Source organism: Camelus ferus, chromosome 18 (assembly GCF_009834535.1).
Source record: "Camelus ferus isolate YT-003-E chromosome 18, BCGSAC_Cfer_1.0, whole genome shotgun sequence".
Lineage (NCBI taxonomy): Eukaryota > Metazoa > Chordata > Mammalia > Artiodactyla > Camelidae > Camelus > Camelus ferus.
In genome coordinates this window covers 98,920-171,008 of record NC_045713.1, presented here as the reverse complement: position 1 = coordinate 171,008, position 72,089 = coordinate 98,920, and the positions used below count along the sequence as shown (strand labels likewise).

Genomic DNA, 72,089 nt, shown 5'->3' with positions numbered 1-72,089 from the left:
TGCATATAATGAAGGTACATATGGGAAAGTGACATTAAGGATTGTATTTCATCTCAGTCAACAGCAGCTCTTTGGAAATCTATTAGGATTGATGAATTATTGTTGTGAGGAAACCCTCTTCAGTGTTAATTTAGGGGAATTTCACCCTCAGAAAAGTCCCTACTTGGAGGAATATGATGTGGGACAATATTCACTGCACTTCCTCATTGGGGACATATTGGTTTCAGGGACAGGAAGTGAGCCCATCTGCACATTCTCATAGGCCTCTCTTCTTCATCAAACTCAGATAACTTACTTCAGCTCTCATGAGCTGTTTTGTAGGAATAATATCTAAAAAATTCTGTAATATCTTATATCACAGCTTTGTGAGAACTCTCTCCTGAATGGGTCGTGCTTTGGTTCAATATGTCCTGTAACAGTTCTCAATTTTGGAAAAGGCAAGTTTGAAGAAAATTAGCCCCATCTAATTCATTGCAAGACAGACTTTTTAGGCATTTGAGAAACGGGTCTATTTCAGTGGTCCACAAAACTTTGTCTTCTCCTGCACATGGAATCACGATTTTCTCAGATGTTGAACTGCCTTTACAAAAGTGAGAAAATCTGAGGCAAGCCGTTTGCAGGAAAGTCTCTGTGACCTTCTGCTACATGCACGGAATTTTCCAACATGTTACTTTATGGAAATGAAAGTGGTAAGGATGATTTTTCCTTGTGCCATCATGGGGAAAACACTTTCAGTGATATGCAAATAAGTCAATATCCCAGTTCTGAAACAATTTCTTTCAATTTTGTCTCAAGATATCAAATTGAACCAAGCTTGTAAATCTTCCTTGACAGCATGCCAAGATATGTGATATAAGTGGGAGAAGATGTCTCCCTACCCAGATGATTGTGCAGATTCCAAGACAATCATTCCTCTTTGGAAACCAAATAGAAAAGATGGAGCAACTTTCCAGGCCTCAGGGGAGCCCTGAGTTTCCATGGGTTCCCTAAGTATCCCGTGTTCCTGTCCTGAACAGCCTTGGTTCCAACTCATCATAGAAACACAAACAGCCCCTCAGAAAACCCTGGTGTTATGAAGTATTCTATACAAGTTGGAAAGTTGATTATTGGAACGGGTGTCCTAATTTCCAACAGATCAACCCTAAAGTTCACAGATGATGCATTTTGGGAATACAATGAGTGTGAAAATGTTTCTTCCTTTTGCACTGTCAGGTTAAGAGAATTGTTGTGCTGGGTAAGCAAGCCAGAATCCAAGTACTGATAGGCCTTCTCACACAATCGCATTACATCCACTCCATTCATCTCCTCTTTTAGTGTCTTTAGGACTGTCACCTTCAAAGTTGGAGAGTTGGTTGACAGAATGACTCTTGAACATGAGGGGCTGTGCAATGCATCTTGTAGGTATTTGTCACTAGAGAAAGAGTGTGTGTGCAAAACATACTTCTGCCCTGTAGGGATCAGGTAAGTGGAGGGATTGAGGACCCATCCTATGTCTAACTTGTGAGTGAAGCCATGAATTAAAACCCCTGTGAATTCTCAAAGTTTCCCCCTATGAATATCTCCATCAAGCAGATTTCCAAATGCTGGTAGAACAACTTGGACAGAATGAAGCACTTTGTTTTTCCTGCACCCAGTCTTGGAAACCTGTACCCATGTTGGAATAGGACACATGGAAGTTTTCATTCTTATTGAAATTTTCAAATGTGAGATCTTTTTCTTTGGCATACAAGCCTGTCTTCATGTTCTGTAAGATTTCACTGCAACCTGACTTTCCTTTCTCAACTTCAGCCTTCTTCAATTTCATTCTACCTGGCATGAAGTGATGGTGAGACAGAGATCCTTGAGAGACTATTTCTTAGATAGGACACACTATTTTCCACAGGTTTTAGAACCTTTCACTCTAGGGAAATAATTTGTGGTCGTGTGAGCTGACATGATCCAAGATTTTAGTAGAGCACAGCATGCTGTCAACTACTGCCTATGAGTAATTGAAAGGCATTTACATGAGTTCGGCCTCAGTACCCCAGCTTCTCCAGATCTTGCAATGTCCACAGAAGGCATCCAGGGGAAGAAGCAAAGGATGCTGCTAGCAATCTTCTTGCAATTCTTATCAGCTTGAAACAAATGCTTGCCCTGTGTTTCATTTGGGGAAGAGAAGGGCAGTGGTATACTCATTTCTTGGGAAATGGTGGCAAAATCTGGGATTTGCATGTTTGGTCTGAAGTCCCCTAAATGTTACGAGGGTACCTCTGGGAAAGTGTCATTAAGCACCGCATTTCAGCTCAGCCAACAGCAGCTCTTTGGAAATCTATTAGGAAAGATAATTATTGGTGCAAACAAACCCTCTTCAGTGTTACTGTACGGGAAATTCACCTTCAGTAAAGTCCCTACTTGGAGGAATAAAATGTGGGATAATTTTTAATGTACTTCCTCATCGGGGACATATTGGTTTTCAGGGATGGAAGTGAGCCCATCTGCACCTTCTCATAGGCTTCTGTTCTTCATTTAACTCAGATAATTTACTTCAGCTCTCTTGAATTTTTCTGTATGTATAATAGCACAAAAGAATACAGCTTTGAATGTACTCCCTCCTAAACATGTCATGCTTTGGTTCAATATATCCTTTAACAGTTCTCAATTTTGTAGAAGGCACGTTTGAAGAAAATTAGCCCCATCTACTCCATTACATGACATAGAATTTAGGCATTTGGGAAATGGGTCTATTCAAGTGGTCACAATAACTAAACCTCTACTGCACATGGAATCTCAGTTTTCTCAGATGTTGATCTGCTTTTAGAAAAGTGAGTAAATCTGTGGCAGCCATTTCCAGGATAGTCCCCATGAACTACACCTACATGCATGGATTCTTCCAACATGATACCTTATGGAAATGGAGCATGTAAGGATGATTTCTGCCTTCTGCCATCATGGGAAAACACTTACTGTGACTTGGAAAGAATCCTATATCCCAGTTGTGAAGCAATTTCTCTCAACTTTGTCTTGAGTTATCAAATATAACCCAGCTTGAAAATATCCCTGGGCAGCATGCCATGAGAAGTGTTAGAAATGGAAGATCTCTCCATACCCACCTTCTTGTGCCAAATCTTAGACAATCATTCCACTCTGGGAACCAAACGGAAAAGATGGAGAAACTTCACAGGCCTCAGTGGAGCCCTGAGTTTCCACATTTTCCCTAAGTAGCCTGTGTTCCTACTCTGAATGGACTTGACTCCAACTCCTCATAGAAACACATATAGCCCCTCAGCAGACCCAGCTGTTGCATATGAAGCATTTATAGCAAGGTTGGAAGAGGATTGTTTGAACGGGTCTTCTAATTTGCAGCAGATCAACCTTAACGTCACAGATGATGCACCTTGGGAATACAATGAGTGCAAAAAAAATTTCCTTCACCTACGGTGTTGGGATAAGAGAATTTTTGTGTTGGGGAAATGAGCCAAAATTCAAGTTCTGATAGGCCATCTCACACACTCGCATTGAGTCTGCTCTCTTCAACTCGTTTTGTATTGTCTTTAGGAAATTCACCTGCGAACATGGAAACTTGTCGATGAAATGTCTCTTGAAAATGAGGGGCTGTGCAATGCAACTTTTAGGTATTTGTCAATAGAGGAAAGAGTGTGTGTGGAAACCTCCTTCTTCCTTGTTTGGATCACATAAGTGGTGGGATAGAGGACCCATCCTACATCTAACTTGTGATTCAGGCCACACATTAAAACACACTGTGAATTCGCAAGAACTCCCCACTTAACATCTCGTTCAAGCAAATTTCCACTTGCTGAAAGGACTACTTGGACAGAATGAAACACTTTGTGTTAGCTGTACCCAATCTAGGAAACCTGTTCCCATCTTGGAATTGAGCATATATGGAAGTTTTCAGTCTTCTGCCATTTTTCAAATGTGAGTCATCTGTCTTTGGATTATGAGCCTGTCTTCACATTCCATAAGATTTCACTGCAACCTGACTTTACTTCCTCAACTTCAGCCATCTTGAAACGGATTCTAGGTGGCAAGAAATTATGGTGAGACAAAGATTCTTGTGAGAGTATATCCTAGATAGGATGCCCTGTGTTCCACATATTTTAGAATCTTTCACTCTTGGGAAAGAATTTGGGGTCAGGCGAGTTGACATGATCCAAGCTTTTGGTACAGCAAGCACAATGGCAAGTACTGTTCATGCGTACTTGGAAAGGCCTTTTCACAAGTTCATCCTCTGTACCCCAGCTTCTCCATGTTTTGCAATGTCCATAGAAGGCATTCAAGGGAAGAAGCAAAGATTGCTGCTAGCAGTCCTCTAGCAATTTGGGTCCACTTCAAATAAATGCTTTCCTTGAATTTCATTTCAGGAAAAGAATGGCCATGGGATAATCCCTTCTTGGGAATTGATGGCAAAAGCAGGGATTTTCATATATGGCCTGAGCTGCCCCTCCATTTTGTGAAGGTTCATCTGGCAAGATGACATTGAGGCACCTCATCTCAGCTGAGTCAACACCAGCTCTTTCAAAATCTATGAGGAATGCTGAATGTTAGGTGCAGAGATTACTTCTTCAGTGTTATTTCAGGTGAAATTCACCTTCTGTAATTTCCCTATTTGGAGGCATACGACATGGACCAGTTTTCATTGCACTGCCTTGTTGGGAACACATTGAGCTCCAAGGATGGAAGTGAGCACATCTGTATATTCAGAAATGCCTCTGATCATCATCCAAAGTATATAGTTCTTTTCAGCCTTTATGAAGAATTTTGTAGGAAGATTAGCAAGAAAGAAGACAGATTGGAGGGTAACCCCTCCTTAATGAGTGCTTGAGTTCAATATATCCTATAACAATTATCAATTTTGGATAAGGCATGCTTAAAGGAAATTCACTCCTTCAATTTTTTTGCAAGTCAGAGATTTCTGGCAGTTGTAAATGGCTGTTTTTAGTGTTCCACAATGTCCTGGCTCCTATTCCACATGGAATCACAGTTTTTCTCTTATGTTGAATTAACTTTATGAAACAGAGAGGGAATTTGGAAAGCCATTTGAAGGAGAATCTACAACCTTCGGCTACATGCATGAGACATTCCAACATGTTCATTGCTCGAAATGAAATGGGTAAGGGTGATATCTGTCTAGTGCATTATTTGGAAAAATGGGTTTCTGTGAATGTGAAAGAAGCCTATGTCTCATTTCTGAAGCAGTTTCTCTAAACATGATCTTGATTTGTCCAATTGAACCCAGGCTGAAAACGTTTTTGGAGAGCATGCCAACAACAGTGGCTGAAGTGGGAGAAGATCTCTTCATAACCAGCTTATTGATCCAAATCTCAGCAATCGTCCCACTCTGGGAATCAAGTGGAAAATATGCAACAACCTTGCAGGCCTCATCATGAGCAATGAGTTCCAACGTTTCCCAAAAAAATATATGTCCCTGCCATGAAGGAGCTGGGCACCAGGTCCTCTTTGGCAGAGCCACAACCCCTCACTAGACACTACTTACTGTAAGCACCCAAATGAAGGTGTAAAGAAGATTGTTTGAATGGGTCTTGTAATTATGCCCACATCAAACCAAACGTTGGCACTTGACTCATACTGGGAATAAAATGAGTGCAGACAATGGCCCTCATCTGCACTGTCATGAACATGGACTGTTTGTGAGTTTGGGAATCAGGCATAACTACAAGCTCAGATATGCTTTCTAACATCTCACAGTGAGGTAGATCACTTCATCTCTTCCTCGGTTGTATATAGACAATTGCTCACTATGTTGGAAATATTTCTGTCAGGTTGTCTCTAAAGGAAGAGGTACTGTGCAAATGCATCTTGTTGGTTTTTGTCACTAGAGGGAAGACTGTGTGTGGGAAACACCCTTCTGCCTTGTTGGGATATCAAGTTTGGGGGATTCAGAGACAATCCTTTCTCTTACTAGTGATTGAGGCTGTGCATTGAAACCCTCAGGGAAATCTCCATGTTCAACTCACTGAACATGTCGATCAAGCAAATTTTCACTTGCTGAAAGGACTACATGGACAGGAGAAACCACTTTCTTTTAGATGCACCCAGTCTTCCTTTTGCCACTAATTCACAAGAAGGGAATCTCCCACAGCCGTTCTTTTCCCTCTTTAGTCTCAAACACATGAGGAATTTTTCAATCTTCTGCCATTTTTTAAATATGTGTCTTCTCTCTTTGGCATTCAAGGCTATCAACATATTCTGTAATATTTCAATGCACCCTGCATTTATTCCTCATCTTCAGTGAAATTCAAATGCATTCTGATTCGCATCAGTTGACGGTGAGAACAAGAATCATGTCAAACCATCTACTAGATAGGAGGCTCTTTGCCTTTCAGTTTTTAAAATCCTGCAAATATGGGATGCGCTTGGAGAGAGGTTAAGTTAACTTTATCCCAGGCTTTTGAAGCTCAGAATTTTGCCTAAGGGGAAGAACGTTCTGTCCGACTCTGAGAGGCTTCTGCTCAAGTTCATCCTTAGTACATCAGCTTCCCCTTGATCTTCACAGTTCACAGAAAGAATCCAAAGAAAGGTGCAAAGAATGTTCTCTAGAAAGTCATCTTCAGTTCATATCAGCTGCATACAGATGCTTCATATATGGTTATTTTGGGGAACTGAAGGGTCTTGGGAAATTCCATTCTGGGACTTGATGATAAAAACAGGGATTTCCATGTTTGGCCTGAGGTCCCCTAAATGTTCTGAAGTTACCTCTGGGAATGTGACATTAAGAATCACATTTCAGCTCAGCCAAATTTGGAAAGCTATTAGGAATGCTAAGTTTTTGGTGCAAACAAACCCTTTTCAGGTTTACTTTAGGGAAAATTCACCTTCAGAAAGATCCCTAATTGAAGGAATATGATGTGGGGCAATTTTCACTGCACTGCCTCATCGGGGACACATTGATTTTCAGGGATGGAAGTGAGACCATCTACACTTGTTTGTAAGACACTGTTTTTCATTGAACTCAGAAAATTTACTTCAGATCTCATGATAACTTCAATATGAAAAATAGCACAAAAGAAGGCAGCTTTGTGTGTACTCTTTCCTGAATGTGTCGTGCTTCAGTTCAATATATCCTGTAACAATTCTCAATTTTGGAGAAAGCACGATTGAAGAAAATTCACCCCATATACTTCATTGCAAGACAGATTATTTAGGTATTTGGGAAATGGGTCTATTTCAATTGTCCACAAAAGCTTGGCCTCTACTGCACAATGAATCATGGTATTCTCAAATGTTGGACTGTCTTTACAAAAGTAAGAAAATATGTGGCAACACATTTGCAGGAAAGCCTCTGTGACTTTCAGCTACATACATGGGATCTTCCAACTTGTTCCCTTATGGAAATGGAATGGGTTGAATGATTTCTGCATTGTGCTGTCATGGGAAAAACACATTTTGTGACTTTGAAAGAAGCCTATATCCCGGTTCTGAAACAATTTCTCTCAAATTTGTCTCAAGATGTCAAATGGAACCGAGCTTTAAAATGTTCATGGACAGCATGCTAAGAGAGGTGTTAGAAGTGGAAGATCTCTCCCGACCCAGCTACTTGTGCTGTATATTAGAAAATCATTCCTCTCTGGGAATCAAGTGAAAAACTTGGAACATATTCTCAGGCCTCAGGGAAGCCATGAGTTTCCACAGTTTCCCTAAGTAGCATTTATGGCTGTCCTGGACGTCCTTGCATCCAACTCATCATAGAAACACAAACAGCCCCTCAGCAGACCTAGCTGTTACAAAGCATTATAAGCAAGGTGGAAAGATTGTTGCAAAGGTTCTTCTAATTTCTGACAGATCAATCCAAATGATCACAGATGATTCATTTTTGGAATACAATGAGTGCGAAAAAATTTCCTTCACCTGCATTGTCGGGATAAGAGAATTTTTGTGTTTGGGAAGGAAGCCAAAATCCAAGTTCAGATAGGCCTTTCACACACTCACTTTGAGTCTGCTCTGTTCATCTCCTCTTAAAATATCTTTAGGAAGGTCACCTGCAATGTTGGAAATTTTGTCGACAGAATGTCTCTTGAAAATTAGGGGATGTGCAAAGCATCTTGTATATATTTGCCACTAGTGGAAAGAGTGTGTGTGTGAAATCACCTTCTGCCTTGCTGGAATCACATAAGTGGTGGGATTTAGGACCCATCCTACATCTAACTTGTAACTGAGGCCATGCATTAATACCCTCTGTGTATTCTTGAAACTCCTCCACTGAAGGTCTCAATTGAACAAATTTCTACATGCTGAAAGGCCTACTTGGACAGAATCAAGCACTTTTTATTAGCTGCATCCAATCTTGGGAAACTGTTCCTAACTTGGAATTGAGCAAATGTGGAAGTTTTCATTCTTCTGCCAATAATTAAACGTGAGAAATTTGTCTTTGGCATATGAGCCTGTCTTCAAGTTCTGTAGGATTTCACTGCAACCTGGCTTTCCTTCCTCCACTTCAGCCATCTTGAAATGCATTCTAGCTGGCATGAAGTTATGGTGAGAAAAATATTTTTGTGAGAGTATATCCTATATAGGACATCCTCTGTTCCACAGGTTTTAGAATATTTCACTCTTGGGAAAGAATTTGGTGTCAGGTGAGTTGACATGATCCAAGATTTTGTTAGAGCACAGCACGCTGGCAAGTACTCTCTGTGTGTACTTGGAAAGACCTTTTCAGATCTTCGGCCTCAGTACCCCAGGTTTTCCAGATTTTGCAATGTCCACAGAATGCATGCAAGGGAAGAAGCAAAGAATGCTGTCTGCAATCCTCTTGCAATTTGGGTCCATTTCAATTGAATGCTTTCCCTGGGTTTCATTTCAGGAAAAGAAGGGCCATAGGATAATCCCTTCTTGGTAATTGATGGCAAAAGCAGGGATTTTCATGTTTGGCCTGAGCTACCACTCCATGTTGTGAAGGTACATCAGGGAAAGTGACATTAAGACACCTCATCTAAGATGAGTCAACATCAACTCTTTCAAAACCTATGAGGAATGCTGAATATTTGGTGCAGAGAACCCCTCTTCAGCATTAGTTCCGGTGAAATTCCCATTCTATAACTTCCCTATTTGGAGGAACACGACGTGGGCAACTTTTCATTTCACTGCCTTGTTGGGGACACATTTATCTTCAAGGACAGAAATGAGCCCATTTGTACATTCAGAAAGGCCTCTATTCATCATGCAATGTATACATTTCTCTTCCTGCTATTATGAAGATTTCTGAAGGAAGAATAGCAAGAAAGAAAACTTCTTGAATTGTCACCTCACCCTAACATGAGTGATTGAGTTCAATATATCCTATAACAATTCTCAATTTGGATAAGGCATATTTGAAGGAAATTCAATACATCAACTTTTTTGCAAGTCAGAGATTTCTGGCAGTTGGGAAATGGCTGTGTGTCAGTGTTCCTCAAAGTCTTGGCTCCTATTTCACATGCAGTCACAGTTTCTCCCTTATGTTGAACTAACTTTATGAAAGAGAGAGTTAATGCGAGGAGCAATTTGTAGGAGATTCTATACGACCTTCGTCTACATGCATGGGACAGTCCAACATGATAACTGCTTGAAATGGAATGGGTAAGGATGATTTCATTCTAGTGCCTTTTTGGGAAAATGGTTTCTTTAATGGGAAAGAAGCCTATGTCTCTGTTCTAAAGCAGTTTCTCTAAACATGATCTTGAGATGTCAAATTGAACCCCTCTTGAAACCATTTCTGGAGAGCATACCAACAAGTGGCAGTAGTGGGAGATTTCTTCCTTCTCAGCTTATTGATTCGAATCTCAGACAATCGTACTAACCCTGGGAATCAAGTGGAAAATATGCACAACATCATGGGCCTCGTCATGAGCAATTAGTTCCATGGTTACCCAAATTAATCAATGTTCCTGCATTGAATGACCTGGGCACAAGCTCCTCTTTGGAACAGAGAGAGCCCCTCACTTGACACTGCTGACTGGAATTAGCTGAATGAAGGTGCAAAGAAGATTGTTTGAATGGGTCTTGTAATTTCACTCACATCAACCCAAACGTTGGCACTTGACTCGTACTTGGAATACAATGTGTGCAGAAAATGTCCCTCATCTGCGCTGTTGTGATAATGGAGTGTTTGTGTTATTGGGAAGGAAGCATAACTATGAGCTCTGATAGGCTTTCTCACACTCTCGCAGTGAGATAGGTCACTTTATCTCAGCCTCCGTTTTCTTTAGGCAATGGCCCATGAAGTTGGAAATATTGCTGACAAAGTGTCTCTTGAGGAAGTTGTTCTGTGCAATGCATTTTGTTGGTTTTTGTCTCTAGAAGAGAGGTTGTGTGTTGGAAATTTCCATCTGCCCTGTGGGGTTCACCAAGTTTGTAGGATTGAGACACTATCCTATGTCTTAATAGTGATTGATGCTGTGAACTCATAACCCCAGTAAAATCACCATGTTCACCTCACTGAATGTGTCAAATGAGCATCTTCCACTTACTGAAAGGATTATATGGACAGCAGAAAGCTCTTCATGTTAGATGCACCCAGTCTTAACTTTGGGCACTAATTCACAAGAATGGAATCTCCCACAGCCCTTCTTTTCCCAACTTAGGCACAAACATGTGAGGATGTTTTCTGCCTTCTACCATTTTTTGAATATGTTGCTTCTTCTTTGGCACACGAGCCTATCAACATGTTCTGTAAGATTTCATGCATCCTGCCTTTTGTACCTCAAGTTCAGCCATCTTTGAATGCATTCAGATTAACATCAGTTGATGGTGAGGTCAAGAATCTTGTGAAAATATCTCATAGGACGCTCTGTGTGCCTCAGATTTTAAAATCTTGCAAATCTGTGATACACTTGGGGAAATGTTAAATTGACTTTACCCCAGACTTTGGACATGCAGAGTTTTACCTTAGGGGGAGAATGGTCCGTATGTACTCTGAGAGGCTTCTGCTCAAGTTCATCCTTAGTACATCAGCTTTTCTTTTACCTTCACTGTCCACAGTAAGAATCCAAGGAAAGGTGAAAAGAATTCTTCTCTACAAATTCATCTTCAGTTCATATCACCTGCACACAAATGCTTCAGATATGGGTATTTTTGGGAAGAGTATGGTTTTGGGAAATTCGCTTCTTGGGAATTGATGATAAAAGAAGGGATTTCCATGTTTGGCCTGAGGTTCCCTGCATGTAATGAAGGTACATCTGGGAAGGTGACGTTAAGGATCACATTTCAGCTCAGCCAAAGCAGCTCTTTGGAAAGCTAAGGAATGATATGTTATTTGTACAAAGGAACCCTCTTCAGTGTTAATTTTGTCAAAATTCACCTTCAGAAATGTCACTAATTTGAGAAATATGTTCTGGGACCATTTTCAGTGCACTGCTACTTCAGGGACACATTGATTTTCAGGGATGGAATTGAGCCCATCTGTACCTTCTCCTAGGCCTCTGTTCTTCATCAAACTCAGATAATTTACTTCAGTGCTCATGAGTTTCCTGTAGGAAGAATAGCACAAAAGAAGACAGCTCTGAGTGTACTCTGTCATGAACGAGTGGTGCTTTTGTTTGATATATACTGTAACAATTCTCAATTTTGGGGAAGGAACATTTGAAGAAAATTTTCCCCATCTCCTTCATTGCAAGAGACAGTATTTAGCCATTTGGGAAATGGGTCTATTTAAGTGGTCCACAAAATCTTGGCCTCTGTTGCATGTGGAATCACAGTTTTCACAGATGTTGAACAGTGTTTACAATATGAGAAAATCTGTGTGATACTTTTTGAAGGAAAGACTCTGTGACCTTTGTCTACATGCAAGTAACCTTCCATCATGTTCCCTATGGAAATGTAGAGGGTAAGGATGATTTCTGCCTTGTGCTATCATGGGATAAACAATTTCTGTGACTTGGAAAGAAGCCTATAATCCAGTTCTGAAACAATTTCTCTCAACTTTGTCTCGAGTTGACAAATGGAACCCAGCTTGAAAATGTTCCTGGACAGCAAGCCAATAAAGGTGATTGAAGTGGGAGAATATCTCTCCCTACCCAGCTACTTATGCCAAATCTTAGACAATCATTCCACCTTGGCACCAAATGGAAAATGTGTAGCAATTTCACAGGACTAAGGGCTGTCCTGAGTTTCTACAATTTCCATAAGTAGCCTGTGTTCCTGTCCTGAACAGCTCTGGTTCCAACTCATCATAGAAACACAAACAGCCACTCAGCAGTCCCAGCTGTTATGAAGCATTCTAAGCAAGATGGAAAGAGGATTGTTTCATCAGGTCTTCTAATTTCCATCAGATGTACCCCAAGATTCAAAGATAATGCATTGTTTGAATACAATGTGTATGAAAAAATTTCCTTCACGTGCTTTGTCAGCATAAGAGAATTTTTGTGATGGGGAAGCAAGCCAAAATCCAAGTTACAAAATGCCTCCTAACTCACTCGCTATAATACTGCTCCCTTCATCTTCCTCTTGTAGTGTATTTAGGAAAGTCACCTGCGAATTTGGAAACTTTGTTGACAGAATGTCTCTTGAAAATGAGGGGCTGTGCAATGCATCTTGTTGGTATTTGCCACTAGAGGACAGAATGTGTGTGGGAAAACACATTCTGCCTCATAGGGATCATGTAAGTGGTGGGATCAAGGGCCCATCCTTTGTCAAATATATGATTGAGCTCATGCATTGAAACCTCCTGAAAAATCTCTAAGCTCCCCCCACTGAACGTCTCATTCAGGCAAATTCCACATGCTGAAAGGCCTAGTTAGACATAATGAAGCACTTTGTGTAAGCTGCACCCAGTCTTGGAAACCTGTCCCAATGTTGAATTGAGCACATATTGAATTTTTTGGTTTTCTGCCTGTTCTCAAATGTTAGGCTTATGTTCTTGGTGTAGGAGCCTGTCTTCATGTTCTGTAAGATTTCACTGCAACCTGACTTTCCTTCCTTAACTTCAGCCATCTTGAAATGCATTCTAGCTGGCATGAAGTTAGGACGAGACAGATACTTGTGAGACTATCTCCTACATAGGACACCATGTGTTCCACAGGTTCTAGAATCTTTCACTCTTTGGAAACAATTTGGGGTCAGTCAAGTTGACATGATCCAAGGATTTGCTAGAGCACAGCATGCTTGCCTATACTGTCTGTGCATAATTGGAAAGACCTTTTAACATTTTGGCCTCAGTACCCCTGTTTCTCCAGATTTTGTCATGGCCACAAAAGGCATCCAAGGAAGAAACACAGAATGCTGCTAGCAATCATCTTGCAATTCGTGTCCACTTCAAAATAATGCCTGCCCTGTGTTTCATTTCAGGAACTAAAGGGACGTGGAATAATCCCTTCTTGGAAATCGATGACAAAAGCAGGGATTTTCATGTTTGGAATGACCTATCCCTCCATGTTGTGAAGGTGCATCTGGCAAAGTGACATTAAGACACCTCATCTCAGCTTAGTCAACAGCAACTCTTTCAAAATCTATGAGGAATGCTGAATGTTTGGTGCAGAGAACCCCTCTTCAGTGTTAGTTCAGGTGAAATTCACCTTCTGTAACTTCCCTATTTGGAGGAATATGATGTGTGATCATTTTCATTGGACTGCCTTTTTGGGGGCACATTGATCTTCTAGGATAGAAGTGAGCCCATTTGCATATTCAGAAACGCCTATGTTCATCATCCTATGTAGATAATTTTCTTCAGCCATTATGAAGATTTCTGTAGGAAGAATATCAGGAAAGAAGACAGCATGGAGGGTAACCACTCCTAAATGTGTGCTTGGGTTCAATATATCCTATAACAATTATAAATTTTGGATAATTCATGTTTGAAAGAAATTCACTCCATCAACTTGGTTGCAATCAGAGAATTCTGGCAGTTGGGAAACGGCTCTGTAACACTCTACCATAAGTTCTTGGCTCCTATTTCACATGAAGCCACAGTTTCTCCCTTATATTGAACTAATTTATGAAAGATAGAGGTAATGCAGAAAGCCATTTGTCAGAGAGTCTCTGCGAACTTAGGCTTCATGCACGGGACTTTCCAACATGTTCGCTACTCAAAATGGAACGTGAAAGGATGGTATCTGTCTTGCGCATTTTTGGGAAAAATCAGTTTCCGTGAATGGGAAAGAAGCCTATGTCTCTGTTCTGAAGTAGTTTCTCTAAACATGATCTTGAGATGTCAAATTGAACCCAGCTTGAAACTGTTCCTTGAAAGCATGCTGACAATGGTGGCAGAAGTGGGAGAAGATCTTTTCTTACCCAGCTTATTGATTTGAATCTAAGACAATAATCCCACCCTCTGAATCAAGTGGAAAATAAGAAACAACTTCACGGGCCTCATCATGAGCACTGATTTCCATGGTTTCCCAAATTAATCTATGTTCCTACACTGAAAGACCTGGGGGCAAGCTCCTCCTTGGAAAAGACACAGCCCCTCACTTGACACTGCTTACTGGAATCATCCGAATGAAGATGCAAAGAAGATTGTTTGAATGCATCTTGTAATTTCGTTCACATCATCCCAAACTTTGGCACTTGACTCACACTGGGAATACAATGAATGTGATCAATGTCCCTCATCTGTGTTATCTTGATAATGGAGTGTTTGCCTTGTTGTGAAGCAAGCATAACTACGAGCTCTGATAGGACTTCTCACAGTCTCGCAGTGAGATAGGTATCTTCATGTCTGCCTCGGTTGTCTTTAGACAGTTGTCTGTGATGTTGGAAATATTGCCAACAGATTGTCTCTTGAGGAAAAATTGCTGTGCAATGCATCTTTTATTTTTTGGCTCTAGAGGAACTATTGTGTGTGGGAAACATCATTCTGCCCTGTGGGGATCACCAACTTTGAGGGATTGAGACACTCTCCTATGTCTTACTAGTGATTGAGGCCGTGCATTCAAACCCCCAGTGAAATCACCTTGTTCACCTCACTGAACGTGTTGATCGAGCAAACTTCCACTTGCTGAAAGGACTACAGGGACAGCAGAAAGCACTTCATGTTAGATGCACCCAGTCTTACTTTTGTCAGTAATTCACAAGAAGGGAATCTCCCACTGCCCTTCTTTTCCCACTGTAGGCACAAACACGTGAGAATGTTTTCAGCCTTCTGCCATTGTTTGAATATACATCTCCTCTCTTTGGCACATGATCCTATCACCATGTTCTTTAAGATTTCATGCAACCTGCCTTTCATTCCTCAAACTCAGCCACCTTCAAATGCCTTCTGGTTAGCATTAGTTAATGGTGAGATCAAGAAAATTGTGAAAACGTTTCATACGACTCTCTGTGCACCTCAGATTTTAAAATCTTGCAAATCTGTGATACACTTGGGGAGAGGTTAAGTAGACTTTATCCCAGACTTTGGACGTTCAGAGTTTTACCTTAGGGGGAGAATGGTCTGTACGTCCTGAGAGGCTTCTTCTCAAGTTCTTCCTTAGTACATCAGCTTTTCTTTCATCTTCACTGTCCACAGTGAGAATCCAAGGGAATGTGCAAAGAATGTCCTTTACAAAGAAATCTTCAGTTCATATCAGCTGCACACAAATGCTTCACATATGGTTATTTTGGGGAACATAAGGGAATGGGGAAATTCGCTACTTGGGAATTAATGATAAAAGCAGGCATTCCCATGTTTGGCCTGAGGTTCCCTGCATGGAATGAAGGTACATCTGGGAAGGTGACTTTTAGGATCACATTTCACCTCAGCCAAGAGCAGTTCTTTGGATAGCTATTAGGAATGATGAGTTATTGGTGCAAAGGAACCCTCTTCAGTGTTTCTTTAGGTGAAATTCACCTTCAGAAATGTCCCTACTTGGAGGAAATCGATGTGGGACAGTTTTCAGTGCACTGCCTCTTCAAGGACACATTGATTTTCACGGAGAGAAATGAGCCCATCTGCAGAATCACAAAGGCCTCTGTTCTTCATCAAACTCAGATAATTTACTTCAGCTCTCATGAAATATTCTGTAGGAAGAATAGCACAAAATAAGACAGCTTTGAGGGTTGTCTCCCCTGAACATATCATATTTCAGTTCAATATATCCTGTAACAAGACTCAATTTGGGGGAAGGCACGTTTGAACAATATTCGACCCATCTCCTTCATTGCAAGACAGAGTATGTAGGCATTTAGGAAACCAGTCTATTTCAGTGGTCCCCAAAACCTTGGCCTCTCCAGCACGTGGAATCACGGTTTTCTCAGATGTTGAGCTGCATTTACAAAAGCGAGAAAATCTGTCTATATCTGTCTGCGGGAAAGTCTCTGTGACCTTCCTCTAAATGCAAGGAATATTCCAACTTGTTCACTTTTGGAAATGAAATGAGTAAGGATGATTTCTGCCTTGTGCAGTCATAGGAAAAACACTTTCATTGACTTGGAAAGAAAAATATAACCCTGTTCTGAATCAATTACTCTCAAATTTGTCTTGAGATGTCAAAGGAACACATCTTGAAAATATTCCTGGACAGAATGCCAAAAGAGGAGATAGAAGTGGGAGAAGATCTCTCCCTACCCAGGTTCTCGTGACAATTCTTAGACAGTCATTTCTCTGTGGGAACCAAACAGAAAATTTGGAGCAATTTTGCAGGCCTCAGGGGAGCCTTGAGTTTCCACAATTTTTGTGAGTGGTCTGAGTTTCTGTGCCAAATGACCTTGGATCCAACTCATCATAGAGACACAAACAGACCTTCAGCAGGCCCAGCATTTATGAAGCATTTTAAGAAAGGTGGAAAGACGATTAAACACAAAGAGCCGCTCAGCAGTCCCAGCAGTTTTGAAGGATCTAAGCAGGTTGGAAAGAGGATTATTTGAATGGGTCTTCTAATTTCCTGCTGCTGAACCTGAACATTCACAGATGATTCATCATTGGAATAAAGTGAGTGGGAAAAAATTTCTTCACAAGCTCTGTTGGGGTAAGACAGTTTTGGTGTTGGGGAAGCAAGCCAAAATACAAGTTTTGATAGGCTTTCTCACACACTTGTATTGAGTCTGCTCCCTTCATCTCCTATTGTAGTGTCTTTAGGAAAGTCACCTGTGAATTAGGAAATTTTGTCGACAGAATGTCTCTTGAAAATGAGGGGCTGTGCAATGCATCTTTAGGTATTTTTCACTAGATGAAATAGTGTGTGTTAGTAACCTCCTTCTGCCTTGTTGGGATCAGATATGTGGTGGGATTGAGGACCCATCCTACGTCTAACTTGTGAGTGAGTCCTTCCATTAAAACCCCCTGTGAATTCTCAAACCTCCCCCAACTGAACGTCTCGATCAAAAAAATTTCCACAGGCTGAAAGGACTCCTAGGACCTGAATGAAGCACTTTGTGTTACCTGCAGTCAGTCTTGGAAACCTGTTCCCATCTTGGAATTGAGCACATGTGGAAGTTTTTGGTCTTCTGCCAGTTTTCAAACGTAAGGTATTGTCTTTGGCATACGAGCCTGTCTTCATGTTCCATAAGATTTCACTGCAACCTGACTTTACTTCCTCAACTTCAGCAATCTTGAAATGCATTCTAGCTGGCATGAATTTATGGCGAGACAAAGATTCTTGTGAGACTACCTCCTAGACAGGATGCAATGTGTTCCACAGGTTTTAGAATCTTTCACTCTTGGGAAACACTTTGTGGTCAGTTGAGTTGACTGTGATCCAAGATTTTGGTAGGGCACAGCATGATGGCCAGAACTGTCCATGTGTACTTGGAAAGGCATTTTCACAAGTTCAGCCTCAGTGCCCCAGCTTCTCCAGATTTTGCAATGTCCACACAAGGCATCCAAGGGGAGAAGCAAAGAATGCTACTAGCAATCCTCTTGAAATTAGGGTCCACTTCAAACAAATTCCTGCCCTTTGTGTCATTTCGGGTAAAGAAGGGCGGTGGGATACTCCCTCCTTGGGAATTGATGGCAAAAACTGGGATTTTCATCTGTGGCCTGAACTATCCCTACATTTTGTGAACCTACATCTGGCAAAGTGACATTAAGACACTTCATCTCAGCTGATTCAATAGCAGCACATTCTTAATCTATGAGTAATGTTGAATGTTTGGTGCAGAGAACCCCTCTTCAGCATTAGTTCAGGTGAAATTCACCTTCTGTAACTTCCCTATTTTGAGGAAAATGACTTGGGCCCATTTTCATTGCATTGCCTTTTTGGGGACACATTTATCTTCAAGGAGGGAAGTGAGCCCATTTGCACATTTGGAAAGGCCTCTGTTCATCATCCAATGTAGATATTTTAATTCAGCCATAATGAAGACTTCTGTAGGAAGATTAGCAAGAAAGAAGTCATCTTGGAGGATATCCTCTCCTAAATGAGGACTTGGGAACAATATACGCAACAACAATTCTCAATTTTGGAAAAGGCATGTTTGAAGGTAATTCACTCCATCATATTTGTTGCAAGTCAGAAAATTCTGGCAGTTCGGAAACAGTTCTGTGTCAGTGTTCCACAATTCTTGGCTCCCACTCCACATGGAATCACAGTATTTCTCTTATGTAGAACTAACTATATGAAAGAGAGAGGGAATGCAGAAAGCCATTTCTAGGAGAGTCTCTATGACTTCTGCTACATGCACGGGACATACCAAAATGTTCACTGCTCGAAAATGACTGGGTAAGGATGATTTCCCTTTTGTGCCTTTTTGGGAAAAATGGGATACTTTGAATGAGAAAGAAGACTATATCTCAGTTCTGAAGCAGTCTCTCTAAACATGAATTTGAGATGTGAAATTGAAACCAGGTTGAAACAGTTTCTGGAAGCATGCCAACAATGGTGGCAGAAGTTGGAGAACATCTCTTCCTACCCAGCTTAGTGTTCCAAATCTCAGACAGTCGTCCCAATCTGGTAATGAAGTGGAAAACATGCAAAAACCTCATGGGCCTTGTTGTAAGCACTGAGTTCCCCGGTTTCCAAAATTAATCTACATTCATGCCGTTATCAACCTGGGCACCAGCTCCTCTTTGGAACAGGTACAGCCTCACACTTGACACTGCTTAATGGAAGCATCCAAATGAAAGTGCAAAGAAGATTGTTTGAATGTGTCTTGTAAAATTGCTCACATCAACCCAAAGTTTGACACTTGACTCATAATGTGAATACAATGACTTAGGGTAATGTCCCTCATCTACACTGTCGTGTCAATGGATTTATTGTGTTGTTGGGAAACAAGCATAACAGCGAGTTATGATAGGCTTTCTCACACTCTTGCAGTGAGTTAGGTCACTTCATCTCTGCTTCACTTGTCTTTAGGTAATTGCATGTGAAGTTGGAAACATTGCCGACAGACTGCCTCTTGTGGAAGGGGTGCTGTGCAATGCATCTAGTTGGTTTTTGTCACTAGAGGAAAGATTGCATGTGGGAAACATCATTCTGCCTTGTTGGGATCACCAAGTTTGAGGGATTGAGAAAAATTTTATGTCTCCCTAGTGATAGAGTCCGTGCATTCAAACCCCAAGCCATATCTCCATGTTTAGCTCACTGAACGTGTTGATCGAGCATACTTCCACTTGCTGAAAGGACTACTTGGACAGGAGAAAGCACTTCTTGTTAGATGCACCCAGTGTTACTTTTGCCACTAATTCACAAGGAGGGAATCTCCCACAGCCCTTCTTTCCCACTTTAGGCTCAAACACGAGGAAGTTTCAGTCTTCTGCCATTTTTTGAATATGTGGCTTCTCTCTTTGGCACACGAGCCTACAAACATGTTGTGTAAGATTTCACTGCAACCTGCCATTCGTTCATCCAATTAAGCCATTTTCTAACGCATTCTCAATAGCATCAGTTGACGGCGAGATCAAGAATCGTGTGACAATGTCTCCTAGATAGGATGCTCTGTAAGCTTCAGAATTCAAAATCTTGGAAATCTTGGATACACTTGAAGAGAGGTTAAGTTGACATGATCCCAGACTTTGGAAGCACAGAATTTTGCCTTAGGGGAAGGAAGTTCTCTCAGTTCTCTGAGAGGCTTCTGCTCAAGTTCATCTTGGTACATCAGCTTCTCATTGATCTTCAATGACAACAGAGAGACTCCAATGAAAAGTGAAAAATTCTCTATAGAAAGACAACTTCAGTTCTTAAGAGCTACACACATATGTTTTACATATTGTTCTTTCAATGAGCAGAAAGTGCTTGGGAAATTCTCTTTTTGGGAATTGATGATTAAAGCAGGGATTTCCATGTTTGTCCTGAGGTTCCCAGCATGTTACGATGGTACATCTATGAAGGTGACCTTAAGTACCGAATTTCAGCTCAGCCAACAGCACCTATTTGGAAAGCTATGATGAATGAAGGGTTATTGGTGCAAAAAACCCTTTTCTGTGCTACTTTAACCGAAATTCATCTTCAGAAACTTCCCTACATGGAGGAATACAATGGGGGACAATATTCACTGCAATGCCTCTTCGGGGACACATTGATTTTCAGGGACGGAATTGAGCCCATCTGCACATTCTCATAGTCCTCTGTACTTCATCAAAATCAGATAATTTACTTCAGCTCTCATGAACTTTTCTGTCAGAAAAATAGCACAATAGGAGGCAGCTTTGAATGTACTCTCTCCTGAAGGGTTCGTTCTTCGGTTCAATATATCCTGCAGCATTCCTCAATTTTGGAGAATGCACGTTTGAAGGAAATTCACCACATCTCCTTCGTTGAAAGACAGAGTGTTTAGGCATTTGTGGAATGGGTCTATTTCAGTGGTCTACAAAAACTTGTCCTCTACTATATATGGAATCACGGTTTTCTCAGATGTTGAACTGCCTTTACAAAAGTGAGAAAATCTGAGGCAATCCGTTGGCAAGAAAGTCTCTGTGACCTTCAGCTGCATGCACGGAATATTCCAACATGTTCCCTTGTAGAAATTGAACGGGTAATGTTGATTTCTGCCTTGTGCCGTCATGGGAAAAACACTTCCAGTGACTTGGAAAGAAGCCAATATCCTGATTCTGAAACAAATTCTCTCAAATTGGTCTGGATATTTCAAATGGAAATCAGATTGAAATTTTTCCTGGACAGCATGCCAAGAGAGGTGATAGAAGTGGGAGAAGACCTCTCCCCCTACCCTGCTTCTCGTGATGTTTCTTAGACAACCATTCCACTCTGGGAAACAAAAGGTAAAGGTGGAGCAACTTCGCAGACCTCAGGGGAGCCCTGAGTTTCCACAGTTTCCCTGAGTGGCCTGTGATCATGTCCTGAATGTCCTTGGCTCCAACTCATCATAGAAACATAAACAGACCCCAGCAGATCCAGCTGTTATGAAGCATTCTAAGCAAGGTTCAAAGAGGATTGTTTGAACGGGTCTTCTATTTTCATGCTGATCAACATTAACGTTCACTGTTGATGCATCTTAAGAATACAATGAGTGTGAAATGTCTTTTTCAACTGCATTGTCGGGATAAGAGAATTTTTGTGTTGGGAAAGCAAACCAAAATCCAATTTTGATATGCTTTCTCACACACTCGCATTGAATCTGCTCCCTCATCTCCCCTTGTATTGTCTTTAGGAATGTCACCTGCGTAGTTGGAAAAATTGTTGACAGAATGTGTCTTGAAAAGGTGTGGCTGTGCCATGCGTCTTGTAGGTATTTGCCACTGGAAGAAAGAGTGTGTGTTAGTAATCTCCATCTGCCTTGTTGAGATCACATAAGTGGTGTCATTGAGGAATCATCCTAAGTCTAACTTGTTAGTGAGTCCATCATTTAAAACCCCCTCTGAATCCTCGAACCTCCCCCAACTGAACGTCTTGTTCAAGCAAACTTCCACATGCTGAAAGGATTACTTGGACAGAATTAAGCAGTTTGTGTTACCTGCATCCAGTCTTGGAAACCTGTTCCCATCTAGGAATTGAGCACATGTGGAAGTTTTCGGGCTTCTGACAGTATTCAAACGTGAAGTTTTGTCTTTGGTTTACGAGCCTGTCTTCAGTTTCCTTAAGATTTCACTGCAACCTGAATTTGCTTCCTCAACCTTCAGCCATCTTGAAATGCATTCAACCTGGCATGAAGTTATGGCGAGAAAAGGATTCTTGTGAGAATACCTTGTAGTCAGGAGGCAATGGGTTCCACAATTTTAGAATATTTCACTCTTGGGAAACACTTTCTGGTCAGTTGAGTTGACGTGATCCAAGGTTTCGGTAGACCACAGCACACTGGACTGTACAGTCCTTGTTTACTTGGAAAGGCCTATTTACAAGATGGGCCTCAGTACCCAGCTTCTCCAGATTTTGCAATGTCCACATAAGGCATCCAAGGGGAGAAGCAAAGAATGATGCTTGCAATCCTCTTCCAATTTGGGTCCACTTAAAGAATTTCCTGCCCTGAGATTCATTTCCGGAATAGAAGGTCCGTGGGATACTCCCTTCTTGGGAATTGATGGCAAAAGCTGGGATTTTCATCTGTGGCTGAGCTATCCCTACATTTTGTGAAGGAAATTCTGGCAAAGTGACATTAAGACACCTTATCTCAGCTGATTCAATAGCAGCTCTTTCAAATCTTTGAGTAATGCTAAATGTTTGGTGCAGAGAACCCCTCTTCAGTGTTAGTTCAGGTGAAATTCACTTTCTGTAACTTCCGTATTTGGAGAAATATGATGTTGGCCCGTGTTCATTGCACTGCCTTTTTGGGGACACATTTATCTTCAAGGAGGGAAGTGAGCCCATTTGTGCTTTCGGAAAGGCCTCTGTTCATCATCCAATGCAGATATTTTTATTCAGCCATAATAAAGGCTTCTGTGGGAAGTTTAGCAAGAAAGAAGTTATCTTGGATGATAGCCCCACCTAAATGAGTATTGGGATCACTCTACCCTACAACAATTCTCAATTTTGTATAAGGCATGTTTGAAGGAATTTCACTCCATCAACTTGGTTGCATGTGATATAATTCTGGAAGTTGGGTAAGGGCTGTGTTTCAATGTTACACAATTCTTGGCTCCTAATCCACATGGAATCACAGTTTTCTCTTATGTTGTACAAACTTAATGAAAGAGTTAGGGTATGTGGAAAGCCATTTGTTAGAGGGTCTCTATGAAGTTTGGCTACATGCACGGGACCTTCCAACTTGTTCACTGCTCGAAATGGAATGGGTAAGGATGATTTCTGTCTTTTGCCTCTTTGGCAAAAATGAGTTTCTATGAATGGGCATGAAGCCTAAGTATTTGTTCTTAAGTGGTCTCTCTATAAATGACCTTGAGATGTCAAATTGAACCCAGATTGAATCCATTACTGGAGTGTATGCCAACAACGGTAGCTGAAGTGGGAGAAGATCTCTTCCTTCCCAGCTTATTGTTCTGAATCTCAGACAGTCGTCCCACCCTGGGAATCAATTATTTTTCTTTTAATTCTCACTGTGACACAACTTATTTTGGCTTTGAACACCCCTTGACTAATTTATACAGACTGAACCACTGACTTATTCCCGTTCACCTAGAAATTGCAATAACCTTTCTTTCCTTGGACTACCTGGAGTACAGTGAGCATAGTTATCATTTTGAAAGCAGTCCTCAGTCCTAATAATGCAGAACCTTTACACTTCTTTGCCCAGCACTTGAGCAAGAATGTTTGTTGTGGATCTCAGGGATTATCCTCACATCCCCTAATGCAAGCGTGAGAAAACACCACATTGTTATCCAAAATCAAGTCTTTGTCAGTATTGCATTGCCATTGCCAAACAGTTAAGAAGTGTAGGAGTTCTGAGATTTTACCATGCTGAGAATCTTAGCAACCGAGCACGTTCCTTTCTTGTAGATGCTGTCGGGGAGATGAGACCCTCGGTCAGAGACAGTGAACTTTATCACTCATAGGAAAAGCAGCCAGGGTTAACTTTTGTATCCATTCCCTAATCTCAGATGAATACACAGAGTGAAATTTTGATGCCTACAGAAGCAGTGAGGCTGTTATCATGAAGAAAGTTTAAGGCATGGGAAAACATTAATTTTATTAGTACCTTTATGTATTATTTATTAGAATCACTTACTTATTAGTATCATTACCTAGGATAAATACATCATGACTCAAGGTTACTTGCTGCAAAAACAATCATGAGAAATGACATGGAAAAAATGATCATTGCCTTTCCATTTTTCCTTCCAATTTTATTGAGATATAATTGGCATAAAACATTGTGTAAGTTTAGGTGCACAGGAAAGTGATTTGATTTACATGTATCATGAAATAAATATCATAGCAACTTTAGGGAGAATTCATTATCTCTTTTAGATACAATATTAAAGATATACAATATGGTTTTTGGTTGTGATGAGAAATCTTAAGGTCTGCTCCCTTAAAAACATTCATATATAACATAAAGCAGTATTAATTATATTTTTGATGTTACTATTTGGCCTCCGTAGAACACGTTTATTTTATGGCTGGAGGCTTGTACCTTTGAGTGCATTAATCTAAATCTCCTTTCCCAACTCCTGCCTCTGTTAGCTACAAATATGATTTTTTTCTATAATTATGTTTGTTTGTTTTTAAAGTGTACTTTTATCTATAACACTATGTTAGTTTCTCTTACACAACATACTCTTTGCTGTCTTTAATACATTTCAAATTGATCAGCAAAATAAATCTAGTTATGATATGTTGCTATTTAAAGATATTTCATAGTTATTGACTATTCCCCATACAGTACATTTCTTGTCCCTGACTCATTTAATTTGCAACTGGAAAATTTTCTCTCTTAAGTTTCATCAACTATTTCTTTTCCTCATCCTATTTCCCTCCTTCTTGTGAACAACCTGTTTCTTTCTATATGTATAACTCCTTTTGTATTTTGTTATGTTCATTTGTTTTAAATTCCAAATATGAGTAAAATTCGTTAACATTTGTCTTTCTCTCTCTGACTTATTTCACTTAGCATATTACCCTCTTGTTCTACCCACTTGTTGCAAATGACAAGAATTTTTCTTTTTATAGCTGAGTAATAACCCATTGTATTTTTATGTGTGTATGTGCTTATATCTATCTATCTATCAGTATATATATCTATAAATATAGATAAATCTGTAGTTAATAGATGGGTAGTTATATATATAATAATTGCACATCTTCTTTATTCATCATGTACTGATGAGCAATTAATTTGCTTCTATTTCCTGGCTATTGTAAATAATGCTGCAGTGAATATAGGTTTGAATTTATCTTTTCTGATTAGTGTTTTCATCTCTTGGAAGAAGTATCCAGATATCAAATTGGTGGATCACATTTCATTTTTAATTTTTAGATAAGACTCCATACTGTTTTCCACAGTGGCAGCAGAAATTTACATTCACTCTAGCAGTGCATCATGGTTCTTTTTCTTACATTCTCACCTTCACTTATATTTGTTATCTTTTTGATAATAGTCATTTTGACAGCACTGACATAAAATCTCATTGAGTTTTGGACTTGCATTTTTCTGATGGTTAGTGATGTTGCACGTTTTCATGTGCCTGTTGGTTATCTTTCCCCCACTGTATATTCATTTTTTTGTAATGGGCTACATAACCATATTGTCTGATTTCATTTTTAGGCACTCTGTTGTGTTCCATTATTCTGTTTGTTCTGTACCAGTACCATATTTTTTTATTACCGTACTTTGTATTATAGTTTAAAATCAGGGACTTTCAAACATCCTCTTTGTACTTTCTCAAAATTGTTTGTGTTTTTTTGTTTGTTTTCATTTTTTTCTTTTTTTCTACTTTAGTGATTTCAACTCTTTTGTGATTACATATAAATTGTAGAATTATTTATTGCAATTTTATGAAAATAACCTTGGTATTTTGATAGGCACTGAAATTAGTTTGTGTATTTTCTTGGTTAGTACTGTCATTTAAACAATAATTTTTCTTAATCTATGAACACAGTATATCCTTTCATCTGTTTGCATCATCTTCAATTTCTTTTATACATATTTTATAGTTTTCTGAGTACAGGTCTTTTACCTCCTTGGTTGGACACATTTCTAGATATTTTATTTTTTTGTAATGCAACTGTAAATGAGCCAGTTCCCTCACTTACTCTATCTGTTAGCTTGTTAGTGTGTAGAAATGCAAGATTTCTGTATATTAATTTTCCATTCTGAAATTTTACCAAATGCATTGATAAGCCCTAGTAATTTTGTCATGAAAACTTTAGGATTTCTGTTTAAAGTATGTCCTCTGCAAACAGATACTTTTACTCATTATCTTAATTAGCTATATTTTATTTACTTTTATTTTGGATAGCTATGGCTGGAATTTCCAATACTATATTGAATAAAAGTAGTAAGAGTGAGCATTCTTGTCTTCTTGCTGCTCTTACAGGAGATGCTTTCAGCTTTTAATGAGTGAGTGTCATGTTAGCTGAGTTCTTGTCACATATGACCTTAACTGTGTTCAGTTATGTTTCCTCATGCCCACTTTGAGGGGAAATATAATCATAAATAGATACTGATATTTTTGAAATATTTTATGACTCTATTGAGGTGACCATATAATATTTATTCTTCAGTTTGTTAGTGTGGTGTATCATATTGATTAATTTGTAGGTACTGAATCATTTTGGCATCCCTGGAATAAAATGGACTTAATCATATTGTATAATCCTTTTAATGTATTGTTTGGCTTGCTAACATTTTAGTGATGATTTTTGCATCTATGCTTATCAGTAATATTTAACCTGTAATTTTTTGAGGTATTTGTTCCAGTTTTAGTAGTAGTGTGATATGGAAATTTGGGGTACCAAGACTTCCTTCGTCTGTAAATTTTTGGAATACTCTGAGAAGTACAGGTGATTGCTCTTCTCTAAATTTTTGGCAGAAGTCAACTGTGAAGCTGTCTAGGTCTGGAATTTTGTTTCTTGGGAGATTTTGTTTAATTACTTATTCAATTTCATTATTGATAATCGGTTCATATTTTCTATTTCTCATTCCATCCTGGAGATTATGTCTTTCTAAGAATTTGTCCATTTCTTCTAGGGTTTCCATTTTATTGGCATATAATTTGTTGTGTCCTCTTATGATGTGTTGTATTTCTGTGATATAAGCTGTAACTTCTCATTTATTTCTGAGCTTATTAATCTGTATTCTCTTTTTTGCTCATGAGTCTGTTTACAGTTTATGAATTTTATTTATCTTTCAGAAGCCATTTTTTAGATTGATTAAATGTTTCTATTTTTAATCTTTATTTATGTTCTGAACTTTCAGGTGTCTTTTCTTCTACTAACTAGTTTTTTATTATTTTGTTACATCTTTTTGTTGTAAGATTATGTTATAAGAGAGAGATGTTTCTTATTTGTATAATTGGGATTATTTTGCTATAAACATCCATATTAATACTGCTTTTGCTATACCCCATGAACTTTGTTTTTGTAGTCATTTTTCTTTATATAATTTTTCTTTGATTTATACAGCAATCCATTGGTTGTTTAATATTGTATGATTTATCCTCCACATTTTAATATTTTTCTCAGTTTATTTTAGTAAATTTGTAGTCTCATAGAATGCATAAGTTTCTTCAAAAAACAAGGAGACAAATAATAAAATTTATACAAAAATATGTAAGACCCAAATTTTCTGAAATATTCTTTGAAAAAAGAACAAAGCTGTGGGCATTATCCTCCCTGACTTTAGAACATACTAAAAAGCTACAGGAATTGAAACATCAAAATATGGCAATAAAAGAGACACATAGATCAATGGAACAAAATAGAGAGTCTTAAAATAAACCCACACACATATGGTCAATTAGTCTACAATGAAGTAGGCAAGAGTATACAATGGAAAAAAGGCAGTCTCTTCAACAAGTTGTTCTTGGAAAACTGGACAGTACATGTAAAAGGAAGATGTAAGAGCACTTCCTTCCATAGTATACAAACTAATATACAAATGGATTAATTTCTTAAATGTAAACTGAAACTACAGAATTTCTGACCAAGAACATGAGCAGAACTGACTTTGAGGTAAATCTTAGCAATATTTATTTTTGATATGTCTCCTAATTAAGAAAAAAATAATAAACTAAGAGTAACAGTTTATAGTTTAGTGAGGAAAAAATAGATGTACTATGTGATACAGGGATTCTACTTCATGTATAAATGTGAAGTGCAAAACCTTTTGCAGAGGAAAGGAAACCTTCAACAAGACATATGAGAACACACAGAATAGAAGGAAAAATTTCAGACAATGAGACCAAAAGGTGTTAATATCCATATATATATATAGCATATTAGAATCAATATTTAAAAATCAAAGACCCCAACTTAAAAATAGTTGAAGGATCTTCATGGAAAGTTTTCAAAAACAGACATGTGGATGACTTTCATGCACATAAAAACACACATAATGTTGCTATTCATTAGGAAAACATAAATCAAAACCAGAATGAAATATAATCTCACAGCAACCAAAATGGCTATTAACACAAAGTCTACAAATGACAAACATTAATAAGAATGTCGAGAAAAGAGAACCCAGGTACATTGTTGGTGGAAATATAAATTGATTTATCCACTATTATAAAAGTGTGGACAGTGCTCAGAAAACTAGAAATAGAAGCATTATATGTTGCATCAATTCCAGTTTTTGTTGTAAATCTGAAAAAAATAAAAACAATAACTGTAAAGGATATATTACCCCCAATGTTCTTAACATCATCATTTATAATAGCCAAGGATAGAAGCGAAACTCAACTGCCCATCAACAGATGATTGGCTGAAGATGATGTGTGATATGTATAATACAATATATACTTAGTTATAACAAAAAATAAAATTCTGCCATTTGGAACAATGTGATTGGACCCAGAAGATTTTGCACATAGGAAAATAAGTAATACAGAGAAAAACACTCTACGTTATCACGTACATGAGGAAACTAAAGATACAAGAGAAATAATCATAAAAAGAAAAACAGAAAGAAACTCATGTATATATGTGTAGTGTACCAAGAAGTGGTTTCCTGAGGGGACAGGGAAGAAGGATGGAGAAGACAGAAATATGCAAGTTACTAGTTATAAATTAGAGAAGCAACAGGGCTATATTTACAGCACAGAGAAATATTTTAATAATTCAAATGATTTTAAAGAGATTATTGGCATATATTATAGGAAAATGTGCATGTATGTGGGAAAAACATTGAAGAAAAGAATCCAGGAAAAACTGAAAATATTTTGTAGTACTACGATATTAAGGGAGGTGATTTGTTCACTTTCTTTACTGTTCTTATAATGTCCTTAGTAGAATTTAATTTTTAAATTAAAAAGTATACACTTTTAAAAAAGTGACATAAGTTTAAACTATTTTTGTCTCTCCCCTTAAATCTACAGACAGTAAAACGTTCACATCTCAATGAAAATAACTACAACACAAAACAATACTCCAGAACGCATGTGTACAGCTGAAGTGTGGTGGACTAAAACACATAAAGGAGGCTGAATTGAGGGAAGAGCAGAGTTGGTGCCTGCAACCAAGGCCCACTGACTAGGGTATCTGAGCCCACAGGTTCAGAGAACCCAGTAGAAAAAGGGTCTCAGTGGTTCACACAGCTTCAGCCTCCAACTGCACCAGTACTCATGGTCACAGGTAACTAGGAGAGAGCCACAATGGAGAGAGAAATTCCATCCTTCAGACACTCAGACACACATGACACTGTCCCTACTCCCCATTCATAGTGGTGGAGACAAGTTACCTTGCAACACTGGACATGGCAAAGGCACTTGCCTGATTCCAACTACCCACCTGTCTTTACACCTTTCCTCAATGTGTACACTGAGTCTCAAGGGGTATCAGATAAAAGGAAGGGTTCCCCATCCCAGTGACAAGAGTGGCATTAACTACCAGAAAAGTCTAGGAAGTGACAATGAAAGCACATCTTTTATCCAGACAGTAGTGACTGGAAAGTGCCATTTTGAAATATTATCAGAGGTAGCTCAGGTAAGTAAAACCAAATATTGTGCAATATTGCAAACTACCAGAAAACAAAAGCAGGGATTCCAACTCCCAATAGGTTATTTAGTGTCATCAGAGCAATAATTTAAAAGATCATGACCAATCACTGTAACATTATAGGGCACGCACACACACAGTTACACAGACACACACACACACACACACACACACACACACAGAATGTCAACCCTGAAGCAAACAAACTTAAAGTCATGGACTATTGCCATCTGACTAATAGAGAATTCAAAATAGGTGTCATACAGAAACTGAATACATAAAACAAAACTCAGAAAGCAGTTTAGTGAACTCAGGAATAAATTAAATGATGATAAGAAATACATTACCAAAGAGACTGAAACTATAAACTAACCAAACATTATTGGAGGACCAGAAGAACTTAATAAATGAGATGAAGAATGCAAAAGAAAGCATTGGAAGTAGACTGTCTTTGTGGAATAGAGATTAGCAAACTCACCAATACAAAACTAGAAATGATAGGAGAGGGCAGAGATACAGGATATTAAAAAGTGAGGAAATTCTACAAAAGCCATCAGGCTTCTTCAGGAAGAGCACATTAGATTGAAATCCTGGAGGGTGAAGAAAGTAGAAGGCAGCTGATGGTTTATTTAAAGAAGTAATAGTCGATAACTTCCCTAACCTGGGTAAGGAACTGATACACAAGTCCGTGAGCCAACAAAACACCAATAACTTTAAGGCAAAGAGACCTCCTTCAAGATACGTCATATGCAAATTGGCAAGTCAATGACAGAGTAAAATTTTAAAGGCAGCCAAAAAAGGTACTGATAATCTACAAAGGAACCCCCATTTGGCAATCTGCAGATTTCTCAGCAGAAAACATAGGCCAAGGGTAAATATAATGACATTTTCAAACTACTGACATATGAAATCTCTCACCCAAAAATACTCTACCTTGCACAGTTATCACTTAGATACAAAGTGAAAATAAAGACTTTACCAGAAAAACAAAACCTGAATGAGATGAAAAACAAAATGGTGACATCTTACAAGAGATGTTGAAAAGAGCTCTTCTAACAAAAATGAAATGGCAAAAATATGCAAAACATTGACCAAAATGCTAAGTAGAGACCACGAGAAACTGCAACTGCTTATTTGGGTATGTTTTAAAATGCTACTATACTATATGGGTTAAAGAGAGAAAAATAGGAATCAGGGGCAATAAATATACATATATCAATCTGTTAACGTACTCAAACAGTAAAAGAAATAATTTGAGACAGTAATCATAAAAGGTAAAGAGTAAAAATAAAACAACTTTAAAAGAAGATACTATGAGAGGAAAAAGGACTACATTAAAAATGAGATGTTTATATTAAATGAAGTACAGTAGATGTACAATATTGTGTAGCTTCAGATGTACAGCATGGTGATTCCTACCACTTTGTAGTTTATATTGCATTATAAATTATTACAAGTTATTACAATTATTATAATATACAATTATTATACATTATTGTGTACAATTCCCTGATCCCTACAGATTATCCTTGTTGGTTATCTCCTTTATGTGTACTACTTTGTATGTTTCAATGTCCTACCATTAAAATGACTTTGCCTTCCGCTTTGGTAAACATAATTTTTTCCCATATCTTTGAGTCTGCTTCAGTCTTGTCTATCTTATCTCTCAATCTCTATCTTTCTGTTTCTATATTTCTCTATCTATCTATCTATCTATCTATCTATCTATCTATCTATCTATCTATCTATCTATCTATCTATCTAACTTTCTATTTATCTCTCATCTATCAATAGATAGCTATAGGTAGATGTACACAGATATTTGTTATTCTTTAGATTCCACATATAAATTATATTTTATACTTTAGTCTTTCTCTAAGTTACTTCACTAAGCATAATATTTACTAGGCCCATTCATGATGCTGAAATAGCAATGTTTTATACTGTTTCATGTCTGAGTAATATTACATTGCATATTTATAGAAACATCATATATTCTTAAGTCCATAGTCTATGGTGGAATCTTGGATTGCTTCCCTCTGTTGCATATTATAAACTGTGCTGTTGTGAACATTGGTTCTTTTCAATTTAGGGATTTTACCCAGATTTTTCCTAAGAGAGGTATTACTGGGTCATATGGTAGTTCCCTTTTTAGTTTTTAAAGAAATCTGAATACTATTCTCCTTAGAAGTTGTACCAATTTACATTCCTACCAGGAGTATACAAGAGCTTTGTTTCCTCCACATCCTCTCCAACACTTAGTATTTGTAGCCCTTTTGATAATCGCCATTTGACCAGTGTGAAGTGATACCTCATTGTGGTTTTGATTTGCAATTACATAATAATTAGTAATGTTGAGTATTTTTATCACTTCCTGTCACTCATCTGAAAGTTTTCTTTGGAAAAATATTAATTCAGGTACTCTGCTCTTTTTTTGATTGGGTTTTTGTTTTTCACATTGAGTTGTGTAACCTAAATCCATGTTAAATCTATTAACCTACATCTATTAACCCCTGGTCACTTGCATTGTTTGCAAATGTGTTCTCCAATTACACAGGCAATGTTTTCATTTCACTGATAGTGTCCTTAGCTATGCAGCAGTTTTCAAGTTTGTTTAGGTCCCACTTGCTTATTTTTGCTTTTATTTCTTTTGCCTTAGGAGACTGATATAAGAAAATATTCCTATGATATATATCCAATAGTGTATCACCTATATTCCCTTCTAGCAGTTTTAGAAATATCAGGTCTTACATTTATGTCCTTAATACACTTGGAGTTTATTTTTGTATATGATGTCAGGGAATGCTCTAATTTCACTGTTTTACATGTAGATGTCCAGCTTTCCCAACACCATACATTGAAAACACTCTTTTCTCCACTGTGTACTCTTGCCTCTTTTATCATAGATTCATTGATCATAGGTTTGTGGAATTATTTCTAGGCTCTCTATCTGTTTGTATTGACTATACCTATGTGCCAATGTGATGCTGTTTTTATTACTGTAGGTTTGTAGTATAGTAAAGTGTCTGGGAGGGTTATACCTCCAGATTTTTTGTTTTGTCTCAAGATCATTTTGGCAATTTTTAATGGTTTCATGTGAAACTTAGAATTAGTTTTTTCTTGTTGTGTGGAAAATACTACAGCTTTGTAACAGGAATTGCACTAAATTTGTAGGTTTCTTTGTGTAGTACGGCCATGTAAACATTATTAACTCTTTCAATCCAAGAACACAAGACATCTTTCCATTTCTGTGAATCATTTTTAAATCTTTCTCAATGTTTTTTAATTTTCAGTGTGTAGACCTTTCACATATGTGGTTACATTTATTCCAAGATATTTGGGGGGATGGGATTTTAAATAGTATTGCTTTCAACATCCAATTATGGTATCTCATGATTAATGTGTAGAAACGCAAAAGACTTCTTTACATTTATCTTGTCCCCTGCTCCCTTGCTGAAATTATTTATTGTTCATAATAATCTGCGTGGAGCCCTTAGGACTCTCTATGTAGATTGTTATGTCATCAGTATTGGTGACAATTTTTTCTCTTTCTTTCCATTTTGCATTTCTTTGTCTTCTTTTTCTTTTCCTTTCTTCTATTACTATTAAACAGAAGTGGTGAGAGTAGGAATGCTTGTCTTTTTCCCTAATTTACCCAGAAGGCTTTCCGCTTTTCCCACTGAGTATTATAAGTTGTTATAAATGGCCTTTAGTATGTTGAGAGATGTTCCCATTGTACTCACTTTCATGAGAGTTCTGATCATGAATGGATGTTGAACTTTGTCAAATGCTTTCTTGTGTGTATTGACATGGTCCTGTGAATTTTGTCCTTCCTTTATTAGATATGTATCCTGCTGATTGACTTGTGTATGTTGAACCATCCTTGTGGCTCTGGAAGGAATCCAACTGATAATCGTGTATAATCCTTTCTATGTATTGCTGGATTAATTTGATGCTTTATTGAGGATTTTTGAATGTATATTCATCAAGGATATTGGCTTTTCATTTTATTTTATTTTATTTTTTTGTAGTTACCTTTGACTGGATTTGTTATCAGGGTAATGGTGGCCTCATAGAATAACTTTGGTAATTTTCCTTCCTCCATTTTTTGAAATAGTGGGGGGGAAGAGGTTTTAGTGAAGTCATCCAGGTATTTTGTTGAAGAGGTATTCTTAAAATTATAGATTCTATGTAACTTATACTGATTGCTGTTTTCAAGTTTTCAGTTTTCTCTTTATTCAGGTTTGGAAGGCTGTATGTTTCTAGAATTTTGTCCATTACTTTTATGTCATCCAGTTTTTTCTCATGTAACTGCTCATTTTGCTTTCATAATCTTTTTTTTATTTCTGTAATATCATATGATATTTCTACTGTTTCATTTCTTATTTTGTTTGGGTCCACTCACTTTATTTCTTGATAACCCTGGCTAAATGCTTATCAATTTCTTAATATTTTTAAGAAAATAAAAGCTCTTGTTTTTATGATTTTTTATTTATTTTTTAATATTTTAAAATTTATTTTCAAACTAATCATTAAAGATTTCTCATTCTACTGCCTTTGGGTTTTGTTTTTTCTTATTTCTAGTTATTATGGGAGGTAAGCTTCACCCTCTGTGTGAGGTATTTCTTTTTTTTTATAGAAGGCCTGAATTGTTCTAAACTTCCCTCTTAGATTTGTCTTTGCTGCATCCCATACATTTTATGAAGCTGTGTTTTCATTGTAGTTTGTCCCCAGGTATGATTTTATTACCTCTTAGATTTCATCACTGAACATTTTTTATTTTATTAAAGGATGTGGTTTAATCTCATATTTGTGCTGTTCCTCTTCTTCTTTCTAGGGTTGATGCATAGTTTCATACTTTTGTGTATGGAGAAATGCTTGCTGAAAACTATATTTGCTTAAAGTTTCTGAGGCTCTTTTCATGACATAATATGTGGTTAATTCCTTAGAAAACATCCTGTGCACACTTGAAAAGATTATGTGTTCTGCTTTTCTGATGCAGTTTCCAATAGCTCAGTTAGGATGAAATGATACAATATGCTATTAAGACCTCTGTTTCCTTACAGATATTCATTCTGGATGATCTGTCCATCAAAATAGTGAGGTGTTAAACTCGTCTATAATAATTGTATTATAATGAATTAATTCCCTCATGTCTACTAATATTTCTTTTATATTTAGGATCTACAGTGGTAGGTACATATATAAGTTAATGAGTGTAATACCCTATCTTTATATTGACCTCTTTTCTATATATCATCTCATTTTTAATTTTCATTGTGGCCCTTGTTTTAAAACATATTTTGTATGATTTGAGCATTGCAATCTGCACTTTCTTGTCATTTCCATGAAATATCTTCTCCATCTATTTCCAGGCTGTGTATATCTTCCTCCATAAAGTGAGTCTTTTTTGGGGGAGGCCAAGAGGGTGGAGTAGGAGGATACTCGTAGCTCACCCTTTCCCACAAATGCAACAAGAGTCACACCCACAGACCCACTCAGCGAACCAGAGACCCTGCAGAACTCTGAAAGAACATTGTCCTCTTCAAAAGATAAAGATACCAAAAATCTGGTAGGAGAAAAGGAATAAAGAAGGAAGAAATGGCAAAACAGAGTTGGACAGGCCCCACGAGGAGGGAGCAGCAAGGAAGGTCTGGCACTCATTCACTGAGCCTCACCTCTGCAAATGAGAGGCCAGTAGGATGGAGGGGGAGCCTCCAAGGCTTGGATCTGTACAGAGTATCAGTTGACTGACAGAACTAATTTAAACAGGCACAGAGGGTCCATGTGACACCCAGCCCAAGATGCAGCCCAGCATCTGGGGGCAGGGCCATGCTGCCATAGCTGGGTGGAATATGGGGATGGCTGCACTGAGGAAGACTAGGGGAATGCAGGGGGCTGTGTGCCATGGCTGTGGGTGCACAGGGCAGAACAAAGTGAGCCCTCCATAAAACAACAGTGCAGATGTACCCTGGGGTGGAAGGGTGCATAAACCATCTCTGAAAATCCACAAAAGTTTCTTGTTGAAGAGAGTTGGGGCTCATGCACAGCCACCATACCCTCTGGCACTTTGTATCCAGGTGGCTGTGGGGGCTAAATCTGCATCCACACCTAAGGACTTAGCAGCCTCAAGGGCCAGATGGGACTTGTCTACAGCCCAAGGCAGATAGGATCCTTCTATCCTTATTCCTCAGAAAACTTGCTCCACCAAGATAAACAAGGAGCTGTGTTTTGTCCCAGACCAGGTACAGGGCTGTTCCTCAGTCTTCTGTAAGCCCACCTCCTGGGTGCAAACCTGAGGTGGAGCACATAGTGGCACAGAGCAGTGGAGTGACTGGCACCCTGAGGGGTTGGGTGGTCCCCCACCTTTTGGTCAGGAACGCAGCCCCTGACCATGGTGCTGGGAGAGGGCATGGTGCCAAACTCCTGCCTGGTCAGTCTGCAACATCTGAATGCAGCATCGGGCAGGGCAGTGGCAAGCCAGCCCACAGTAAAGGAGAGCTGCACCTGACCCAGTGTTGGGAGTAGGTGCAATCTGCTTGCCGACAGGCACTGGGAGCAGCACAGATGAGGGTCTCCAATGGAGGGCCACTGGAAACAGCAAGCTGAACTTCCAAAACAGGATGAAGGCAGAAAGACTTCATATTAAAAGCACACAGTCTTCCAGGAGGACACCAACAACCCACCCTTTTTTAATCTGTTTTTACCTGTTCCATTTTCTATTAACCTCTTAATTTTTACTTCTTAGACAATTATATATACCCCAATTTAATCCCTTTGAAATTTTTTAAAAATATTTTTATTATTATTATTATTCAAAATCCTGCTTCCACTTGCTTTTCTATTATTCATTATACAATGTTTTCAAACTTTCATTTCTCCCTTCTTTAAAATTCTTTATCTCTCTCTTTCTCTTTTTTCTCTTTCCTAAGTTGTATTACTACATTGGCATTAGGTAGATAAACTCCTTTAGGATGACAGTAGATAACTGATAATCCATAAAACACACTGCCAGAGAGGTAGGAGCAAGATGAAGAAGCATAGAAAGCATTCCCAATTAAAAGAACAAGAGAAATCACCTGGTAGAATGATCAGTGAAATAGACATGGATAGCCTACTAGATGGAGATTTCAAAAAAGGACTGATCAAAGTACTGAAGGAAATAAAAGAGATAGTGTTTAGAGATATAAAATATTTCAAAAATGGAATGGCAGCTATAAAGAAGAGCTAAGTAGAATAGCTAAATTCATTGACTGAGATGAGGAATGATCTAAAGGCTGTGCAATGCTGACTAGATAACGCAGAGGAACAAATTAGTGACTTAGGAGACAGGACAATAGAAAGCACCAAATCAGAAGAGCTTCAAGAGAAACAACCAGAAACAAATGAAAAAAGCATAAGGGACTTATGGGATAATATAAAGCATGCCAGTCTTAGCATGATAGAGGTCCCAGAAGGGGAAGAAAGATCAAAGGGGATTGCAAAGGTGTTTGAAGAAGTCATGACTGAGAACTTCCTAAACATAAAGGAGGAATCAGATATTCAAGTACAGGAAGCTCAGAGGGTCCCAAACAGGAAGACCTAAATACACCCACACCAAGACATACAATTAAGATGGCCAGAGTCAAGGATAAAGAAGTGATCCTAAAGGCAGCAAGAGAAAAGCAAAGAGTGAGTTACATGGGAACCCCCATAAGGATCTCAGCTGATTTCTCTACACAAACACTACAGGCCAGAAAGGATTGGCAAGATATATTCAAAGTCCTGAATGAAAAAAAAGATATACTTAAGGATAGTTTAACCAGGAAGGCTATCCTTTATGATAGAAGGAGACAAAAATAATTTCACAGACAAGAAAAATCAACAAGAGTTTAGCAAAGCTAAACCCTTGCTAAAAGAAATATTGAAAGTTCTACTCTAAATAGAAAAACAGCAGGATGATACAGAAATTAGAAACTCACTGCTGGAAAGGAGATAACTCATGAATTACAAATAAAATAAACACAAAATTTTAAAACAAGACATACAAAGCATTGAGACAAGGAGAGGGAGGCAGGAAAATAAAGAATTTTTTTTTTGTCTTTCATTTTAAAATTTTTATTCTTGGTAGGATGGGTTTGAGATCATGTTACTGTCATTTTAACAAAACAGTTATACTAATGAGCTAATAGACTTTAAAAAAAGGGTAACAACAAGACAAAAACTTATCAGGGAGTTACTAAAACTGAATAAAATTCATCTTAATACAAAGGAAAATTACCAAACCATAAAAGGAAGATGAAAGGAACAAAGAGGAAATACCAAATCAACTGCAAACATAAAGTCAAAGTGGCAATAAACACAAACGTATCATCAATTAGTGTAAATGTGAATGGACTAAATGCTCCAGTCAAAAGACATAGAGTGGCAGGCTGGATAATAAGGCAAGAAGCTTAAATATGCTGCATACAAGAGATAAACATCAAAGAGAAGGACACATATAGATAGAGAGTAAAAGGATGGAAAACGGTATTCCATACAAATGGAAAAGCCAGAAAAGGAGGTATTGCAGTACTGATCTCACACAAAATAGACTTTAAAACAAAGGTCATAAAGAAAAAGGACATTTTATAAATATTAAAGGAGTGATACAAGATGAGGATAGTACACTCATTAATACATATGCACCAAATACAGGAGAAACTAAGTACATAAAACAATTAGTAATAGAGATTAAGGGGGATACTGATGGGAATAGAATCATAGTTGGAGATTTCAACACTGCATTAACATCACTGGACAGATCACTGAGACAGGAAATAAATAAGGCAACAGAGAAATTAAATAATACAATAGAAATACTAGACTTGGTGGATACTTTCTCAGCATTGCCCCCCCCAAAATAGGATATAAATTCTTTACAAGTGCACATGGAGCATTTTCCAGGTTTGATCATGTACTTGGGCACAAAAGAAACCTCAGCAATTTTAAAAATATAGAAATTACCTCAAGCAACTTTACTAACCACAATGCCATGAAGCTAGAACTCAACTGAGAAGCAAAACAGAACAAAAGGAAAACATGGAGATTAAAAAATATGTTATAAAAACCAATGGGTTAATGAAAAAATCAAAGTTGAAAAGAAATAATTAATAACTTGAGATAAAAGAAAAGGAAAGGAAAACCACACAAAATTTATGGGACACAGCAAAAGCTGTGCAAAGAGGGGAGTTTATAACAATACTCTTCTTCCTCAATACAGATAAATCACAGATAAACAATTTAAACCACCAGCTGAATGAACTTGAAAAGGAAGAACAAAAAACCCCAAAAGGCAGCAGCAGGAAGGAAATTATAAATATTGTGGAGGAAATAAATAAAATGGAGTTTACAAAGAGCATAGGAAAACAATCAACCAATCCAAAAGTTGGTTTTATGGAAAGTAAGAAAAATCGACAAACTTCTGGCCAAACTCAAAAAGAAGAAATGAGAGAGAGCACAAAGTAGCAAAATAAGAAAGGAAAATTAAGAAATTACAACAAATAAAATAGAAAGAAAAAATACCATATGAGAATATTAGGAAAAACACCATGGAACCAAACTGGATAACCTAGAGAAAATGGACAAGTTTCTGAAAACATACTGTCCACCAAGACTGATTCAAGAAGAAACTGACACCTTGAACAAACAGATCAGTAGAAATGAAATCATTATAGAAATATAAAACCTCCCTACAAATAACAGTCCAGGACAGGATGGTTTCAATGCTGAATTCTACCAAACATACAAAGAAGAACTCATACCAGTCCTTCTCAAATTCTTCCAGAAGATTGAAAAAAAGGGAATACTCCGAAAGTCATTCTATGAAGCCACAATCACCCTGAAACCACAAACAGGCAAAGACAATATCAGAAAAGAGAAATATAGGCCAATATCAGTGATAAGCTTGCTGCCAAAATCCTCACCAAAATAGTAGCAAATAGAATCCAACAACACATATAGAAGATTATACATCATAAACAAATGGGGTTCATCCAAGGGACACAGGGGTGGTTCAACATATGCAAATCAATCAATGTAATATATCACATCAAGAAGAAAAAGGGCCAAAACCACATGATCATATCAATAGATGCAGGAAAAGCATTTGATAAAATTCAGCACCCATGTAAGATAAAAACGCTCACCAAAGTGGGCATAGAGGGAACATATCTCAACATCATAAAAGCTATATATAACAAACCTACAGCCAGCATTGCACTCAACGTTGACAAAGTGAAAATCTTCCCACTAAAATCTGAGAGAAGACAATTGTTGCACAATTTCACCACTCCTATTCAACATAGTCTTGGAAGTCCTAGCCACAGCAATCAAACAAGAAAGAGAAGGAAAAGGGATCCAAATTGGAAAGGAAAAGTTAAAAGTCCCACTATACGCAGATGACATGTTACTATATATAGAAAACTGTACAAGATCCACACAAAAACTACTACAGCTGATCACAGAATTCAGCAAGGTAGCAGGTTACAAGATTCAGGTTCAAAAATCAGTGATATTTCTTTATGCTACCAATTCAGATAATACTATAGAGCTACAGTCAACATGACAGCACTTTATTGGTACAAAAACAGACATACAGGCCAATGGAACAGAATAGAGAACCCAGAAATGAACCCACAAACTTTTGGGCAATTAATCTTCAACAAAGGAGGCAAGAATATACAATGGAATAGAGACAGTCTCTTCAGCAAATGGTGTTGTGAAAGCTGGACAGCAGCATGTAAATCAATGAAGCTAGAACTCTTCCTTACACCAGGCACAAAAATAAACTCAGAATGGATCAAAGAATTAAACGTAAGACAAGATACAATAAACCTTCTGGAGGAAAATATAGGCATAATATTATGTGACATATATCTCAAAAATTTTCTCATAGAAGAAATAAAAGCAAGAAGAAACAAATGATACCTAATGAAACTTGCAGGTCTCTACACAGTAAGCAATCCAGAAGTAAAAATAAATGACAACATACGGAAGGGAAAAAAAAAGTTTCAAATGACACCAACAAAGGCTTGATCTACAGATACAAGCACTCATCCAGCTGAATAAGAAAATACAAACAACCCAATCCAAAAATGGACAGAAGACCTAACCAAGCAATTCTCCAATGAAGAAATACAGATGATCAATAGGCACATCAAAAAATGCTCAATATCACTGATTATCAGAGAAATGCAAATCAAAACTACAATGAGGTAACACCTCACAACAGTCAGAATGGCCGTCATTCAAAAATCCACAAATGACAAATGCTGGAGAGGCTGTGGTGTATAGGGAACCGTCCTACACTGCTGGTGGGAATGCAGCTTCGTGCAGCCACTGTAGAAAACAGGATGGAGATTCATCAAAAGCCTAGGAATAGACTTATCATATGACCCAGGAATCCCACTCCTGGTCATAAATCCAGAAGAAACCCTACTTCAGGATGAAACCTGCATGCCAATGTTCATAGCCTGCACTATTTAGAATAGCCAAGACAAGGAAACAGCCTAAATGTCCATTGACAGATGACTGGATAAAAAAGAGGGAGTATACTTTTACAATTGAATACTACTCAGCCATAAAATTCGACAACATAATGCCATCTTCAGCGACATTGATGACCCTGGAGATTGTTTTTCTAAGTGAAGTAAGCCAGAAAGAGAAAGAAAAATACCATATGAGATTGCTCATTTGTGAAATCTAAAAACAAAATTAAATTAAAAAAACAAGCATAAGTAAAATACAGAAATAGACTCGCAGATATAGAATACAAAATTTTGGTTGTGAAGGTTGCAGGGGTTGGGAAGAGATAGACTGGGATGCTATAATTGTAGAATAGATAAACAAGATTTTACTTTATAGTGCAGGTAAATATATAAAAGTTCTTATGGCAGCTCACAGAGGAAAAAATGTGACAACAAAGATATATATTTTCATTGGAACTGATAAATTTTTCTCTACACTGGAATTTGAGACAACTTTGTAAAATGATTGTAAATCAATAAAAAAGTTTAAAAAAAGAAAAACACTATCCTATATATTACAGGAATAAATATAAATTAGAGAGAAAAAAAACTATGACAAACACTAGTAAAACCATGGTTTTTGGATTTTGTTTTCTTTTTAAGATAAGAAAAATCAAAATAACTCTTGCCAAGTGCATCATGAAGAGAAGAGAGACGCTCCAAAGCAATAAAGTAAGAAATAAAAGAAGAGAAACAACAATTCTTACCTCACATATACAAAAAAGGGGTCATTTTTCAACACTTTCATGCCAATAATCTGGACAACTTAGAAGAAATAGACACATGTCTAGAAAGAGACAGAGATAAAGAGAAACAATTAATTTGAAGAAACTGATTAGTAGAAGAAATATACAATTTGTATTTAAAAAATCGTTAAATACAAGTGCAGATTTAAACAGCTCGCATGGAGAAGAGTACAAAAATACAAAGCAGAACTTACACTCTTAAAACTGCTCCAAAATAGTGAAGATGAGGGAAACTCCCAAATTAATTCTATGAAGGCTTTCATCACCCTCATAGCAAAGATAAAAAAAAAGTACGGGAAAGAGAACTTCAAGCCATTATATTTGATTGATATAGATGGCAAAAATTCTACAAAATATTTTTAGCAATCTACATCCAGCAATAGATAAAATGAATCATACACCATGATCAAATTGGATTCATTGCAGTGTCACAAGGGAGGTTCAACATACACAAATCAATCAATTTGATACAACACATTAACCAAAGAAAAAGGGAAAAAACGTTGTCATCCCAATAAACCCATAAAAAGCATTTAACAAAATTCAACATTTATTCATTAAAAGAACAACAACAACAACAACAACCACAACAACAACAACAGCAACAACAATAGAAAGCTCTTACCAAAGTAAGATACAGGAAACATATCTCAACATATCTAAAGCCATTTATTACAGACCCACAGACAACATAATATGCAAAGGTGAAAAATTGAAAGCCAAATTAAGGAATAAGACAAGAATGCCCAATCTCACCATTTCTATTAAACACAGTACGGGAAGTTCTAGCAACAGCAATCGGACAAGAAAAAAAGTAATTCAAGTTGGATTGAAAGAAGTAAAACTTATTATTTTAGATGACATGATAATCTATATGGAGAACCCTAAAGTTTCTCCACACAAAAAAACTAAAGCTAATAAACACATTTATCAAAGTAGCATGATTGACGATTAATATGCAAAAACTTTCACATTTCTTTATATTAACTATGAAATATACCATAATTTTAAAAAATCCATAAAAAATCATATCAAAAAAAGAAAAACCTATGAATAAACCAATTTAATAAAATCTAGAAGATTCTGATAAAAAATTTGAAGATGATGCAAAGAAAAGGAAAGAAATCCCAAGGTCTTACTTTAGAAGAATTAATATTGTTAAAATATACATACGATAAATTATGTCTTCAGATATAAATTGATTCAGATATAAATACATGACATTTTCCACAATTAAAAACAGTCCTAAGATTTACATGGAACTGCAAAATAACCACAACTGCAAAAGAAACATTGAGGAAAAAGAAGAAAGTTGGAGGCATAACCGTCCCAGATCTCAGACTATATAACCAAAATACAGTAATCAAAACAGCACAATACTGGAAAAAAAAGAAACATCAATATCACTGGAACAGAACACAGAGGCAGAAATAAAACAGCACACCTATGGTCAATTAACCTATGACAAAGGAAACAAAAATATACAATGCCTAAAAGACAGTCTTCAGCAAGTGATGTTGAGAAAGCTACACAGCTACATGGAAATCAATGAAATTAGAACACTGCCTCACACATTACAAAAATAAACTCAAAATGTTTTAAAGATCTGAATCTAATACATGACACAATAAAACATCTAGAAGGTAACATAGGCAAAACAAGACATAAGTTGAAGCAAAATTTTCTTATATCACTCTCCAAAAACAAAAACTATGAAAGCAAAATAAACAAATAGGTCCTAATTAAACTTACAAGTGTCTACACAGCAAAATAAACAAAATGAAAAGATAAACTTCCAAATGGGAGATAATATTTGGAAACAATGAATTCAAAAAGAGGCTAATTTCTAAAATACACAAATCGTTCATACAACTCCATTTAAAAAATTTACAAACAACTCAGCCTGACAATGTGCAGAAGACAATTCTCTAAAGAAAACACACAGACGACAAACAGGATCATAAAAACATGCTCACATTGCTAATCATTATACCAAGACAAGATAAAAATAAAATAATATTTTACCTCACACAAATGATAAGGGCTGTCTTCAAAATGTCTACAAATAATAAAGGCTGGGAAGGTTGTGGAAAAAAAGGAACTCTCCTATGCTGTCCTTTGGAATGAAAATTGGTGCAACCACATTGGAAACAGTATGGGAGTACTTTTAAAAAATAAAATAGACCTATCCTTTGACCCAGCAATCCCACTCCTGGGCATATAAAACATATAAAACCCGAAGATAAAGAATCCTAGAGTAAAATATAAGAAGTACACTCTGACATTGGACTTAATTTGATTCAACATATCTCTCCTCTGTCAAGGGTTACAGAAGCAAAACTAAAGAAACATGATTGTATCACTCTAAACAGATTTACACTGCAGAGGAAATGATCAATAAAATGAAGTCAACCAACACAATGGGAGAATATATTTGCAATTGATATTTTCCAATCAAGTGTTAATATCCAAAATATATGGCAAACTCATACCCCAGGGCAACAACAAAAAATACCAAACAATCCAATTTAAAAAAGTCCATAGGAACTGAATAGATAGCTGTGACTCAATTTTCCATAAAAAATATACAGTTGGCTAAATGATATATAAAAATATATTCTGAGTTATAAATTATTAGGAAAGTAATAAACCAAAAATGTGATAAGACCTCACACTTGTCAGAAGGCTCATATCAAAAAGAAAAGAAACAGATGTTGGTGGAGAAAAAGGAACACCGTGGGCACTGTTGATAGGATTGTAAATTATTGATTCCATTGTATATATATATCAAATTTTCTTCATCCACTTTTCTGTCAAGGGATGTTAGGTTTGTAGGCCCCTGTCTGAAGGCTCTAGAGTAAAACCCATAGGCTGAACTCATAAACAAGCTGTTGGGAATGTCACATATCCAGGCTGGATTAGAAATGGCCTACTCAATGTATCCTGTATGGATGGCTGGATAGCCAATGTTGGGTAAGATCCTCAGAGGAGGACAACCTAAGACAGGCACAGCTGGCTGGATAAGAGATGGCCTATTTAATGAAGTTACATGATGAACTTTAAAACAACCCTTGATCATTTAACATCTTGTGTTTACTGCAGGAGCATGGGTACATAAATAGCTAAAGATTATTAACATTTTTATAACTTAGATGATATGTGTGTCATTGTGCATGTGATATATAAACCCTTTTTCTAAGAATCAATAAAGAGAGAACTGCTTCACTTTTCTCCACACAGTGTGTGTATATGGTATCATGCCACTGACAGGGTTAATTTAATTTGTTGGGAGAATCAATAAATGATGTTGTGTTATATAGAAGTATCTTTCTGCACCTATTGAGATGATTATGTGATTTTTATTTCTCATTCTATTAGTGTGGCATGTCACCTTTATTGATTTGAATATTTTGAAGTATCCTTAAAACCAGGGATAAATCCATTTACTCATAATGTATGATACGTTAAATGTGTTGTTGAACTCATTTTGCTTGTTTTTTTTTTTTTTTTGAGAATTTTGGCACATACTTTCATCAGGGATATTGTTCTATACTTTGCATATAATGTCCTTTCTATCTTTGTTTTGCAAATAAAACTGGCATCATAAAACCAGTTTGGAATCTTTCACCCCTTCAAATTCTTGGAAGGTTTGGGGAAGAACTGGTGAAAAAATGTCTTCAAATGTATGACAGAATTCACTAGTAAAATCATCTTGTAAATAATTTCTGTTTTGGGAGATTTGGATTACTGATTTACTCATACACAATTTTGCTGTATTTAACTTTCTAATATTTCTTGATTCAGTATTGGAAGACACATGTTTCTGGGAATTTGTCTTTTGTTCTAGGTCATTCAAACTTTTGGCTAGTGGTAATTTTTTATGATCCTATTTATCTGTGTAACATCACTGGTAATATCTTCTCTTTTATTTCTAATTTTATTTGATTCTTTTATTTCTTAGCAAAACTAAACTTTTGTCCAATTTATGTTTAAATGAATCACATTTAGGTTTCTTTGTTTTTTTATCATTTCCATTGTTTCTGTGGTTATTTGCCTTACTCTGATTCATTCAATTTTCTTCCTTATCCTTTCTTTTATCTCCTAGATTCTTGAGGTGTAAAGTTAAGTAGTGTGAATCTTTGTATTTCTTTTCTTATTAAATATTATGTATGTATTTATTTATTTATTTATTTGTCTATATTTTTTATTTACTTAATTATTCATTTATTTATCATTGAAGTTTTGCCATTTAAAATGTGACAACCTGTGGTGTATAGCACAGTGTCCCATTTCATGCATATACTTGTGTTCCTATTGAAGTTTACTTCACGGTATTTAACATACAGCCCTGTGTCTTACAAATGATCTTTTGAAAATATCTATTTTTATATATAGTGGATAACATGTATAAACCTACAGCTCCCAAATATATCCTCTCTCAGCCCATTTCCGCAGGAACCATAAGAATATTTAGTAGATCTGTGAGTGTGTTTCAGTTTTATACATGAAATCATAGTGCCCTCATCCAACTTTTTTTTTTTTAAGGTTCCATATATGTCATGTCATGTGTTATTTTTCTTTCACTTTCTGGCTTACTTCAATTAGAATGATACTTTTTGGGGACACCTATTTTACTGTAAATGTCATTGTTTTATCATTTTTTATGGCAGAATATAATTCCGTTGTGTAAATATGCCACAACTCCTGTATCTTTTCATCTGTTGATGGACAATTAGTTTGCTTCCATGTCGTGGGTGTTGTATATAGCACTTCTATGAATATTGGGTTGCAGGTGTCTTTTTAAATTAAGGTTCTCTTTGATATATACCCAGTAGTGGGATTGCTGGATTTTATGTTAAGTCTATTTTCAGTCTTTTGAGGAATCCCCATCCTGTTTTACACAATGACTGCACCAAATTACATTATTTCCAACAGCTAAGGAAGGTTCCCTTTCTCCACAGCTTCCCCAGCATTTATTGTTTGTGGACTTTTGAATGATGGGCTTTCTGACTATTGTGAGTTGATACTACAATACAGTTTTGATTTGCATTTCTCTGATAATTAATGATAGTGAGCATTTTTTTTTCATATATCTCTTTGGCATTTGTATGTCTTTATTGGAGAATTGCTTGTTTAAGGTTTCTGCCCGTTTTCAGATTGTTTTTCTTTTTTTTATTATCATTAAGTTGTATGGACTGTTAATATTTTGGAAATTAAGCATTTGCCAGTTGCATCACTTCTAAATACTTTCTTTCATCCTGTATTTTGTCATTTTGCTTTGATTTATGGCTCCCTTTGCTGTGCAAAAGCTGATAAGTTTAATTAGGTCACATTTATTAATTTTTTTCTTATATCCATTACCTGGGTAAGCTGTTCTAGGAGTTCATTCTTGAGATTTATCTCAGAGTGCTTTGCCTAAGTTTTCTTCTAGGAGATTTACTGTGTCTTGCCTTACATTTAAGTCTTCAAGCCATTTTGAGTTTATTCTTGTGTATGGAGTGAAGGATTGTTCTAATTTCATTGCCCTGCATGCTGCTATCCAGTTTTTTCTATGAGTTGGTGAAGAGATGGTCTTTTCTGTGTCATATTCTTGGCTACTTTGTCAAAGGTTATTTGAGCATAGGCCTGTAGATTTATTCCTAGGCTCTCTATTCTGTTCTATTGGTCCACATGCATGTTTCTGTTCCAATATCATGTCATTTTGTGTATCTTCTAGATCTGAAATAGAGTATGGAGACCAGGCTGGTTATTCTTCCAGCCTCTTTCTTTTTCTTCAATATTGCTTCGGAAACTATGAATCTTTTCTGATTGTATATAAATCTTAGGATCATTTGTTCCAGTCCTAAAAAGAAATGTTTTGCATAATTTGATAGGAACTTGCATTAATTCTGTGGATTGCCTTGGGCATTATGGGCATTTTAACAATATTGTCTCTTCCTTTACAAGACCATTGTGTATCTTTTCAATTCTTCAAATCTTTTTAAATTTCCTCAAATTTTTCTAGTTTTCCATGTATAAGTCATTCACAACCTTGGTCAGATTTATTCCTAAGCACTTTATACTTTGGGTGCATTTATAAAAGAGGTTGTTACTATGCTTTGTTTTCCTGTTGATCCACTGGTAGTGTAAAGAAATGTAATTGATTTTTGTTCATTATTCTGGCTACATTGCCCAGTTCCGTTATTAGCCTAAGTATTTTTCTGTGAGGCTTTTACAGTTTACTATGTATAGTGTCATGTCTGCATACTGTGACAATTTTACCTCTTCTTTTCCAGTCTGAATCCTTTTATTTCTTTTTCTTGCCTGATCATTTTGGCTAGGACTTCCAAGACTATATTGAATAGAAATTGTGAAAATGGGCAACCTTGTCTTGTTCAGATTTTTGTGGGTAGTGCTTCAATTTTTCACCCCTGAGTAATTTGCTGGCTATATGTTTGTCACAAATAGCTTTCATTACGTTGAGATTTGGTCCCTCTATGCACACTGGGATAAGAATTTTCATTGCAAATAGGTGTTGAATTTTATCAAATGCTTTTTCTGCATCTACTGAGATGATCATGTGGTTTTTGTCCTCTGTTTTGTTGATATGGTTTATCACAACTGATTGAAGAGTTCAATGTGTTAAAACATCCTTGTGTTCCTGGGATGAACCTAACTTAATCATGGTGTATGATCTTTTTTAACAAGCTGTTGGATTCTGTTTGTTAACAATTTCTTAAGTACTTTTACATCTATGATTATCAATGATATTGGCCTATAATTTACTTTTAGGGTAGTGTCTTTTTCTGGTTTTTGTATCAGGTTGATATTGTCCTTATTGTGTGAGTTTGGGAGTATTCTCTCCATATCAAACTTTTGGAAGAGTTTGAGGAAGACTGGTATGGATTTTTCTTTGTAGGTTTGGTCAGATTCCCCAGTGAATCCATTTGGTTCTGAATATTTGTTTGCAGGAATTTTTATATTTTATTGATAATTCTATTCCTTTTCTGGTGATCTGTCTGTTCAAATGGTCAATTTCTTCATGATGCAATATTGGTGGGCTGAATGTTTGCAGAAATTTCTCCATTTTTTCTAGGTTATCAAGTTTGTTTCCATACAGTTGTTCATGGTATTCCCTTATGATAATTTGCAAATTTGTTGTACTCTTTGTAGTTTCTCCATTTTCACTTCATATATTTCTTGTGTTCTCCCTCTTTTCTTGTTTGTGATCCTGTCTAGAGATTTGTGAATTTTGTTAACAATTTCAAAAAAGGGTTTGAATTTTTTTTAATCTCTATATGAATTCTTTCATCCTTGATCATTATTATTTCCCTCTTTTTGCTGAGTTTTTTTTGTTTGCTCTTCTTTTCATGATTATTTTACATTCAATGTTAGATTATTTATTTGAAATTGATCTTGTACTTTGAGGAGTGACTTGTCACTATGAAGTTACCTCTTAACTGCTTTATTTGCATTCCACAGACATTGTGTAGTGTTTTTGTCATGTTTCTCAAGATACTTTTTAATTTCTTCTTTAACTTCATCACCCCCCTACTTGTTTTAGTATCATGTTGTTTAATCTACATGGTGCCATTTTTTTCTCCCTGGTTTTTCTGTGATTGATTTCTAGTTTCATGGTATTATATTCAGAAATGATGCTTCAAATAAATTTTATCTTCTTAAATTTGTTGATGCTTCTTCTGTGCCTGAGTACATAGTGTTTCCTAGAAAATGTTCCATGTGCAGTGGAAAAGAATTTATATTCTGTTTAGGGGAGATGTAGCATTTTGAAAATATCAACCAAGTCCTAATATTTTATTTTGTCTTTTAGTGTTTTGTTCCGTTATTAATTTTCTGTCAGAAAGACAACTCCAATGATGTTAATGGGGTGTTATAGTCACATACTATGATTGTTTTCCTATCAGTTTCTCCCTGTTTATCTATTAATATTTGATTTATGTATTTAGATGCTCCAATATTGAGTGCATATATCTTAAAGAGTATGATACCCTAATTTTGTATTGATCACTTAATAATTATAGCATGTCCTTGTTTTTCTTCCTCTATGGCCTTTATTTTAAAGTCTATTTTGTGTGAAATCAGTACTGGTAGTCCTGCTTCCTTGTCATGTCCATTTGCATGGAATATATTTTTCCATCCTCTTACTTTCAATTGATGTGTGTTCCTCTCCCTAAAGTGGGTCTATTTTATGCTTCATAATGTAGGGTCTTGTTATATTATCCCATCTAACAATATAAATCTTTTGATTGAAGCACTTATTCTATTAACATTTGTGATAATTATTGATATACAGTTGTTTATTTCTATTTTGAACTTCATTTTCCAGTTGATTTGGCATTTCCTTTTTGTTCATTTCTTTTCTTTTTGTTGCTTCATAATTTTCTTTTATTATCTTGGTTTCTTTTTGGCTTTGTGAGTTCATTGTAAGCTTTTGAATTATGGTTACCATTTTTGTATGTATATGGACCCATTACTATTTCTGTTTATTTTAACTGATAGTAATACAAACTCTAACCCATTGTACAGAGTAGAGAAAGTAGAAGAAAATACACTGTATTGTCCTGTTTCCCCCTCTGAACTTAAAATTTTTGATGTCGTGTTTTACAAAGTCATGTTTATTCTGTTGTAAGACATTTTAGCTACTGCCTTTCTAAATATGCCTTTCTCCTTTATATAGGATCCTTCTTCCTTTGTATTTAGAGTAGATCTTTCATTATTTTCTTTCTGTTGCTATTTTCTTTTAGTATTTGCTTGTGTGGAAGTTATTTATCTCTCCTTCTATACCAAGGGATAGCCTTGCTTGATAAACTATCTTAAATTACAACTTCCTTTCATTCAGTACTTTGAATATGTCTTGTCACTGCCTTCTGACTGCTGTATTTGTGTTGGAAACATGTATAAAATATTATGTATATAATTATGTATATATGTAAAGAATACCTAGAAATGAAGTTAACAAATAAGGTGAAAACTTATACATAAAAAAAAAGAAAACTGTGATGAGTGAAATTAAAACTGATCCAAAGAAGTGAAAAGATCTCTTACGTTAATGATGTGAAACAATAAGTTTAAAACAACCATACTACACAAAACAATCTAAATTTAGTGTGATTCATATCAAAATAACCATGAGAATTTTCATTTAAATAGGACAAATAATTTCAAAATTTATATGTAGCCACAAAGATCATGTTTCCAATATAATTTTGAAAAAATTATTAAGTCATAGTGTAAGGTTCTCTGATCTTAAACAGTACAACAATGCTTTAGTAATTAAAACAACATGATACTGATTCAAAAACAGACACCAATGAATAGAAGAAAAAAGAGTAAGCAGATATAATCCCTAACAACTATGATCAATTAACCCATGGAAAATGAAGCAAGAGTATAAAATGATGAAAAGGCATTCTCCTCAATAAGCAGTGCTGGGAAGATTGATAATGTAAAAAATAGATAAGGATATTTCCTCATATTGCATACAATCCATGAGCACAGAATATCTTTCTATTTATATTGTTTCCTTATATTTCCTGCACCTGTTACTAATAGATTTATGTTTAGCTCTTTTATTTCACTTATTAAATTTATTCCTATTTTATTCTTTTTGATATAATTGTACACACAATTGTTTTCCTAATTTGTCTTTCTGATAATGTGTTGTTAGTATATAAAAGTGCAACTGATTTATGTATATTGATTTTCTATTCCGCAAGTTTAATACGTTTGTTCAGTATTTCTAACAGTCACTTGAGAAGTTTATGGAGGTTCATACCTATGTGAAATTATGTCATCTGTAAAAGTTTTACTGCCTTTTTACAAGTTGGATGCCTTTTATGTGATTTTCTTGACTAGTTGTTCTGTCTAGGAATTCTAATAGTGTAATTTAGGACTTGTGAGAATGAACTACTTTTTCTTATTACTGGTCCAGAGGAAAACTTTCCTGTATGTTAACATTGAGCTTGATGTTAGTCATGGATTTTTCTTATATGGTTTTTATTATGTTTAGTTTCATTCTACCTAGAGGGAAGTTGTTAAGCATTTTTTCATAAAAATGTTAAGTTCTGTCAATAATTTTCCTACATTTACTGAGATTATTATTTTTGTATTCATTGTTTTTTAAGGGATGGTATCACATTTGTTGAGTTGCATATGTTAAAAAAATTAATGAATGAGGACTAAATCCCACTTAACTATAGTTATAATACTTGTAATATGCCTTGATTTCAGGTTGCTAATATTTATTTAGAATGGAATATACATATACTGAAGGAATAAATTACATTGTAGCTTGAGTGTACATTTATTTATTTAAAAATTTTTTGTCTCATTTTGAATTTGGTTTATGTATAATGGAATTTATTTCTAAATAAAGGATATAACTTATGGTAGAACTGGATTTACTACAGTTTACTGATAGAGAACATAGCAATTATTTACAATTAAAGCACAAAATACTTGCCTTAAAATGCCATATTATAGTAAAAATGCGAACTGTTTCAGGACTGAGAAACAAATTGCTCTCAAAAATGTATTTAGCTGGTCTTTTCCACACCAAACCATATATAACCTTAGTTCTTTATTTGTTTGTTTGCCCCTTAATGGAGGCACTGGTTATGGAACACAGGATGTTGTGCATAAGTTTATTTATCAACACCATTTTGGAACACTTAACAGGAGCCACAAGAGTGTGGATTATAAAGATGACTAGAAAATTCCTTGTAGGGACTGAAAAACCTCTGAATGAAACAATGGCTAAAATAAACATTTGTATGTATACAATAAGATTTTCTCTTTTGTAATTGTAAATTAGAATATTAAATTATATTTGTTTTACTTATAATGCTGATTTATAATTTAAAAAATTTCCCCCCTTGGGATTTCTTAAATTTCATAGATATTTTAATCTAATTTTATTTCATAAATATTTACCATTTATTTTTAAGATACCAAATAAACAGATATGTATTCTGCTCATTTTTTGAATATAGAGCTACTTAGTGTAAAGCACACAGATAAATATCTACTTCCATATCGAAATCAAATTATGTTTCATTTTAATTACAAATGATAATGAAATAGTTATAACATTTTTGTACAGTTTTTACACAAACTTCAATTTAAATTCCAAAACGTTACAATTAGTTTATTTATTTAGCGCATTACTTATACTCTGTTCAGCAATCTAGTGTAAATTTGTGTACAAAAGGAAGGAGATTGGTTTTGTTTCATAGACTCCAAATTTAATTTTTTTAAAAAGATTTTGTGGGAATAATATTTGCAAATCACACTATAAAAATAAACATTCTATAGGTTTCATTTTAACTGGATGAATGAGAAGTAAACACTGGCTGAATGTTACACTTGGGTTGCTAGGAGACCAGTCATTTTGTGATGTCACAGCTACTCAGGTTGAGAACCTCTGTGATGGCCTAGCTGCTTATGTGTGCAGGCCTGCCAAAGCAGCATTTGAAACTGCAGTGCTCAAAATCAGGCAGATTAGAAAAGGAGCAGCAGAAAGTTATTTGAGATGGCACATGTTTCTTCAGAAATTCAAGATGTGTCTCCTAAAGATGGACCAAATGGTTCAGGAAAGTCCTGTAGATCTCTATTGTGTGATCAAACAATCTCTGGGGACTTGGTTTTCAGGTCTATGATTGAAGAAAATGCTTTTCAGACTTTGTGTGAAGAATTCTTGATAAAAAGACCATGTTACACACAATGTGTCTCTGAACCAGATGAAGATAAAGATTTTTGTTCTCTGACATTTCCAAGAAAACTCTGGAAAATGGTTGGGAGTGACCAATTTCAATCCATCCGGTGGGATGATAATGGAACTTCCATAGTGATCGATGAAGATATCTTTAAGAAGGAAGTTTTGGAAAGAAAGGCCCCTTTCAGAATATTTGAAACTGGAAGTATGAAAAGTTTAATTAGACAGCTTAACCTTTATGGGTTTAGTAAAGTGCAGCAGAATTTACAAAGATCTGCTTCTCTAGCTGACTTTCTGGCAGAAGAAAAAGAAGTCTCTGTTTTAAGAAAGGTATTCAGAAATTTTAGTCACCACTTTATAATTTATATATAAAATTTTATTTTGTACATCAATCTATGATAATATAAATGTAAAGCTAGATTTTGAAAATTGTATAAAACTACTAAGGCTAAAATAATTTATTTTTTCTAAAAAATGAGGACAGTTTGTTAAGTATTCAAGATTATGAGAAACTTTGCTAACAACTATCAATCTTATCAGAAATCTAAATAAAGGTATTAAAGCTGCTTTTAAAAAGGAGCTTTCACCATTACTGCAAATGCTAACGTTTTAAATTTGATGACTATACTTTTTAAATGTGTATTTTCCAAAGAAGGAATTTCAAAAAATATTCAGCAATGTTCATATTTTGATGATATTATCTTTGTATAGTAAGCATGAAATCTGAGATTTTATAGATTAGTCTTATTGTAGTCTTGTATTTTGGTTAAATTAATACTAAAATCTTTCCCCTTTGTTTGTAGCTGCAGTTCTATCATAATCCAAATTTTAAACGAGGCTGTCCCCAGCTTTTAGTGAAAATAAAAAGAAGAGTTGGGATTAAAAATGATTCCCTGGTATCTTCATTGGCTCAAGGTTTCAAAAAGAAGCACTTTAAACAAGGGGGTAATGTGGATAATCATAATTCTGGTTTTGTGGTTGACACTAGAGGAGAAAGTGCATTTTTACCTTCTGCAAATTTAACCATGCCTCTAAAAAGAAAGCCCTCTACTAGCCACATAATTGGTGATACAAGTACCCCGATGAGAGTTGATTTTTCTCCTGCATCTTCAATGTCAGTTAGACCACCAGAACAAATTGCAGTGGATCAACGTGCTATTTTAAATCAGTTGACCACTTTCCATGTGGACTCACAAAGCAGCTACACTGAAGAAAATGGTCGTGTTGTGAATTTCATTACAACTAAAACTTCTAATTCTAAGTACAGCACCTTATCTCCCAAACAGAGCAATTATCATGGACTGATGGTGGAGCCTTCTACTTTTCCAAATAGATATCACAACATATCGGCCAATGAAGGTCCTTTTTCTAAACTTCAAGCAGAGAGCAACCCATGGTTTCCAGTGCCAGTGATAGCTGATACATCAGCTACCTCTCTTTCATGGCCAACTCATCAGCCAACTGCAGGATATGATCGACATCCTAATTACAACTGATCTGCCAGAGGACTACCAGATTACACAGGATAACAAAGATAATAATTGATGTTGGCACATGATACAAATATTTGCTATTTTCCTATTTGAATAATAAAATTACATGTGACCTGTATTTTCCTTATTTTTTTAAAATACATTTAAGAGTAAAATGGGAGACAAAGTTACCATTTAAAAAAAAAAGAGATATTTGGTTGATATGATCATTTGATGGAACAATATGGGAGTAAATTTGAATATTTTCTTGTAAGGAAGAAGAGAAAATGGTAGAATTTGGGAAAAGGCTAAAATATTTAGAGAGGGAAAAGTACTAAGTTGCTTCTGGTTCATCCTGGAAAGCATTAAAGTGTTGTTAGAGTAGGTTGCAACAGGAGATAAATGCAGGAACTGGCCCAGGGAACATGGTCTCTATTATGTCATCCCTGGAATCATAAAGGTCACATGATGTAGTCTCAGATGGCACATTCAGCATGTGGTAGAACTTGAGAAGTAATTTTATGTATGGTTTTCTTTGTGCTGTTCTCAAAGCATTGTAATTGGTGATTTCATTTCCTCCCCTGAATAGTTTACACTATATTTTCTTGTGAACACTTTATGTTGCTTTTATGTTGCAGCCAAAGATAAGATTACATCCTCAGGGTGGCAATTAATGACTTTCCAAATCTAATCCCACAAACACAACATAGTTTAGTCATTTTTTTATAGATCTGGCATCTGACTACCTTGGCATATCTTTATGTTTCACTGTATCTGGAGATACATCCAGGCAAATGCTTGTCAATCATGTTAACTCCAAACTCACATCTTTTGTTCCAGCTCATCCTTGGACTTAGGATGTCCTCATTTAACCTAGTTAGACTTTCCCAGTCTCAGAACAAAAACCACCTCCTCCAGATGTTTTCTGTCTATCCCCCTTTCCTTGTCTAACTTGGGTACCAGCACAGTAAGCACAGCACATGCCACAGGATGCATTTTAGTATTTAGTGAATGAAAAATACATGTTGACTTTAAGCAAAATCTAGTTTCTGAAACAACAAAATTTCATGGTTTTCATACTATTTCATTATGGTCTTTACTCTTCACCACAAACTAGCTCTTTTCATAGACCGAGGACTAGTCACACAAGACAGTAAGTGGAGGTAGGTACAGGAGACAAAGTATTATTTTCTTCTTAATTCATGCCTCCAGAAGCCTAAAGCATTCCATTCACATTTGCTGGATATTTTCCTGTCTCTTCCTCACCGTCCCACCTCAATATAACTGATTCTCATCCACATACCAATAACTATATTGCCTTCTAATTAATTTTCTTCTTAGAATCAGAGCTCTGTCCAGAAGTGTGAGTGCCATTACAAATATTTAAGTAGGTTTATACACCCCACATAACTTGAGCCCATTCTAACCTTCTCACAGGATGTATCGAAGAGGTAGTAGCTCTTTACTTCAGGTTGTCATATTCAGTAACCAAATTGTAATCTAAAATGTGTGAACAAGAAGGAGTTGAGGGTGGTAGAATTAAAAATTTGGCCAAATGCAAGAATACCAAATTTTGCAAATATTACAAAATATAAAATATTCATTTAAGACTTTGTCTATTTCCCATTAATTTAAAATAAAACGTGAAGTGTTTTCAGAACATAAAATTCCCTGAAATGTTGGAAAAATTGTAGGCAAGGTCAGGGAGCCTAAGGCTACTGCTCACAATCATGCAGCCAGTGTTGGCTAATAAGACTGGAATGGCAATATTCAGTCCTGAAAATCGGTCACCAGTAGTGTAGAAAGCCTTTGATTATCTGGAAAATGGGCAAATGGACCAAGGTAAGCTCTAGCCACATCCCACCAATGTGGCCTTTACCAAGAGAAGAAAAGAGCTCACTTGCAGCAGGAGAAATGTGTCTGGACAGCAGTGTTTGCTCCTACAACAGAAACATGAAGCTTTTAAGTTTGCCAGCTCAACCCTGATGGTGGCTATGTTGTTGTTTACTTTAGCAGTCTGGGGTTCAGTTGGGCTGGTTCAGCAGCTAGTTTCCAGCTCTCTTAACAGACAGTGTGTCTTACCGTGATCATCTTAACAAAGTTCTATACTGATAAGTCAAATTGCACAGTTTACTTTCAAAATTAGAAATCCTAAAGAAGAATTTTGTTTGTTTGTCCATCTGTAGTTTTCTGCCTGTGAAAATCTAGACTATTGGCAAAAGTAAAAAGTTGGGAGGTGGTTTGAAACCAATTCTCTGAGCTCTGCCCACTGAATTCTTCACACTAAATACTACAAATCTGTCTACCACTGTGTGTGTGTGTGGAGATGGATTGTTAAGCAATAACTAAGTTTGTCTTAGTTGAGTCATCAGTGAAATATTCTTCTGCATCTGGGAGGATCTCTGTGAATTAAGAGTTTCACTGAGCCTACAATTTCTTAAGATCAAGGAGAGGTAGATTATATTTCTCCCAGTAAACTAATTGTTACCTGTTCACTGAATCCCGAGTTGATGCTAGGGCAAAGCCACTGAACACTTGAATTGGAATGATGTATATACATTCTCCAGTCCCCAGAGCCCAGCACAGGACTGTGCCTCCTTTTTAAATTAAGCTTAGGTCTAAGATTTTTTTTCTTTTAAATCTCATTGTTGACACAACTTATTTTGGCTTTGAACACCCCTTGACTAATTTATACAGACTAAACCACTGACTTATTCCCGTTCACCTAGAAATTGCAATAACCTTTGTTTCCTTGGACTACCTGGAGTACAGTCAGCCTAGTCATAATTTTGAAAGCAGTCCTCAGTCCTAATAATGCAGAACCTTTACACTTATTTGCCCAGCAATTGAGAAAGAATGTTTGTTCTGGATCTCAGGGATTATCCCCACATCCCCTAATGCAAGCATGAGAAAACACCATATTGTTATCCAAAATCAAGTCTTTGTCAGTATTGCATTCTCATTGCCAAACAGTTAAGAAATGAAGGAGTTCTGAGATTTTACCATGCTGAGATTTTTAGCAACGGAGCACCATCCTTTCTTGTAGATGCTGTCAGGGAGATGAGACCCTCAGTCAGAGACAGTGAACTTTATCACTCATAGGAAAAGCAGCCAGGGTTAAATTTGTATCCATTCCCTAATCTCAGATGAATACACAGAGTGAAATTTTGATACCTACAGAAGCAGTGGTCTGTTATCATGAAGAAAGTTTAAGGCATGGAAAAACACTAATTTTATTTGTCCCTTTATGTATTATTTATTAGAATCACTTATTTATTAGTATATTTACCTAGGATAAATACATCATGACACAAGGTCACTTGCTGCAAAAACAAACAGGTGAAATGGCATGGAAAAAATGATCATTACCTTTCCATTTTTCCTTCCAATTTTATTGAGATATAATTGGCATAAAATATTGTGTAAGTTTAGGTGCTCAGGAAAGTGATTTGATTTATATATATCATGCAATAAATATCATAGCAACTTTAGGGAGAATTCATTATCTCATTTAGATACAATATTAAAGATATACAATTTGGTTTTTGGTTGTGATTAGAAATCTTAAGGTCTTCTCCCTTAAAAACATTCATATATAACATAAAGCAGTACTAATTATATTTTTGATGTTACTATTTGCACTCCGTAGAACACGTTTATTTTATGGCTGGAGGCTTGTAACTTTTGAGTGCATTAATCTAATTCTCCTTTCCCAAACCCTGCCTCCGTTAACTACAAATCTGATTTTTTTCTATACTTATGTTTGTTTGTTTTTGAAGTGTATTTTAATCTATGACAGTATGTTAGTTTTTCTTACACAACATACTCTTTGCTATCTTTAATACATTTCAAACTGATCAGCAGAATAAATCTAGTTATGATAAGTTGCTATTTAAAGATATTTCATAGTTATTGACTATTCCCCATACATTATATTTCTTGTCTCTGGCTCATTTTTTTGCAACTGGAAAATTTTCTCTCTTAAGTGTCCTCAACTATTTCTTTTTCCTCACCCTATTTCCCTCTGTCTTGTGAACAACCCGTTTCTTTCTATATCTATAACTCCTTGTGTGGAATGTTATGTTCATTTGTTTTAAATCCCAAATGTGAGTAAAATCATTAAGATTTCTCTTTCTCTGACATATTTCACTTTTCATAGTACCTTCTTTTTCTACTCATTTGTTGCGAATGAAAGAAATCATTCTTTGTATAGCTGAGTAATAACCCATCGTATCTTTATGTGTGTGTGTGCATCTATCTATCTATCTATCTATCTATCTATCTATCTATCTATCTATCTATCTATCTATCTATAAATATAGATAAATCTGTAGTTAATAGATGGGTATATATATATATATATATATACTATAAACACACATCTTTATCCATCATCTATTGATGAGCAATTAATTTGCTTCTATTTCGTGGCTATTGTAAATAATACTGCATTGAATATAGGGTTGAATTAATCTTTTCTGATTAGTGTTTTTATCTTTTTGGAATAAGTATGCAGATATGGAATTGTTGGATCATATTTCATTTTTTATTTTTAGATAAAACTCCATACTCTTTTCCACCGTGGCAGCACAAACTTACATTCTCTCCAGCAGTGCATCAGGGTTCTTTTTCTTAAGTCCTTAACAATAGTTATATTTGTTATCTTTTTGATAATAGACATTCTGACAGGTCTGACATAAAATCTCATTTTGTTTTGGAATTGCATTTTTCTGACGGTTAGTGATGTTGCACGTTTTCATATGCCTGTTGGTTATCTTTCCCCCAGTATATATTCATTTTTTGTAATGGGCTAAATGACCATAATTTTCTGATTTCATTTTTATGCACTCTGTTGTGTTCCATTTTTCTGTTTGTTCCATGCCTGTACCATATTCTTTTTATTACTGTAGGTTTGTATTCTAGTTTAAAATCAGGGACAGTGATACATCCTCTTTGTTCTTTCTCAAAATTGTTTGTGTTTTTTGTTTGCTTTTTCTTTTCTTTTTTCTTTTTTTTTTTTTTTTTAGTGATTTCAACTCTTTTGTGTTTATATGTAAATTTTGGAATTATTTATTGTAAGTGTCTGAAAACGCCCTTGGTATTTTTATAGGCACTGAATTTAATTTGTGTATTTTCTTAGTTAGTACTGCCATTTAAACAATAATTTTTTTCCTAATCTATGAACACAGTATATCCTTTCATCAGTTTGCATTATCTTCCATTTTTTATAAATATTTTATAGTTTTCTACGTACAGGTCTTTTACCTCCTTGGTTGGATACATTTCTAGATATTTTCTTTTTTGTAATGCAACTGTAAATGAGACAGTTCTGTCACTTTCTCTATCTTCTAGCTTGTTAGTTGTAGAAATGCAAGATTTCTGTATATTAATTTTCCATTCTAAAATTTTACCAAATGCATGATAAGCCCTAGTAGTTTTGTGGTGCCATCTTTTGGATTTCTGTTTAAAGTATGTCCTCTGCAAACAAATACTTTTTCTCATTTTCTTAATTAGCTATATTTTATTTGCTTTTATTTTGGATAGCTATGGCTGGAATTTCCAATACTATATTGAATATAACTGGTAAGGGTGAGCATTCTTGTCTTCTTGCTCCTCTTACAGGAGATGCTTTCAGCTTTTGATCAGTGAGTGTCATGTTAGCTGAGGTCTTGACATATATGACCTTAACTGTGTTGAGGTATGTTTCCTCATGCCCAATTTGAGGAGAAATATAATCATACATATATATTGATTTTTTCAAAACATTTTATGATTCTCCTGAGGTGACCATAAAATTTGTATTCTTCAGTTTGTTAGTGTGATGTATCATATTGATTTATTTGTAGGTATTGAATCACTTTGGCATCCCTGGAATAAAATGGACTTAATCAAATTGTATAATCCTTTTAATGTATTGTTTGGCTTGCTAAGATTTTAGTGATGATTTTTGCATCTATGCTTACCAGTAATATTTAACCTGTAACTTTTTGAGGTATTTGCTCCAGTTTTAGTAGTAGTGTGATACAGAAATCTGGGGTAGGAATCATTCATTCGTCTGCAAATTTTTGAAATTTTCTGAGAACTATAGGTGATAGCTCTTCTCTAAATTTTTGGCAGAAGTCACCTGTGAAGCTGTCTAGGCCTGGAGTTTTATTTCTTAGGAGATATTGCTTAATTACTTATTCAATTTCATTACTAATAATCTCTTCATATTTTCTATTTCTCATTCCATCCTGGAGATTATGTCTTTCTAAGAAATTGTCCATTTCTTATAAGGGTTTCCATTTTATTGACATATAATTAGTTGTATCCTCTTATGATGCTTTGTATTTATGTGATATAAGCTGTAACTTCTAATTTATTTCTGAGCTTATTAATCTGTACTCTCTTGTTTGCTCTTGAGTTGGATTAAAGTTTATCAATTTCCTTTATCTTTCAAAAACCATTATTTAGTTTGATTAAATGTTTCTATTTTTAATCTTTATTTTATTTATTGATGTGCTGACCTTTCGGCTGTCTTTCTTTCTACTAACAAGTTTGTTTAATATTTTGCTACATTATTTGGTTACAGGATTATGTTATAGGAGAGAGATGTTTCTTATTTGTATAAGTGGGATTATTTTGCTATAAACATCCCTATTAATACTGCTTTTGCTATACCCCATGAACTTTGTTTTTGTTGCCATTTTTCTTTATATATTTTTTCTTTGATTTATACAGCAATCCATTGGTTGTTTAATATTGTATGATTTATCCTCCACATATTAAAATTTTTCTCAGTTATTTTCTTTTAGTAAACTTGTAGTCTTATAGAATCCATAAGTTTCTTCTCAAAACAAGGAGACAAATAATAAAATTTATAAAAAATATAAAAGACCAAAATTTTCTAAAATTATCTTTGAAAAATGAACAAAGTTGTGGGTATTATCCTCCCTGATATTAGAACATACTACAAAGCTACAGTAATCAAAATATCAAAATATGGCACTAAAAGAGACACAGAGATTAAAGGAACAAAATAAAGATTCCTAAAATAAACCCACAAACATATGGACAATTAGCCTACAATGAAGGAGGCAATGTATACAATGGAAAAAAGGCAGTCTCTTCAACAAGTAGTTCTGGGAAAAGTGGACAGTACATGTAAAAAGAAGATATAAGGGCACTTCCTTCCATAGTATCTAAACTAAGATAAAAATGGATTAATTTCCTAAATGTAAAATCTGAAACTACACAATTTATATCCAAGAACATGAGCAGAACTGACTTTCAGGTAAATCATAGCAATATTTATTTTTGATGTGTCTCCTAATTAAAAAAAAAGAAGAAGAAAAAAGGAAAACTAAGAATAAAAATTTTAGTTTACTGAGGAAAAAATGTACAATGTGATACAGATATTCTGCTTCTTCAATAAATGTGAAGTGCAAAACCTTTTGCCGAGGAAAGGAAAAATTCAACAAGACATATGACAACACACAGAATACAAGGAAAAATTTGAGAAGAGATCAACAAGGTGTTAATATCCATAATATATATATAGCATATTAGACTCAATATTTAAAAAACAAAGAACACAACTTGAAAATAGTGGAAGGATCTTCATGAAAACTTTTCAAAATCAGAATGGGGATGATTTTCATGCACATAAAAAATACATAACGTTGCTATTCACTAGGAAACATAAATCAAAACCAGAATGGAATATAATCTCACAGCAACCAAAATGGCTATTAACAAAATGTCTACAAATGACAAACATTAATAGAAATGTCAAGAAAAGAGAACCCAGGTACACTGTTGGTGGAAATAAAAATTGATGCATCCACTATTATAAAAGTGTGGACAGGGTTCAGAAAACAAGAAATAGAAGCATTATATGCTGCAGTAATTCCAGTTTTTGTTATAAATCTGAAAAAAATGAAAACAGTTACTTTACAGGATATATTACCCCCAATGTTCTTAACATCATCATTTATAATAGCCAAGGATAGAAGCACAACTCAACTGCCCATCATCAGATGATTGGCTGAAGATGATGTGAGATATACATAATATAATAAATACTTAGTCATAAAAAAAATAAAATTCTGCCATTTGGAACAAATGACTGGACTCGGAGCATGTTGCACACAGGAAAATAAGACATACACAGAAAAACACTCTATGTTATCATTTACATGAGGGAACTAACAATATAAGAGAAATAATCATAAAAAAACAGAAACAAACTCACATATATATGTGTAGTGTACCATGTAGTTGTTTCCTGTGGGGACAGGGAAGAAGGAATGAGAAGACAGAAATATGCAAGCTACTAGTTATAAATTAGAGAAGCAACAGGGCTACATTTACAGAACAGAGATGTATTTTAATACTTTAAATTATTTTAAAGAGATTTTAGGCATATATTATAGGAAAATGTGCATGTATGTGGGAAAAACTTTGAAGAAAAGAACCCAGGAAAAACTGAAAATATTTTGTAGTACTATGATGTTAAGGGAAGTGATTTGTTCACTTTCTTTACTGTTCTTATAATGTCCTTAGAAGAATTTAAGCTTTTAAATGAAAAAGTATAATCTTTTAAAAAAGTGACATAAGTTTAAATTATTTTTGTCTCTCCCCTTAAATCTACAGACAGAAAAAGGTTCACATCTCAATGAAAATATCTACAACACAAAACAATACTCCAGAACGCATGTGTACAGCTAAAGTGTGGTGGACTAAAACACATAAAGGAGGCTGAATTGAGGGAAGAGCAGAGTTGGTGCCTGCAACCAAGGCCCACTGACTAGGGTATCTGAGCCCAGAGTTTCAGAGAACCCAGTAGAAACTGGGTCTCAGTGGTTCACACAGATTTGGCCTCCAACTGAACCAGTACTCATGTTCACAGGTAACTAGGAGGGAGCCACATTGGAGACAGAAATTCCATCCTTCAGACACTCAGACATTCATGACACTGTCCCTACTCCCCATTCACAGTGGTGGAGACAAGGTACCTTGCAACACTGGACATGGCAAAGGCACTTGCCTGATTCCAACTACCCACCTGACTTTACAAATTTCCTCAATGTGTACACTCAGTCTCAAGGGATATCAGATAAAAGGAAGGGTTCCAAATCCCAGTGACAAGAGTGTCATTAACAGAGAAGTCTAGGAAGTGACAATGAAAGCACATCTTTTATCCAGACAGTAGTGACAGGAAAGTGCCATTTTGAAATGTTATCAGAGGTAACTCAGGTAAGTAAAACCAAAAATTGTGCAATATTGCAAACTTCCAGAAAACAAAAGCAAGGACTGAAACACCAAATCTCTTATTTAGTGTCATCAGAGCAATAATTTAAAATATCATGACCAATCACTGTAACCTTTTAGGGCATGCACACACAGAGATACACAGACACACACACACACACAGACACACACACACACACACACACACACACACACACACACACACACACAGAATGTCAACCCTGAAGCAAACAAACTTAAAGTCAAGGAATATTGCCATATGACTAATAGAGAATTCAAAATAGGTATCATACAGAAACTCAATACATAAAACAAAACTCAGAAAGCAGTTTAGTGAAGTTAGGAATAAATTAAATGATGATAAGTAGTACATTACCAAAGAGACTGAAACTATAAAATAACCATGTATTATTGGAGGGCTAGAAGAACTTAATAAATGAGATGAAGAATGCAAAAGAAAGCATTGTAAGTAGACTGTCTTTGTTGAAGAGAGATTATCAAACTCACCAATACAAACCTAGAAATGATAGGATAGGGCAGAGATTCAAGGAATTAAAAAGTGAGGAAATTCTACAATAGCCATCAGACTTCCTCAGGAAGTGCACATTAGAGTGAAATCCTGGAGGGAGAAGAAAAATAGAAGGCAGATTATGGTTTATTTATTGAATAATAGTCGATAATTTACCTAACCTGGGTAAGGAAGTGATAGACAAGTACATGAGCCAACAAAACATCAATAACTTTCAGGCAAAGAGACCTCCTTCAAGATACATCATATGCAAATTGGCAAGTCAATGACATAGTAAAATTTTAAAGGCAGCCAAAAAAGTTATGATAATCTACAAAGGAACCCCCATTAGGCTATCTGCAGATTTCTCAGCAGAAAAATAGGCCAAGGGTAAATAAAATGACATTTTCAAATTACTGACATAGGAAATCTCTCACCCAAAAATACTCTACCTTGCACAATTATCACTTAGATACAAAGTGAAAATAAAGGCTTTACCAGACAAACAAAACCTGAATGAGATGTAAAACAAAACTGAGACACCTTACAAGAGATGTAGAAAAGAACTGTTCTGAGAAAAATAAAATGGCAGAAATATGCAAAACATTGACCAAAATGCTAAGTAGAGACCAGGAGAAAGTTGCAACTGTTTATTTGGGTATGTTTTAAAATGCTGCTATACTTTATGGATTAAAGAGAGAAAAATAGGAAATCAGAGGCAATAAATATTGATATATCAATCTGGTAACATACTCACAAAAGTAAAATAAATAATTTGAGATAGTAATCAGAAAAGGTAAATAGTAAATATAAAACATATTAAAAGAAGATGCTATGAGAGGAAAAAGTACTACTTTATACATGAGATATTTTATTTTAAATGAAGTACAGTAGATGATGTATATTGTGTAGTTTCAGATGTACAGCATGTTGATTCCAACCGCTTTGTTGATTACATTGCATTATAAATTATTACAAGTCATTACAATAATTGTTACATACCATTATTATAAGTTATTGTGTATAATTCCCTGATCTCTACAAATTATCCTTGTTGCTTATCTCTTTTATGTGTACTACATTGTATGTGTTAATGTCCTACCATTAAAATGACTTTCCCTTCCCCTTTGGTAAACATAAATTTTTTTCCATATCTTTGAGCTTGCTTCAGTCTTGTCTATCTAATCTCTCAATCTCTCTATATTTCTATATCTCTATTTATCTATCTATCTATCTATCTATCTATCTATCTGTCTATCAATATTTCTATCATATATCTGTCTATCTTTGTATCTATTTATCTGTCATCTATCGATTGATTGCTATAGATAGATTTCCACAGATATTTGTTATTCTTTAGATTCCACATATAAATTATATTATATGCTTAAGTCTTTCTCTAAGTTACTTCACTAAGCATAATAGTTAATAGACCCATTCGTGATTTTGAAATAGCAATGTTTTAAAATTTTTCATAGGTGAGTAATATTGCATTGCATATTTATAGAATCATCATATCTTCTTAAGTCAATAGTCTATTGTGGACTCTTAGATTGCTTCACTCTCTTGCATATTATAAACCGTGCATTTGTGAACATAGATTCTCCTCAATTTAGGGATTTTCCCCAGATTTTTCCTAGGAGAGCTATTACTGGGTCATATAGTAGTTCTCTATTTAGTTTTTAAAGAAATCTGAATACTTTTTCCATAGAAGTTGTACCAAATTACATTCCTACTAGGAGTACACAAAAGTCTTATTTCTTCCACATCCTCTCCAACATTACTGTTTGTACTTTTGATAATCGCCATTTGACCAGTGTGAAGTGATAGCTCATTGTAGTTTTGATTTGCAATTACATAATAATTAGTAATGTTGAGCATTTTTATCACTTGCCTGTTACTCATCTGTATGTTTTCTTTGGAAAAATATTAATTCAGGTACTCTGCTCTTTTTTTTGATTGGGTTTTTGTTTTTCACATTTAGTTGTGTAATTTAAATCCATGTTACATCTAATAATCTACATCTATTAACCCCTGGTCATTTGCATTGTTTGCAAATATGTTCTCCAGTTACACAGGCAATGTTCGTTTCATTGATTGTGTCGCAGCTGTGCAGAAGTTTTCAAGTTTGTTTAGGTCCCACTTCCTTATTTTTGCCTTTATTTCTTTTGCCTTAGGAGACTGATATAAGAAAATATTCCTATGATATATATGCAATAGTGTATCACCTATATTCCCTTATAGAAGTTTTAGAAATATCAGTCCTTACATTTACGTCTTTAAAACACATGGGGTTTATTTTCGTATATGATGTCAAGGGAATGTTCTAATTTCACTGTTTTACATGTAGATGTCCAGCTTTCCCAACACCATACACTGAAGAGACTGTCTTTTCTCCACTGTGTACTCTTGCCTCTTTTATCATAGATTCATAGATCATAGGTTTGTGCAATTATTTCTAGGCTCTCTATCTGTTTGTATTGATTATACCTGTGTGCCAATGCGATGCTGTTTTTATTACTGTAGGTTTGTAGTATAGTAAGGTATCTGGGATGGTTATACCTCCAGAATTTTTGTTTCATTTCAAGATCATTTTGGAAATTTTTAATGGTTTCATGTAAAACTTAGAATTCTTTTTTTCTAGTTGTGTGTAAAATACTACAGCTTTGTAACAGGAATTGCACTAAATCTGTAGGTTTCTTTGTGTAGTACGGCCATGTTTACAATATTAACCCTTTCAATCCAAGAACACAAGGCACCTTTCTATGTCTGTTAATTATTTTTAAATTCTTTGTAAATGTTTTATAATTTTCAGTGTGTAGAACTTTCACATATGTGGTTACATTTATTCCAAGATATTTGGGGGGATGGATTTTAAATAGTATTGCTTTCAATATAAAATTTATGGTATCTCATGATTAATGTGTAGAAATGCAAGACTTCTTTACATTTATCTTGTCCCATGCTCCCTTGTTGAAATTATTTATTGTTCATAATAGTCTGTGTGGAGCCCTTAGGACTCTCTATGTAGATTGTTATGTCATCAGTACTGGTGACAATTTTGCCTATTTCTTTCCATTTTGCCTTTCTTTTACTTCTTTTTCTTTTCCTTTCTTCTATTACAATTAAACAGAAGTGCTGAGAGTACGAATGCTTGTCATGTTCCTGAATTTACCTAGAAGGCTTTCAGCTTTTCCCACTGAGTATTATGATTTGTTATAAATGGCCTATAATATGTTGAGAGATGTTCCCATTGTACTCACTTTCATGAGAGTTTTGATCATGAATGGATGTTGAATTTTGTCAAATAATTTTTCTGTGTGTATTGACATTGTCCTGTGAATTTTGTCCTTCCTTTATTAGATATGTGTCCTGCTGATTGACTTGTGTATGTTGAACCATCCTTGTGACTATTGAAGGAATCTAAATGATAATTGTGTATAATCCATTCTATGTATTGCTGGATTAATTTGTTGATGTTTTATTGAGGAGTTTTGAATGTATATTCATCAAGGATATTGACTTTCTTTTTTTTTTTTTGTAATGTCTTTGACTGGATTTGTTATCAGGGTAATGGTGGTCTCATAGAATAACTTTGGCAATTTTCCTTCCTCCTTCATTTTTTGAAATAGTTTGGGGGAAAGTTTTAAATGAAGGCATCCAGGCATTTTGTTGAAGGGGTCTTTTTAAAATTATAGATTTTATTTAAGTTATACTGATTGCTGTTTTTAAGTGTTCAGTTTTCTCTTTATTCAGTGTTGGCAGCCTCTATGTTTCTAGAAATTTGTGCATTACTTTTATATCATCCAGTTGGTTGTCATGTAACTGCTCATACAACTTTCATAATCTTTTCTGTATTTCTGAAATATCAGATGTTATTTCTACTTTTTCATTTCTTATTTTGTTTGGGTCCACTCTCTGTATTTCTTGATAAGCCTGGCTAAATGCTTATAAATTTATTTTTAGTTTTAAGAAAAAAAAAGCTCTTGTTTTTATGATGTTTAATTTAGTTTTTAATTTTTATGTTATTTATTTTGAACCTAATCGTTAAAGATTTCTCATTCTACTGCCTTTGGGTTTTGTTTTTACTTATTGTTAGTTATTATGGGAGGTAAGCTTCGTCCTTTGTGTGAGTTATTTCTTGTTTTTTGTAGAAGGCCTTAATTGTTCTAAACTTCCCTCTTAGATTTGTCTTTGCTGCATCACATACAATTTATGAAGCTGTGTTTTCATTGTAGATTGTTCCCAGGTATGATTTTATTACCTCTAAGATTTCATCATGACCATTTGTTATTTTTTTAAAGGAGGTGGTTTAATCTCATGTTCATGAGTTTGGTGTTCTTCTTTCTAGGGTTGGTGCATAGATTCATACTTTTGTGTATGGAAAAATACTTGCTGAAATCTAAATTTGCTTAAAGGTTCTGAGGCTCTTTTCATGACATAATATGTGATTAATTTCTTAGATAACATCGTGTGAACACTAGAAATGTTTATGTGTTCTGCTTTTCTGATACAGTGTCCAATAACTGAGATAGGATGAAATGATCTAATATGCTATTAAGACCTCTGTTTCCTTACAGATATTCTTTCTGGATGATTTGCCCATCCGAATAGTGAGCTGTTAAACAAGTATACTATTATTATTTTATAATGAATTAATTCCCTAATGTCTACTAATATTTCTTTTTATATTTAGAATCTACAGTTTTGGATCCATATATAGGTTAATGAGTGTAATACCCTGTTTTTATATTGATCTCTTTTTCTTTATATAATCTCATTTTAAACTTTCATTGTGGCCCTTGTTTTGAAACATATTTTGTATGAATTGAGCATTGCAATCTGCACTTTCTTGTCATTTCCATGAAATAACTTCTCCATCTATTTCCACGCTGTGTAAAACTTCCTCCATAAAGTGAGTCTTTTTTGGGGGGAGGCCAAGAGGGTGGAGTAGGAGGATACTCGTAGCTCACCCTTTCCCACAAATGCAACAAGAGTCACACCCACAGACCCTCTCAGCTAACCAGAGACCCTGTGGAACTCTGAAGGATCATTGTCCAACTCAAAAGATAAAGATGCCAAATATCTGGTAGGAGAAAAGGAATAAAGAAGGAAGAAAAGTCAAAACAGATTTGGACAGGCCCCAAGGGGAGGGAGCAGGAAAGAAGGACTGGCACTCATTCATGGAGTCTCACCTCTGTAACTGAGAGGCCAGTAGGATGGAGGGGGAGACTCCAAGGCATGGATCTGTACAGAGTATCAGTTGACTGACAGAACTAATTTAAACAGGCACAGAGTGTCCCTGTGATACCTACCCCAAGATGCAGCCCAGCATCTGGGGATAGGGCCATGCTGCCGTATCTGGGTGGAAGATGGGGATGGCTGCACTGAGGCCACCCAGGGGAATGCAGGGGGCTGTGTGCCATGGCTGTGGGTGCACAGGGCAGAACAAACTGAGCTCTCCATAAAACAACCGGGAAGATGTACCCTGTGGGGGAGGGTGCATAACCCTTCTCTGAAAATCCACAAAAGTTTGTTGTTGAAGTGAGGTGGGGCTCATTCACAGCAACCATATCCTCTGGTGCTTTGCACCTAGGTGGCTGTGGGGGCTAAACCTGCACCCACACCTCAGGACTCAGCAGCCCAAATGGCCAGACGGTACTTGTCTACAGCCCTAGGAAGGTAGGATCTTTCTGTCCTGGTTCCTCAGAGAACTTTCTCCACCAAGACAAACAAGGAGCTGTGTTTTGTCCCCGACCAGCCACAGGGCTGTTCCTCAGTCTTCTCTGAGCCCACCTCCTGGGTGCAAACCTGAGGCAGAGTGCATAGTGACACAGAGCAGTGAAGTGACTGGCACCCTGAGGGGATGGGTGGCCCCCCACCTTTTAGGCAGGAATGCAGCCCCTGACCATGGTGCTGGGAGAGGGTGTGGTGCCCACTCCTGCCTGGTCAGTCTGAAACATCTGACTGCAGCATCAGGCAGGGCAGTGGCAAGCCAGCCCACCATAAAGGAGAGCTGCACCTGACCCACTGTTGGATGTATGTGTGATCTCCTTGCCGACAGGCACTGGGAGAAGCACAGATGAGGGCTCCAATGGAGGGCCTCTGGAAACAGCAAGCTGAGCTTCCAAAACAGAACGAAAGCAGAAAGACTTCACATTAAAAGCACACAGTCTCCAGGACACCGAAAACACCCCTGTTTTTAATCTGTCTTTACTTGTTTCATTTTCTATTACCCTCTTAATTTTTACTTCTTAGACAATTATATATATGCCAATTTATTCCCTTTGAAATTTTTTAAAAATATTTTTATTATTATTTTTCCAAATTTTGCTTCCACTTGCTTTTCTCATAGTCATTATTCAAAGTTTTCAAATTTTTATTTCTCCCTTCTTTAAAATTCTTTATCTCTCCCTCTTTTTCTCTTTCCTAATTTATATTACTACATAGGCAATAGGTAGATAAACTCCTTTAGGGTGACAGTAGATAACTGATAATCCATAAAACACAGTGCCAGAGAGGTAGGAGCAAGAAGAAGAAGCAGAGAAAGCATTCAAAATTAAAAGAACAAGAGAAATCCCCTGAAAGAATGATCATTGAAATAGGCATTGATAGCCTACGAGATGGAGATTTCAATAAAGGACTGATCAAAGTACTGAAGGAAATAAAAGAGATAGAGTTTAAAGATATAAAATATGTCAAAAATGGAATGGCAGCTATAAAGAAGAGCTAAGTAGAATAGCTAAATACATTGACTGAGTTTAGGAATGATCTAAAGGCGGTGTAACGCTGACTAGATAACGCAGTGGAACGAATTAGTGACTTAGGAGACATGACAATAGAAAGCACCCAATCAGAAGAGCATGCAAGATAAACAACCAGAAAAAAATGATAAAAGCATAAGGGACCTATGAGATAATATAAAGCATGCCAATCTTAGCATGATAGAGTTCCAAGAAGGGGAAGAAAGATCAAAGGGGATTGCAAAGGTATTCGAAGAAGT

The 72,089-nt window shown here is 35.9% G+C and overlaps 1 protein-coding gene across 1 annotated transcript; it reads left to right on the top strand.

Moving 5' to 3' along the window:
• The first annotated feature begins 53,617 nt into the window (after positions 1-53,617).
• On the top strand, positions 53,618-55,350 carry LOC116657404 (heat shock transcription factor, Y-linked-like). The gene is made up of 2 exons (XM_032459452.1): positions 53,618-54,184; positions 54,658-55,350. The coding sequence occupies exons 1-2, from the start codon at positions 53,672-53,674 to the stop codon at positions 55,348-55,350; spliced, it is 1,206 nt and encodes a 401-aa protein (XP_032315343.1). The 5' UTR covers positions 53,618-53,671.
• Positions 55,351-72,089: the final 16,739 nt, after the last annotated feature.

What these genes read in the sequence shown, in the direction of transcription:
- LOC116657404 (XM_032459452.1), top strand. Translation starts at nt 53,672, where the DNA reads ATGGCACATGTTTCTTCAGAAATTCAAGATGTGTCTCCTAAAGATGGA. An exon ending in AAGTCTCTGTTTTAAGAAAG is followed by an intron (nt 54,185 to 54,657) that starts GTATTCAGAAAT and finishes CTTTGTTTGTAG; the next exon opens with CTGCAGTTCTATCATAATCC.